Raw genomic sequence first — 72,089 nt, 5'->3', positions numbered from 1 at the left:
CAAGATAAAGAATACAGCTTTTACCATAAAAATAAATAAACTAAAGTGGAAGTGGAAGTGGGCGGGGCACATGGCAAGAGGAACAAAAAAGTGGAGCAAAAAGAAAAAAAACTAAACTGGTGCCCATGGTACAATAAACTGGAGGAAGACAACTTAAAAGGTAGATATACCAAAAAAAGAAACAGCAGGTGGTACATGGCAGAGAGTGGCACAGTGCAGAGAGGAATTGGAGGAGATACCTTAAAGAAGATTGAAATATAATTGTGTTTAAATATAACAGTAGCCGAATTAAAAGGCTATTATTATTATTATTAAAGAAAACTCCATAAGAAACTAGATAAAATAAAATCCAACATAATAGTAGTATAATTAAGTAGATTTTTTTTAAAGACAATTCACACCAATTGACCTAGGTCGATGTTCGTCTCAGCCGGGGATCGAACCCGGGACCCATGGATTCGCAGTCAGGGGGACAAACATCGATGTGATGAGCATTTGGTGTTGTGCTTAGGTCTTGGGTGTTTTAATATGTATTTATATATCTATCTATCTATAATATGTTTGTATATCCGTTGCTTAGTACCCATAACACAAGTTTCACCAGCTTAGCATGGGACTAGGTCAATTGGTGTGAATTGTCCAATAAAAATAAAAATAAATATATATCGTAATTATGGTAAAATCTAGGTTAGAAACTTTGCATAGATTAAAATTGTAGAGCAAATATCACGACCGCCACAAACAGCGCGTGTATTCCATTTCAACGCTTAATTACATATTATGCAACAGGGATTGTCTATTTATCGTGACTAAAGCATTTCCATATTCACCTACACAACATGTAACACAAGAAATTATACAATTATTTTTGTGTCTGTGCGTGAAGTGAGGGTCTTATTACGTTAGCTGTAAAGCGAAAGGTCGTTTAAATTTGAAATTTAACATTTAACTTTGTAATAATTATTTTTAAAGTAAATCATACTAAATTTACTAGTTCAAGTCGAGAGCGCAGAACGAACAAGGAAAATCGCAACGACCGTCACTTTTAATCGCAATTTTTTTCCATTTCCATAATGCTTGCGATCTTTATATACTCCAAATTACATATTAAACGCAATACCTTATATATAACAGACAAATATACATAACATTTATTACTAACGAAACACACAAAATTATTATAATAATAATAAAAATAAGGTACATTTTAAGTATGTAATGTGTGTGTGTTGTGGTTGTAACTGGCCCTGGCTTAGCATTATGCTTAGGAGCAGACGTATTGGATTGCGCTGGTCATTCTGCCATAGACAGCGCCTCAGACGCAAAAAAGAGAAAAATAATGTAATGATAATAATTGTAAAAAAAGAAGAGTGTAAGTAAAGAAGTCTTGGAAGATTTGTGTGTAAAAGTATATAGTATATAAAACGCAACGCCCTCGCGAGCCTTTTGGGAGAGTATCTATAGACTGAGTAAATTTAAATATTCTTTATAAAATAAAAATATAGATATATAGCCATTATTTAATCTAGATAATGGATGTGCAACTCTCAGCTGTGGTTAAATGCAAATTGGAGACATGCCTCGACGGTACATTGTGAACGGTTCTGACGCATCTCGCAAATATTGTCCTGACTTGTGATAATTGCAGCTATGCAGGTCATCAAGGGAATTTACGATCTTCTTGGTCATTGTTTGAGTATATTATTAGGTATTCTCATCTGGTAAATGGGAAACCACCTTCATAATTCAGATGCGATGGTATAGTCATTGTGTTAAGCAGTCTAACTATAAATTATAGAATAATTTGATTAAGTTTTGAAATATCAGATTGCCTAGACGTACTTATACTAATATTTAATATTATAAAGAGGAAAGATATGTATTTTTGTATTCAATTCAACTTTGTTGAAGTTATACTTCTTTAGGCGCGTTATGAAAAATTTATGAGAGTGAAATTTTACGATGCGCGCGCACCTGTGACACAAAATTGGGAGTGTGATTATAGCGTGCGCGAGCGAGATAGGAATAAGACAATCTACAAGTAAAAAGAAATAGAATATGCGTGAAGTTCGTATGCCAAGAATTTTGAATGACCATAATGACATTTGTCATTTACCTTTTAAACAAATATAGGAGTTTTAATTATTTTTTTAAAGAAATTTATTAATTTTATATTGTGCAATACTGCCAAAGCTACAACATACATCTTAGTGTTTGGTAGAGATGTTCTAAATATATAATAATATATACTTTTAACTAAATAGAATTTATGTTACACTTAATGTAAGAGATAATAAATAATTATTTATTTAATTTTTCAAATGTAAACTGAACTTAATTGACTATAATGACTCCTTTTTAGTCTTTGATTATTTAATTGTAATTAATTATTTGTATGCAATCAAAAACTATTTTTAATAATGCCAAAGAAGTATAACTTCTTAAGCGCGTACATAAGTACACGCACCCTTTTTTTTATAAATCAGGGGGTAAACAACAAACGAGGGGGTGGGTCAGAAGTTTCATCTGATGTTAAGTGATACCACCGCCCATTGACACACTCCATGCCAAGAAGACTCGCGAGACTTGCTGGCTTTTTAAGAAGTGGTACGCTCTTTTCTCGAAGGACCCTAAGTCGAATTGGTTCAGATATACTTCACTGGGCCGCTGGTTGCACATAGTGATGGTGTCTTAAAAAACGCTCAGTTGTAGAACGTCGGGCGTCGAGGTGAATCGGGTGAAATTTCGTATTCTGTCTCGACGTCCGATGATAAAACTCAACTGCTCCGATTTTAAAAGTTTATTTCACCATTACAATACAACATTATTCCTGAGTAACTATATATATTCACGAAATGTGAAAAATAAACCTCCAGCCAAGACTGGTAGTATTTTGTAAAAACCATTCTCGCCTCTGAATATCGATTAAATCACGAAGAATATGCTCACAAAACAACTCTTCCAAACTTAACGGCGAAAGTCTCGTGTAAGTACAGTAGACTTTATTCGAGATATAAAAAGTTCGAAATTCGAAATGTATTAACCGCACGTATCGAAGTTAGAAACTTGTAACAATGTTTTGTAAATTGCGCTCTCGACGGAACTCGTGATTTCGGAATCACAATCAGATATTAACATAATCCAGAATTTTGTTGGAATTATTCATACTGTTCTGTTGTTCCGAGCTGAGCTTTGGATTCGAGTGACGCCCTCATCTGGCCCTCAAGACTTCGACATTATCTTTTATATTATGTTAATCCACTTTGATCTGGCACAAACAGGAATACGGTGCGAATAAAGGTATTATCCTTATACATTGTATAAATAGCCAAATCATTATACATACTGTAGAACATATGACATTTGACTAGGCCTTTGCATAGTATCGAAATGTTAGTGGATTCAATTATAGTAATACCAATTCATTCATTGCGTATATTTCTCTTGCACTAATATAAACAAAACTAAACAAGCCGGGTACTGTACAATGGTAATTGTCAAACCTCATTTTTACACTTTCATTTCATTAATATAGAAGACGAGTAATTTCTATAATCTATGGTTGATTATTACTCTTATCTGTGGATGATTGGAGCTTTTATTTATTATGTTCAATTGACGATCTTAATTATAGAGCATTGTAAATCATGTTTATGCATTAGATTTTATGTAGCAAGTTAAAATATTTCTAAAAGAATATATCAAATTAAAAAGCAAGGCAGATAAATATTATGGACATTTATTTAATGTCACATACTTAACGTATACGACCGTAAGACTTGACTAGACTTAAATCACGGCTTTGACATGTGACAGCAAAAATGGCGGGATTAAGTGAATGAGTGCTGTAACGTGATGTCACTGCACGATTTTTACTAAGAATATTTATGTAATATAAGAATTTCAGTTTACGTACATGTTGCTATTAATAAAATATTTATGTCCGAGCAATGGCGCTGACACATTTCTTAATATGAGTATTAGTTGTGTTATTATAAGTTCAAAAAAATAAGATTAGTTTTTTTTAGCGTTCTAGTATTTGTTAAAGCCTCCTTCATACTTTTGTATTTCTCTCTGTCTTGAAAAACATTCATCCAGCTTTTTCCCGCTATATGTATCATTCCATCTTTTCGTCCAATACTATAATTGACAATAACAATAACAACAATAATTGATAGGACTCTAATCGATTTATTCATGTTAAGTTAAATATTATATGCAATGCATTTTCATAAAAAATCTTGTTTATTTAAGTGCCAAGCGACACTATTTACTTATATAAAACTTTTTAAATTAGTTTTCCAAGTTATGCAGATGTTATCTTTGAGTCCAGTGATCAACTCTGTGTGTATTTTTAAAGCGGTTTTCTCATTAAACAAATGTTTAATTAATTTTGCAACAAATTACGTACTTTAAAGAAAAACGCTTTTTACCGGATTAAAGTTATGTATTATTATAAATTTACAACTATTTGACAAAATTTTAAATTTATCCGACGTTTCGCGTGCTTTACAGCGTGCGTGGTCACGGTGACTGAAGACAAAAGATGTTGAATGTCAAAAATGGCTCACGGTGTCCTCTATTTTCGGGGATTGCTTTTCTTTTTGAGATTTTAATTTGGATATTATTGGATCCCAGGTATTTGACAATTTTAGGCCGTCTAGGCGAAAATAGAGGACACCGTGAGCCATTTTTGCCAAAACCCTCCATCTTTTAGTCGATACCAACTCCGGGGAAATAAATACAGATAATGCAACTTTCTTTGCAGCTGTGATACTTTTTGACATTCAACATCTATTGTCTTCAGTCACCGTGACCACGCACGCTGTAAAGCACGCGAAACGTCGGATAAATTTAAAATTATGTCAAATAGTTGTAAATTTATAATAATACATAACTTTAATCCTGTAAAAAGCGTTTTTCTTTAAATGTGTAAGGGTTATGTTAATCAAAGACTATACTAAATTACGTACTAATCTAAAAAGAAACCTAGAATTATTTGTTACATAGTTTTAGTTGAGATTTTCTTATATACGTAATAATGTATTATTAGACTGGTAGACTCGGTCAAGCGTTGCTGTGGCTAAGATTTTTGTTATATTACATAGTAGTAAACTATTCAAGAGAAACGGCAGGAGAACACCAATCCACCATGCTTTTTTGGTGGTTATGCCATTAAATTGTAGCTTATGTGAAACGTTGGTAATTATTTTGATAAGGATCAATACCTTGGTACGAATAAAGAGCGTTTTATAGCGGTGGTATTTTAATAAAAAAAAATTAATAAAAGGACGCTTATTGTGACGTAACTATAAAAGATAGAGACATGCTGTCGTGACATTTTTTATAGATAGTGATGTGTCCTGAAAAATTGTAATAAATCATTTTGTTCTATCATTAATAGTTTTCGCAGCGCATACGATTGAAGGAAGTTTTTGGTTTATTTTTTACACCTTGGGTTAGATTATTCAAGTTTTAGTAAGCACCCCTAATTTTTTTGAAAATGAAACATAGCCTATGTCACTCGGGACAGAATTTTTAAAATCGGTCCAGTAGTTTCGGAGCCTATTCATTTCAAATAAACAAAAAATCAAACCTTTCCTCTTTATAATATTAGTATAGATTATTGCCTCCGTTATTGAAAATACCTCATACATTACATGAGAAATAGGATATATTAACGAAATATCGAAATTTCTTCACATTTATGAAGTAGGAACGTTTAACCCGATCGTTATTGGATTCTTTGAAGAAATTCCAGCGTGCAATAAAGACATTCTTTGGCGCACATCATTCCAAAGTATCTGCGATGGTATTGAGCACTTTTATTTTCCGGGAAACTTGAGAGAATTCCTACAAAGTTCGGAATTAAAAAGTTAATTTCTCCCGCCGTTTGGAATAGAAATGAGTATGTTACGCTAAACAGGGTCAGATATCAAATGTTTAATTATTTCAATGATGTCTTTAAGATGTGATAAGGAGCATGGTGAAATTCAGCTCCTTACAAACATTTTGCAAAAAAAATTGTGATTCGAAAAAAAAAGAGGGAAAGTTTGTTGCTTATGATAATTGTATTTAAAAAGTTTTGAGGGAAGTTCAGACTACAATCTATGTCTCAATGATATATAGATTAAACATGTTTGCTTAATATACTCAACACTATTAAAGAATTTTTGAAGTTATACTTCTTTCTACTTAAAATGCCTTGTGAAACGGACTGTGGAAGACCTCCAACCAAAGACTTTCAGAAATTTAGAACTCATACGGCTCGTACGGTGTTGAAAAGTGGCAGGAGGGATTAACCCAAACAATTCATCAGAACACGTACGTTGTACGTACGTTGCACGTACGTAGCAATAGTACATATTTTTGGTTTTAAAACGGCGTAGCGCGCTAAGTAGATATGTGTAGCAAGATTGTAAAATTGTAGTGTCAGGCTTATGTGTCTTACAACTCTGAACCCGGTCGTGCGTTGGATGGATTTAATCTGCTACGTGAAGGCCAATATCGTGAGGATCTTTAAATCCCTAAAATTTACCACATGTGGCAGGCACAGGAGGCTGATCACCTACTTGCCTATTAGATTGTCAAATGATCATGAAACAGATACAGAAATCTGAGGGTCAGACCTAAAAAGGTTGTAGCCACTGATTTTTTATATGAGACGTTACTGTAGCTGTTAAGTGCGAGCGTTGTATTAATTAACGTGATTAAGTAAGTCCTTATTATTTTCTTGATAAAGTTTTAAATTGAGAAAGTTGAACACGGATCGCCTTTATAATGACAGAATACCGGAGCGAAGTTTCATAGCAATTATGCGAACTATTGGTTAAGTAAATAAGAACACTTTGATAAAAGCAAAAGTTTATCAGGTACACTCTTAGGGAAGTTCTTAATTATAAAAACAAAGCGTTTTATATTCAATTGTCGACTCGTTCTGAACTAACTATGTCGTTATACAAATAATTATAAAGTGTTTATTTTTAATGAAAACGGTACGAAGGATGGATAATAAAATATTAAAGCACAAAGTTAAAGTCAAATGATTTATTTGAATTAGGCTTAATAAAAAGGCACTTTCGAAAGTCAAAATTACAAGTTAAAAATATTTAAAAAACTTACTTTAGTTGCCCCATAAACGTATGGTAAAGTATGTAAAGTAGTTAACATATGAAAGGACCTCTAGAAATAATGGTTACCTACTACATATTTCAAAAATATAAGTAAGTTTCCCGTTGCAATGTATTAGTTTTATTACTTTTTCAAAATATTATAGTTTTCAAAAACTATTACCATCGATGTCTTACTAATTGATCGAAGCGACCTCTCCGGTTCAGATAACTAACTAATAACTTTAACTATGTAAATTGAGCCGTCACGGACAAAGGGATCTAACGGATAATAATTACACGTAATTGCAACATCAATAACTAAACCAGACATACTTGTAAACGATAGTAAACTTTGAATTAGTTTAAATACTCAACAGAAGAGCGAAGAGTATTTGGAGCTAATTGTAGTTGATCGGGTGGACTTTCTGCAGCAAGATCGACCAAAAACCAGCCTTGCGATTCTGTAACTCACTTTTCGAACTCTCACAGCGGTTTTCGCACCGGCGGTTGCGCTCAAATCAGTCGTGAAGCAGTCATTTTGCGATTTGGCATTCTGATACACAATAAACTACAAGTTCCTTCTTATCAGAATGCCAAATCATAGAATGACTGCTTCACGACTGATTTGAGCGCAACCGCCGGTGCGAAAACCGCTGTGAGAGTTCGAAAAGTGAGTTACAGAATCGCAAGGCTGGTCAAACTACAAACATAAAACAAAAGTAAAGTTAAAGTTAAACGCTCCATGCGCTTATGACCACGATCCTTAGAGATGAATAAACAACGAGAGAGGGAATTATTTATAACCACCAAAATACCAATCAAACTTAATGAAACTAAAAACTGTAGAATAAGTCATACCCACACGAATTGTTGACAAGTCGGGCCCATAAGACAAAACATTGCATCGCCCGTACATCCTAGCGTTTACTCGACATGACTCAGCTGATGAAAATTCTTTCGATGGATTCGTTGTACTTAGAACAATCATGCAATTAGAGGTGAAAGTTTGTCATCTATGTTTAGGTCTGGGCGTCAGCTTTATGTTTCATGAGCATTTCATTCTAATAAGTGAATAGCCGTCTGTGTTTTTAAGAGTCTAAGGCTTGCTGTTTTCCTCACGATATTTTCCTTCACAGTACGAGCGAGTGTTAAGTACGCACATAGACAGAAAGTCTTTTGCAGACAGCGGGATTGAACCGACAACATCAAGGAAGAGAGTTGCAAACAGAAGTCACTGGGCTAACAGACAGAATCGCATAGTCAGAGAAACTCTCCCTATTCATAATTTAGTTCCTTTTTTAAAATAAGAGTCCCATACGCTCAGTACGAAACACCGACCACGCTACATACTTATGTTATTGGCCATTATTCTCCCTAATTAGGTTTCAGTACACATATATATAGCTAACACATATATAGACATAACTTCGGATAATCCTATGTATTTAAAATATAGCACTATTGTCGGCTTTATATTTGTAGATAATTATGTAAACTCATCAATTCACAATCGCTACCATTTGAACCCGATACAGTATCTTGTTTCGCAAATAATAATTTATGCTGGACGGTCCCAACATTTAGCACCCCATAAATATCTCCGATGTCAAATAAAGCCAATGAGAATAGATTTATTGCCGCACTGAGAGCATTACAGAATACGTTGAATACTTGAAAATTTCTTCAATTTTAATCTATGTATCTATTGGGTGTATTTTGAATTTAAATAGAAAATTATAATGCCTTAATATAATCGAAATTGTTTCTTTACTTTTAATAACACAATATTAGAAAAGCCGAATTTTTCTACAATAATATTATAGACGGGAAATAATTCATTGTTTGGCTCTAAACTACATGACTGATTTAAAAACTCATTTACCATTGGAAGCCTACGTTATCCCCAATGAACATAGACTATAGAATATTATGAAAAAAGTTAGGTTTCTGTGTGAAACTACGATACGACACAAGGTTGAAAAAAAACTAAATATCAATAATAATATTCAGTGGCGCTACAACCTCTTTAGGTCTGGGCCTCAGATTTCTGAATCTGGTTCATAATCAGAAGAGGTGATCAGCCTCCTAAATCTGACACACGCCGTCGACTTTTTGGGTCTTAGACACGTTCACGATGTTTTCCGTCACCGTTCGAGCGAATGTTAAATGCGCACATAGAAAGAAAGTCCATCGGTGCACAGCCGGGGATTGAACCTACGACCTCAGAGATGAGAATCGCACGCTGAAGCCACTATACCAACACTTTTAATAAAAATACCTAAATCGCGTCCGCTGCGGAGTCTATTGACAATAGAGCAAATTTATGTACTACAGTTTTATAGAAGACACCATTACAAAATAAAATCTTTTTGCATTTAAAAGTCTATTTATCAAAAAAGCTTTATGATACAGAACATCGTAGAATCAATTCAGATGGAACCGATGAGCACAGCTAGTTGATATTATATGTAACAACGTGAATAAATGATCTATTTGACCCAGTATTTGCTGAATGTAATTACGCTGATAGTGTCAAATTCATTAGCGCTCCATCAAAAAATAAATATAAGTTGAGAAACGGGACGAGAGTTGAACTCTGAGTTTGTTTGTTCACAAGTTTGTTTGTCCCGTCTGGTTAACTCTGATATGGCAGAATTAATATCAAATGCCAACTTTTACATTAAACTAGTTTTATCTAAATTATCTTTGTTTTTCTTTTAACTTAAGTATTAACAAGATTTAACATCACAATGGTAAGAAACTAATTCAATTTATGGAATTAAAAACTTGTCCAAATATACTTGACTACTTTGTAACGATTGTTTTTGTACTTTGATTCCAATGATTGACTGGAATTGGTACTCTTAATAACGAAGCTGTCAGTAATTATGATGCTATTATTTATATTTAAGTTGAAAGACAAATTTGATGTTATGATTCAAATAAAATAATGCCTAGAGCGCGTACATATTAACTCAGGAAAGCGCCATTTACGCGTGTCTTGCGCACCCTAAATATGATTGCATGTGAGACGGATATATCAAGTTGCACACTGGCTGAATTCACAAGAATTGCATTATTTATAATTAGTATAATATATATAGGTTTAGATTTTTGGTTTTATTGTTTTCTTTATATTAGCTTTTTAGTTTCATTTTTATTATATAAATAAAAAAAATATTCCTCATGGCCTCAGATTTCTGAATCTGTTTCATGATCATTTTTCAATCTAATAGGCAAGTAGGTGATCAGCGACTTGTGCCTGACACACGCCGTCGAATTTTTAGGTCTGCTTACGATGTTTTCCTTCACCGTTCGAACGAGATGCGCACATAGAAAGAAAGTCCATTGTGGCACAGCCAGGATTCGAACCTACGACCTCAGGGATGAGAGTCGCACGCTGACGCCACTAGGCCAACACTGTTGAATCCTGGTGTATAAAAAAAACCTTTCAATCGAAACGATCTCAATTGCCATAAACTCTTTCAGTGGCTTTGCTAACAATAAAGACGAGAAAGTCGATAAATGATTGTAGTATTAACCAATGAAGAAGTTTCATAGCATTACAAATTGAATCGCTTTTATTATATTTCTACGTCTAATTCTGTCTATGTTAAGGCTGTACAAGAAACAGGTTAATATTTTTGCTTTAATAATGAAAATAGAGTGATCAAGGAAGATTCCTTGATCACTCTATTTTAGTATTTTAATTTATTAAGTATTTTAGTAGTTAGCTGTGTCAGATGACACAGCTAACTACTCTTTTTTTTAAATATGTATATTATGTATTTATCACCAAAATCATTGTTTGACTGGAAATCTACACTCTCTGCGTTATATACACTGTGAGTCAACCTAGAGGAGGATCCTCAACGAGTCTAAACCACTCGGCCGGGCTGCTGGCTCCAGTGGCTAAAGTGGAACAGGTGTATATAGAGAATAACTTCGTTTGCGCGTTTCAGGTTTACAAAGCTACAAGTTACTAAGGTCGAAATCCTCAAGCAAGTGGATTTAAATTTCTAAATAGAAAGCGTAATTGATACTAAGTTTTGAAAAAAGAACCATGCCGGTATGGTGTGGTGATGAAAGATGGTTTTGCGTGATTATCCAGACAGAATACTTAGAGTGACCCTTTAAAAAAGAGAACTGTAGTCGACTAAACTATACAGGGATAATCCGATATAGAATAATCAAATAAACAATTGACGACCACGAAATCTTTTGTCCGCGGAATTGAAAGCAACAAAATGGTGATTCACATTCACATAAATTGTGGGAACCATCTCGTTCCCTACATAAAAAGGAAATTATGTCCTTGTCATAATCCCATCCAATAATAATTTGTAGACGGCTGTTATTCGATGTTTATTGTTGATTTTATTAGGGCACCTCGAGTTCGCAGGGTATTGGATGATAATGCTCGTAAATATGTTATGTATATTGGAACGGAATTTGGTAGACTTTAATCTGGTATGTTTTAATCAGAATGATTTTGATTTAATGAAATTTTTAGACCTTTGTATAACGCGCAATAGATTTAATGTGTGGAAAGTGTTACACCAGCTTTACAGACAATGTGAACTATATGTTATTTAGACTTCTCCCAGAATTCTTCATTGTATCACCCTTACTTAAAGACACTCGCCTTAAAGCCTTAGACGGTATCGAAATTCTTGGAGTTGACATATCGAGCAACGTTCAGTCTCGCGGTCATGGAGGGTAAGATTAATTTAGCCTCAAAAAAGCTTGGTGTACTCACTAAAGCGAAACGGTACTTCACTCCAGGTCACCGCATAAACATAAAAAGCCTAAATTTGGCCCCACATGGAGTACAATTCGCACCTCAGGGCGGGTGCTCTTCAGTACCTTCCAATTGATGGCATCCAACACAAGGCGGCTCAAATCGTCGATGACCCTGCTCTTTCCGATCGGCTTGATCGTTTGGCTTTGCGTACAGATGTTGGTTCCCTCAGCATCTTCTACCGCATTTACCGCTCTGAAGAATTGTTCGGTGAATTGAATTTCCAAGGCCGAATGCCTTGACGTCTGATGATGAAACACGAAATTCCGCCCGTATCACTAATTTGACTTAGGATCCCTTCAAGAAAAGAGCATACCAATTCTTAAAAGGCAGGTAATGCACTTGCGACTTGCGAGCCTTCTGGCAAATGTGAGTGTCCATGGGCGGCGGAATCACTTAACATCAGGTTAGCCTGCCCGTTGGTTTCCTGTTGCATTAAAAAAAAACAAAAAATCAATTAAGATAAATTACTAATTTAACAAATGACACACAAATTAATAACTTATTGTCAGTCATAAAGCACGCAAGTAGCTACTCAGGTTCATGAAAAGAGAAGCCATAAACATAGAAAAAACAAAATAGCTTCTTACGTGTTCTTTGATGCTGTCAAAAACGGGCACAGATATTATTGACATATTAACAGGGCAACTTGTTTCATTTCATTCAGTATAAATATGAAATGTCAAGCTGAACTTTTATAACACCATTCCTTAACTTCCTTATTCATAAAACTCGATACAGATCATACTGCGATTTACTAAAGACTTGAAAATACCTCGTCAGCAGATATTGTGCTGGTCTGAAATCGTCTGCATTGAATGGTATAAAAATCACTGAATAGTTCATTACTAAACTGAATTCTTTTAGCTCCAGTTATTCAATTGCCATTTTCCGTTGAACAACTTTTTAAATTCCTTCTTTCATTGAATTCTTGCAGAAATAAATCGTTTGTAAGTGTTCCTGCATTTATATGATAAGTAGGTGCTTATATTTCTGTAAAAAAAGATTTTAATGCCTCATTTAAGATGTTAAAAGGTAAAATTAAATTGTTATTAAAGATTTTTGGCCTAGTTAAAATACTATAAACTATGGTAAGAACAAATTTATTGATGCCTTTAAAATAAATATTAATAATCAAAACTAGTATTATGGCTTTATATTTATAAGCAAGAAGTTAAGCGTCACGTGCCACAAATATTGCAGCCTTCCTTTTAACACTAGACATACAGGAGTACACACGTCTTAAATACAAAAAAAAAACATGAACGTACAAAAAAATGTCTAATCGAAAATAATCTGAACCATTTTCGAAACCACTTGTCAAAATTAGCTATCAAATCTACCAGATCGTCTAAGATCCCGATATACATATATATATATATATACGATATATGTCAATAAATATAATCCATATGGGTTGCCAAGCAAATTTCAGTCCAGAGTATTTTAATTAATATTAAAAAAAAATGACATATTAAATTCAATATAAAAGACGTTTCATTAAATAAGCATCTCGGTGAAGGTCGTTGTATATCGGGATCTTATATTAAGAGAACAGTTTTGAACTAATTTGACTTGATTATAATGACAATGGTAGATACCAGCGCCATTGCTCCGACATATATAATATATATAACTAATAAAAAACTAACTAACTACAAAATTGCATAACATTTGGCAATCAAAAGATTGGATTTTTAGATTTCGTATCTGATACACGTCAACATTTAGATAAGTAACTAAGATATGCTGGTTTCTCATATAAACGTCTTGCACAATGAAAAATACGTTGGTGCAAGGGGTTAAAAATGGGTTAGCCGTTAGGGGTTATAACGCACATCTCATGACTTATAATTTATAATTTTCTAACATTTTTCATGGATATTCAATTTCTCAGCGTGCATGCAAATCCTAATCATTTAAAGTTTTTGAAATGAATTGTTTAATAATAAAAGGCACAATTTGCACAACAATTGTTCGTAAATGCTTTTAATTTGATTAGCAGTTTTTGCGGATGAATGGACTTGGAATATTTTGTAGGGTTGTCGCAGCTTTTAACAAAACGCTTATTATAGTTTTAAAAATTTATTTAAAAAATATCCCAATTTTTTTTATATAAACTATATTTGAATTGCCATAACTAGAATAGTATCAAAGAAACATTTACGTATTGTTATTTTAATTAAATAGTTATATTTATGCTTATTGTATTCTAATATAATCTCTGTAGGCTTATTCTGTTATTTCTCAGGCGATTCTGTTCTCAACTACAATTCCGTGTTGATTAGATTAGTTAGTTTAGTTAGATTTTATCCATATATAATAATAACCATATAATCGGTACTTTTTGACTCCTGATGACAGCTATATAGCCATTGGTACGTTTTACAGACTACCCCAACCCTTTGGAAAATAAATATTTATCATATAGTAAGATCAATCAGATTATTATTATTATTTTATCAAGTATGTCATGATTAGGTATTTGCATATTTCTGTATTTCCCTAATATAAGTTGTTATCAGATCAACTGTGTGTACACAATCAGCCAAACTTCTACAGGGAAAAACATCGTTGCCATGACGTCGTATCTTCAGCCCACGTTATATTAAGGATGACTGCGCATTTTCTTCAGATAAAGTTCTATTTAAATAATAAATGTTTAATATAACAAATACCTGGATTTGCCAGAAAATTCCAGAGAACTCCAATGGTAGCAAAACGCGTACTGAAGAAGAAGTTCAAAATGGCACTGCCAGCAGTAAAAGTGACTCAACAGAACCAATCTCAAAGAATGATAGGCACAATTACGGACCATAGTTCCCTTAATGAACATCTATTTGTCCTAGGCGCGACAAACAGCGCGCAGAGGAATCAGCTACCCAGGTAGTACTGCCTTGCGATTCTGTAACTCACTTTTCGAACTCTCACAGCGGTTTTCACAGCGGCGGTCGCGCTCAAATCAGGCGTGAAGCAGTCATTTTACGATTTGGCATTCTGATAAATAATAAACTACAAGCTCCCTCTGCTTGTCAATACGTTATATGAAATTGCTTAACAGAATACTATGAGATTCCAAAAATTACGTGAGTGACGAAGCGAGCGTTGTTAGTGCGAGGTGAACTCACGGAGTAACAGAATCGGACGGCTGGATTGCGTGGCTGTGGTTTTCCAACGAAGCAGCGAGGTCGCTCCGTAATACCTACGAAGTGCCCAGAAACTTCTGAGCTTCTGGAAGGAGATAGGCTGGCTTAGTTAGAAAGGGCTTTACGTAAAAAGAACCAAATGAGCGCCTACGGGCGGAAATTGAGTCCACATTACATCATACATACAATATAACAAATGAAATGTATAATTTGCTAGCCCCGATGCGACCTGGTCAACCGTGTAGCGACACGGCATGATATAATCCACTGAACTCTTTATGCCTTGATTGGGTGAAATTGACCCTACGCTACGAACGAATGAATATTTTTCAACCGGAACCGCTAATATAATAAACTCTCACAAAGCCTTATATTAAATATTTAATTCAATTGTACGTTTTTAAGGAATTAATGTTCAACAAAATGTAGGATGTAGAAGGATTTTGTTTGCAAATGAATGTAACCCTTGTCTGGCCTACTAATAATAGAATTATTTGTTCGAGTATTGTTATAGTCTTGTTTTGGTTGATTTTCTACTATTGTCGCAATATAACTTCATTTGTTAATTTAAGTTTTGTATAAACCAATAGTAGAAGTAAGACGGGGAGATGCTATCTCCTCTTTTCCCCCAAACTTTTCACTGCAGCTTTTGAAAACGTCTTTAAGATACTACCGTGGATAATAAGGGAATCAACATAGACGCCCAAACACTGACAAAGTTGATTTCCTCTCATTTGCTGATAACACTGAGGATATAGCTACTATGGTCAACCACCTAACCGGCGAAGGTGGGCCTAAAGATGAACTTTTCCAAGAACAAATGACAAGAAGAATATCGAAAGAACCAGAAACAACTCCTACCGGTAGGTATCGTAGACTATATGTATTTTGGGCAAAAAATTGTACTGGGATGTTAAATTTAAGCTAGAGATGACAGACGTATTTCGCAGGCATGGGCAGCTTTTGGAACAAATAGAGAGATAATGCTAAACAATAAACTACAAGCTCCCTCCTTATCAGAATGCCAAATCGTAAAATGACTGCTTCTGACTGATTTGAGCGCGACCGCCGCTGCGAAAACCGCTGTGAGAGTTCGATCGCAAGGCAGGTATAAAAATTTGGAAAAATAAATTAAAGAAATAAATTATGTTATCTCTTTATATTTTAGACAGTATTTAAATACACTTAAGACCTTTGTTAGTTCTTGTAATTGCTTTCGGAGTAACTTTCCATGTTGAGACCTTTCAGTGAATATTAATCAAAGAATAATCAAGTTGAGTATAAAACATTTACAAATAATGACTCACCGAGACAATATTTATTCTCATAAAGGATATATTTTGTCTTGAACAAATATTCTTCTTTTCCTAAAATAACAGAGAATATTATTTCTAATATTTTGAAAGTAGAGACATGAATTAGGCAATAGAAACAACTTGGGACAACTTGCTCAATGAGCGTAACGTAGTGCTTCTGCCCCACAGTTCTAACTACATTTCCATAGTTATATTGCTATTTTTATATTCTTTAGTTATGTTAAAAACTATATTTATCTATACTAATATTATAAAGAGGAAAACTTTGTTTGTTTGTTTGTTTGTTTGTTTGATTGTAATGAATAGGCTCATAAACTACTGGACCGATTTTAAAAATTCTTTCACCATTCGAAAGCTACATTATCCACGAGTAATATAGGCTATATTTAATTTTGAACAAAAATAGGTTCCGTAAGATATTAGGGTTTTTCGGACACAAGGTGTAAAAAATCAACCAAAAAAGTTACTTATTTTGCGTACCCTGCCTAAACTATTAAAGATAGAACCATAAAATGTTCTAAGTAATTGTAGATCTTATAAATATCTACAAAAAAGTCCGCGACACACTATACCTATCTATGTCGAGTGAGGCACAATAACCATGTTACATAAAACGAAGCCATCTGGTGGTGAAACGGAGTTCGCCGAGTTTGCTAGTTTCTTAATAATACAACAATGCAATCGGACGTAATCTGTCGATCGGACCTAATCGAAAACTCTTTGTTATTTTTATCTGAATTAAAAATATATATCAACTAACTTTATTATACTAAATATCCTCTATATCGTGTACAATAAAGTTTTTTATTTATTTCTTTCTTTCAAACTCAAACTCAAAATATCTTTATTCATGTAGGTAAACAAGTACACTTATGAATTGTCAGAAAAAAGTTAAATTAATTGTAAATTTACATTTACTACCAATTCGCAAGTCAAGGGCGTAGAGCGGGTAAGAAGAACTGGCAAGAATCTTTCCGTCACTCTTTTTAATCGCCAAGTATTGTCATACAAATTGTTTGAACTGGAGCAAATCAATCCCAAGGATTAGGATCATTTAAGTATTCCTTAAATTTATCAAAAGCTTTATTGATTAATTTTCGTTTAACGAGGGCTTAGAATTTATTTAGTGATAATTCTCTAATTTCGCTTGGGAGTTTTTCTAACTGCGCCTTGCCTACTTAAATTCGGACGTTCAATGATATTATATATATATAGCTTTTCTCGATAAATAAACTATGGAGGAAGGATCTTGTGTGCTTTCTGGAGGAAGGAATATTGTGGGTTGGAAGCTAAAAGGAGGATCCTCTACCGGTCTCACCACAGACGTTCTTTAGATCCTCTGTAGCCGGAATAACATTAAAGTTATGACGTCATCGCAGTGATAATACGAGAATATAGGTGTCGCTACAACACAAAGATATTGAGTGACATTAGCGAGATCTGTCAAACAAAAAACTCCCCTACTTTATAATAATACCTAGATTTTATTGATTTACGATTCATGATTATCAAAATTGTGTAAGCCCTGCTTTGACATACTTCGTAAATAAGGAATGTAAATTAATAATTTAGGATTTCCTAAGTTTAAAAGTAATACTTTCTTTCTCTTATACAGGGTGGCCAAAAAGTCGTGGATCAAACGCAAATAGGATAGGTCATCAGCGGCAAAAAATTGTTCTACGGGAGGTCTCTAAGGTCAACCTCTGCAGAGTTATGATTTATTTTGGTTTTTATATGAAAATTGACTTTTTTTTACTATCTTTCTCATAATATCCACTAGATTGGTACTGCTGAGTTCTTGCGTTAGACATACTATTTATAGTTGTTTATTGAGTGTATTCAAGATAATATTAAGTGATACGATATAACATTTTTTCACGACTTTCATCCACGACTTTTTGGCCTTCCTGTATATAAATACACTATATATCTAATCAATGCATTGCCTTTATCACACTCATACCTTAAGTGCAGTGTTAGAAACCATTCTGTGTTAATTTATTCGCTATTATTCTTATTTTCTTAATTCCTACATAATTATGTATTTGTATATTCGCGGAAGCTTGGCTGCCCCATGCGACTTCTTCAATACAAAGAGTCCCCCCTAGAGTTGCATGGATCTGGTTAGCACTATGCCTATTTAAGTTCTCATGTTATTTTCACACGTGTATATCCTTTTTATAACACATATATTTATAAGTATCTGATTGTCCTCCTTGTTACATGTGTGATGTTTGTTATTTAAAGGTGTTTAAAGCTTGTTCCCTTACTGTGAGTTAGTAGGCTGTGGTATGATGCATCGAAGTTGGCGGCACGTAGGTACTTCCTGTCACAGGTGCGGATTTAAACTTAGAACTTGGCGACTCGCCTGGTGCGTTCTGTCCACCTGCGCACTAACTTGCCCTAACGTATGCCGTTATAACTTATTACTGTTATTATTCAGCTAAGGATAAGCTCAGTTTATTATCTTGCGGTAATATTAGGTAGCTTTTAATAAATACTACATACTTTACAGTGTAAATGTAATCACCGGCATCATTAGTACACGCTCAAATACGTACCCACAATTTTGCACCTTTTCACATCACAGCCGAGTTAGGAATTACTTAGTTAAATGTATTGAATATTTTTTTCCTTTTGTAAGTGTTTTTTTTTTATGGCTCCGGCACGATTTGTGCATTAGCCAGCGTCAAGTATAGGTTTTTTTTTTTAATTCGTGCATGTCTTTAGAAATTCGACCGTGTCCTTCATGTACGGTTTAGGCACTCGCCCGGTACCGCACAACCCTCCCAAAGGCCGAGAACAACTTTAAATTAAATTAAAACTTGCCCTCGAACCGGGAATCGAACCCGGTACCCCTCACCTAGCTGCCACTTAATAAGACGGCTAGGCTATGAGGCCCCTTTGTAAGTGTTTAAACCTTCTTGAAAATATTACGTATTCCATCTTTGGCTATATCTTTAGTATAATTGTTTTTTATTATATATAATTTATGTTAGCTGTAGGATTACGAAATAAATAATATGATATTTATAAGGTGAAGGATATTGGCATAATTGGATCACTGTTATGAAAATATACCACGATGAGTAGAACTTAGGAATGAAAAGTAAAAGGTTTTTATGAATAACTTAGACTAACTAAGTATATAAATTTAGTTTTATGTACTATTCAATTAATGTCAATTCGACTTAGGGTCCTTGATGTTAATTAGTCCTAGAAAAGAGCGTACCAATTCTTAAAAGGCCGGTAACGTACTCGCGAATACACTGGCAATGAGAGTGTCCACGGGCGACTTAACATCAGATGAGCCTCCTGTCTGTTTGTCCCTTTTCTATAAAAAATAATAATTGATCTCATTTTCGGATCTATTTCACAAGTATTATTTCCCCTTTAGACAAGTACTATACTTTCTGTACCTAAGTTTTTAGGTTATAAGACATGGCAGTGTTTCAAAATACTTTCATTATAATAAATAAATAAATAAATAAAAAGGCTAATTATGATAGATAATCAAATTAAGCATTGCGCGTACAAATATACATTTAAAAACGGTCATACAATCTTGCGTATACTCTAGAAAGATGTCGTGGAAGTGGTTTTCCGCTTTTCACTTTCCATCCTCATTTAAAGTCCGAAAGAGATCAAAATGACAATTCCATGAAACAAAATGGGCCCGGCTTGATTCCTAAGGCTGTTATTCAAAGCGCGTACAACTCCTCTCCTTCGTTATAACGTGTCACGTAAAACAATTTCCAGGCCCCTTATCCGAGACTGCGCGCGGAATACAATACGCCGGTACATTGTAAAGATAGTATGTTGATAGAGGCATCTCTAACGCTTTTTTATTCCTAAATTTCTATAAAGTATCTGGTATACTGGTAAAAAAGATTAAAAAAGGATTCTATTTCTAAAACACATAATTATACATACAAAAAAACAAAAAGTAAGTAGGTTACATAAGTTATTAGGCAACGGGCGGCCTTATCGCTAACAAGCGATTTATTTCAGGCAACCCTAATAAAGAACAATAAAAAAAGAAACACCTACAGACGGTAAAGTACAAGAAATGCATAATTAATTAACAAAAATAACATGCAACTATAACTAAAATTAAATCTAAAGAAAAAATATAAATAATAGTATGTATAAACAGACATGTAACAGCTCTGCCAAAGGTTAATTGACTCGCAATTAATATATAAAAGTAGTAGCTAATCACGAGGCAGAAATGTTAAAATGAGGACAATCAGATACTTAAGAAAATATGTTATATAATAGATATACACATGTGGAAATGACACGATAACTTGAGAAGGTGCATCGCTAAACATATCCATGCAACTTCCTCACAATCCAGTAGCCTCGCAAAGAACTCACTTTGAATTAAAGAAGTCACAAGAGAAAGAGTTGGCTAAAATAAATATTATGATATAATAAATATATATAATCTATTCATTTGTTGCATAAACTAAATCATATTACTATTACCAACTAGTCTTCAGACTTGAGATTCGGCGAGTATTTGGGAGAATCAGATGTTCAGAGGAGTTGACTTGAGGAGAATCTGCAGCTGAGTTTCATCATCAGCCGTCAAGCCAGAATACAAAATACCATCCGTACCACCTTGCTGTCCGTCGTTCCACAACTGTGCGTTTCTTAAGGAAATATCTGCCGCAACCACCACTATGTGGCTGCTGCCCACTGAAGTATTTCCGAACCAATTCGACTTAGGGTCCTTCAAGAAAAGAGCGTACCGATTCATAAAAGGCAGGCAATGCGCTTGCGAGCCAAGTTCTGGCTCTGGCAGTGCGAGTTTCCAAGTGCGACGGTATCACTTAACATCAGGTGAGCCTCCTGCCCGTTTGCCTCCTGTAACATAAAAAAGATGTCATAAGCTATTATATTATCATCATATTTTCTTTAATATTAACTCCCTAAATTATTTTTATTGACGTGACGTCTTATAATTCGATGGAGCCGGCTGCTCGCACGAAAAAACATGACTCATGCGGCGTTACCTCTGAGGCGTTCCATTTAAGGCTTGAAGTGCAAGCGAGAGCACTCGTTCCGCGCTCTCGCTTGCACACAAAAATTGACATAATTGTATTTATGCGTACAAATAAATGTAACTAGATCAATTCAATTGTGATTTCCATTTACTTCCTTCTCTATATCCATACAAAATATCTATCTAACAAATAAAATTAAAATTTTCTTTTGAACAATGCAACCATTCCATCAGTATTTTCTTATGACGTTGTCACGTTCAACTATCGTCAGTAAACCGACTTTACAGACAACCGGAATTTTTTGTATAGAGCCTGTAATTGTTTTTAGAATGACAGACAAATTGTATCTGTATTGCGGTAGTCTGTGTGACGTAAAACAAACCTCTCCTCATTGTCTCGCGCCACGTCTGCTGAGTGAAAGGTGCGGAGAAATGGTTTTTGGTCGATGAACTGACAGTCTTTATCTTACCCAAGTTATCTGAAAATGTTTGATTTCACTTACTGTCATCGAAAAAGAATTGCGATAAGTGAAAAGGTGAATGTATAAAAAAGTCACCAGCCGCGTTTGATATATCTGTATGAACGCTATAAACTGAAAAACTTAACATCAATAGATATTAATTACTGAGAAAGATCGCAAAGTTTCTTTACTTGCCAAAATACAAGGAATCCACGGGGAAGAAAAATTGTTTACATATCATTCATATTTAAAATCATATATGTAACTGGTACAGGTTCATTTTTAATATTCGTTAAAAATCTAAAATTCATTGGTCTTGTCCTACGAGCAGTGTTGGCCCAGTGGCTTCAGCGTGCGACTCTCATTCTTGAGGTCGTAGGTTCGATCCCCGGCTTGCACCAATAGATTTTCTTTCTATGTGCGTATTTAACATTTGCTCGAACGGTGAAGGAAAACATCGTGAGGCAACCGAAATGGCTTAGACCCAAAAATTCGACGGCGTGTGTCAGGCACTGGAGGCTGATCACCTACTTGCGTATTAAATTTTTATTTTTTTCTGCCCCAACTGGGACTTCAATCCGAGACCTCAAGATCCGCTGACTAGTAACCACCAGTGTAATGAGACATTTGAGTAGTATGAGGAATATTACGAATATATTTCGTATTATTCGAGATGCTATAATAGTAACGGTATCGTTACGTAACGTTATAGAAATTTGAGTTTTACGTTTATTTGAGAAAATTTGAGCGTTTCACATTAGAAAAGAAGTTGTAAAAAATTTAAAAAGGAAAAAAGGCGTAAATACACGACAACGTGTAGCTAATGGCAGGAAGTTAGGCAATTTATTGTAAAATTGGAACAAACAATTTTGGCAAATATTGCGCGTACCAACACCGCGATAAACTCACATAAATAACAAATATCGGGGAATGTATATAGTATATACATTATACATGTATATTGTATAATGAAATGTTCATTTATACTTGATTTTATTATGATCCTGAAAGACATATTTATTATAGATTAAATGCAATAATCATTTATTAACGTCACTATATAATAAATAATATGGAAGTGATTGCCAAGAGATTCACGGACGACTGTTCGTTCGTTTAGTTCAAAATACGTCTACCGCTTCTCAAGTTTTCCACACATAAATTACAGTTTAAGTATGGTTCGTGTTAAGGGGGGTGATGTCAAGTGGCACCGCCGCCCATGCGAAATTTCCACAGGTACACATAGGTTTCTGAATCGAACTAAGCGAATATTCTAAAAAAATCACTGATTTATGGTAAGATATTTATTTCTCATTTAGAACATTTACTTACATGAGAAAATAAACTAATACAATTATACATTACGCTTAATAATTAATTGTATATAACAATAGTAAAAAAGTACAATAGCGGGCAAGTAACAGAAGATTTCTTAGATAAAAATACCGCAATTACAATTTTTTATCGCAAAGTAAGTGCAAAACTTGATGTGTCATACAGAATAAATATAGTTGTCATGTAAAAACTAATGTGGTACACGCGCTATGTAAATATGCAGATGTTACACATAATATAATGGAAATCATTCCTTCTGTTATAAGTAAAAAAAAATCACATAAACATTAATATACCTAATAAATCTAATTGCACCGACTATTAACAGTTACACAAAAGAAATAAGAAAACAAGAATTCAAAGAAACAACAATAATGAATAAAGGGCCGTAATTTTATGCGGAAGTTTGAGTCCTAGTAGAACAGTTAGGTCTGTCCAAAAGCCCAGTCTTAGTCTAAGAGAAACAATGCCAACAACAATTTTTTAATTAAATTTCCAGTTTCCATGTTATTTTTAATAAATTGTCTCTGCACAAAGACATAATTTAAGTATACTAACTTAATAAGTAATTTAAAACTAACTTACTTTACCAAAAAGGATTTTTAACATAAGAAAGTGTCCAATAACACTAACAGCCTCAATTAAGGGGAGGACACTCCGTTATTGTGTACTATTTTTCCACTTACCACTGTTTAGCACTTACGACTAACGTGCACTCACACTAATTCACTAATTCGTCTCACTAGACTCGTGGTGTCAAGTTGAATAGCCTTAATATTCACGTGTTGGTGAAACCTTTGTTCCAGCAATCTTTTTGGTTATTGTTGTGACGTCCTCTACTGATCGAAATTAATGTAATGGAGGCGCAAATCATTTACAGTGAATGTATATGAAGATTAACGATGAGCTAAACCGAAATATAAGCAAACTGGCGAAACAATAACGACTTGCTAAGTATCTCTGCAAGTTTGCATACAAGTTTTTGAAAACATACGTATTAAGATAAGCAAATTAATTTACTTTAACAAAATATACAGACTTATAATTATCAAAGCCATTTAAGTTATCTCTTACCTAATAATAAAAAGAACGTACAACTCAACTGCGAGTTTATTCTTTTGTTTTTAATTTAATGTATGTTGAACTTATTTACTTCATTTGCTTAAGTTAAATTACTTGTAATTTATTTTGTTGATTTTTTTATGCACCGTTTGCACTTTACCTAAGTATTTCTTTTTTTTATATTTTTTCTTACAAGGATTGTCTGGAAGAGATCGCTTAGCGATAAGGCCGCCTCTTGCACCCCTAATACTTTATGTTATTTGTTTATATTTTCATGTAACGAAGTTTTAATAAAAAAATCTGGTGGTTATAGTTGAGCAGTGTTGGCCTAGTGGTTTCTATCCCCGGCTGTGCACCTACTTTCTGTCTGTACAGATCCTGCGTCATGATGCTTTTTAAAAATAGAGGATTTTAGTTTTACTCTATATTAACCACTCGCGTACAACAATAGAATATAAGCGATATAATGAAATGTTAATTGCTATGTAAAGAACAAATGCAATGTAACATCTGGCTGGCTATACTCTCGGGCCGTAACTCCGACGATTTAGGAAATCGCCACGCTTATAAAACTAAGAAAGCCTGTGTGAGCAAAATGTACACTGTACAGTCTTGGCTCGTTCGTATACTGTCTATGTGCGCAACAAACACTCGCCTGTACGGTGAAGGCTGGCATCGGTATCCTAAGCATTCAACGTGTATCAGGGACAGAAGGCTAATCACAAACTTGCCTATTAGTTAAACAACAAATAATACTGAAACAGCCTTGCGATTCTGTAACTCACTTTTCGAACACTCACTGCGTTTATCGCAGCGGCCGTCGCGCTAAAATCTGTCGTGAAGCAGTCATTTTACGATTTGGCATTCTGATAAGGAGGGAGTTTGTAGTTTATTGTTTATCAGAATGCCAAACGAAATGAAACAAAACAAATTGCTTCACGACTGATTTTAGCGCGACCGCCACTGCGAAAACCGTAGTGAGAGTTCGAAAAGTGAGTTACAGAATCGCAAGGCTGTTACAGAAATCTGAGCTCGAGGCCTTGCAGCGTCACTGTGTTTTCTGTTCGATTGTTATACCCATAGATAGACCAACCTAGTTTTAATACCATTATTGCAGAGATGTATTGTATGGTGTGTTCGTCTTCGACTTTTAAATTAAAAAAATATTGTGTAATAATAAATATAACTCCAAACATATAGTCGTATGTTTCTCGTTAAACACACGATACATTAAGTTGGACTTCTGAATACTCAAGTTTCAAGACAAGAACGGAAGATACGACATTTTGATAGATTGCTAACGATTCGCTTTTAATCACGCTAAGTGCTAGTTTTTACTGAATTCAAATTTTGATTACGAGTGATTGAACTGTGAATGGTTGAATGAAGTGAATGATTTTGAACGCTTTCATGCTAGTTGATTTCACGAACAAAAGCCAAACTAGTTTTTAGTCTTTGAAGGCTAATTTTAAATATGGAATATCTTAGAAAAGGTTATAAACCGTTACCGACAAATAGTCTACAGCTGAATGCTAATGCAGGTACCTAATAATACCGCAACATTTTCGTATGAAAGCGACTTAAGTTACAGTAATGACTCTTGCACGACCGACGTTGAAAAGGTTGCAATTAAATTTTAATACGATACTCGTACTGCATTTATACTTGCTGAGTATTTGAGTACTTTGTTCATTCTAGAACTTAATCAGATTAGAAAGTTTGTATTTGGAATACACTGAAAATTGTTCTCTATTCGAATTATATTAACAAGTACTTTTGTTCTCATTTTAAGTGCTTATTGTTATTAAGTTATATATTCTGATTATCATGACCTTGTACTTCCTGCGTATATGGCCAGTCTCAACAGAGATTAGCATTATTAATGTTTTATACAACATGTGATTTAGCTGGATATTTGTTTTGGAAAGACGAATGTAAGATGTTTTTGTTTTAAAGTAGAAAAAAAACTACGGGTTGCACTCCGGAAGTGCCGGCAGAAGTGAAAACTTGAATATTAACGTTGTGCATTTTTGATATTTTGGAATGGTTAGGGAATAATTTTGCAGGAATTGCTTTAATTATCAGTATAAAAGTACTATCATTTATGTGGTAGAATACAATATTTATTTATTGCGCTATCGTACACAAAAATCAATTTATATTACATTAAATACGCCGCGCCAGCTGTCTACTCTCCATCCGTCTTACGAATTTTCCATCAGGTCACGTGTCCTGACGCGAGTTTAACATTTTTTACCCATTCCAAAAAAAGTGTACAACGCCGCTAAAGAAGTTTTCACTTCAAAAACCTACACAAAATAAATAAAATTAGTATTAAGAAAATTCACTACTTTTTAAGTTTAAGGTAGTATGTACTTACATACTACCTTAACTTACCTTATAACTTTACAATGTATATTATAATTATAGTTTGGCATCGAACAATAAAAATCAGTGGCACTACAACGTTTTTATGTATCTGTTTCATGATCATTTGCCAATCTAATAGGCAAGTAGGTGATCAGCCTCCTGTGCTTGACACACGCCGTCGACTTTTTGGGTATAAGACATGTCGGTTTCCTCACGATGTTTTCCTTCACTTCTCGACCTCAGAGAGTCGCATGCCCGAGGCTAACACAACGTAGGACTGACTTACTGGCTACTATCGTATAATTCTAAAATCAATGTCTAAAGAAGAATGATAAGGTTAAATAAATTCAAGTCGAAATACTTCAATAAAACTTTCATTCTGATCCGCTTCGAGTCAAGTTCTTACCGAGATCTGATCGGGATTTTATTCTGCAAAGTAAATGCTGACAAGACGTTAAAAATAGGTTTTAGACAAAGAGTCTCCTTCCAAAACAAAATTTAAACATTGTTTCAGAAACATATCAAAGTGAACAGAATACTGCCCTGCGATTCTGTAACTCACTTTTCGAACTCACACAGCGTTTTCGCATCGGCGGTCGCTCTCAAATCAGTCGCTAAGCAGTCATTTTATGATTTGGCATTCTGAAAAGGTGGGAGCTTGTAGTTTATTATCATAATGCCGAAAAAAGAGTTACAGAATCGCAAGGCTGCTCTTTTTCATCACAGTGTAAGCACCGTTTAATTTAATTGTTATGAATGGGTTGTTTTTTTAATACTTTGAAATTATCCAAGCCTTTTAAATTTATTTATATATTTTTAATTATTATGTACAGTTTAGGTTTAGATTATATCGATTATTAATTTAAGTTAGTAGCCTCTGATATTAAGTATAATTGTAATAACTTTGTTCTTCGGATAATTACATTCATGAATATATCGTACTCAGACATTATGTATTCTTATGATGTAATATTTATTTAATCTGTCCAGCAGTTTTTGAGTTTATTCGTTGCAACCATATAAAATACTCAAATTTAATACTCTTTTTTTAATATTAAATAATATATTAATAACAATTCCATTTGGTTTCATCCGCACCATCTCGATGGATAGAAGTCTTGGAAGAGATTTAGTTCTCTATATACTAAATTGTGTACCTAAAAGTACTTTAAAAAAATGTGGCTTATTGCAAAAGCCACCTTAGCGTTCTACTCAAATATATTAATATAAAACTATTTACACTTTTTACGTATAGCTCTCGGCCTATATCTTCGCCTATACGTATTCAATATTTTATTCATGAATTTCAAATTTTCTGAATTTTAAACAAAACTCAAGTATAAATAAAAGTTATCACTCAAAATCAGGTTTATTCCATAAATTATTACAACCAAATTCAGAATACTCATTTAAATTTAATAACGCAGTGAAGTAAATACTGATTTCGAATAATTAATGGCAATACAAAGGTTTCAGTTACGCTGGGCGGTTCCAACTGATATTATCGGTTTTTGTGATTCGTTCAGTTACGATGCATTTTTTGAAGTTATACTTCTTTAGGCGCGTTATGAAAAATTGATGAGAGTGAAATTTTACGATGCGCGCGCACCGTGACACAAATTTATCAGTATGAAGTTGCCCACTAATGAATTCTATTTAAGCCAGCCGGGCGCCGAGCAACAGTAAAGTACAAGTAAAAAGAAATAGAATATGCGTGAAATTAGCAGCTATGCCAAGAATTTTGAATAACCATAATGACCTTTGTAGTACCTTTTAAACAAATAAAAGAGTTTTAATCATTTTTTATAAGAAATTTAGCAATGCTTTTTCACAAATACCTATTGTTACTTAGTTAAAAGGTTATGAAACATACCTAGTTATTAAATTGAATGAATAATATAATAAAATTATAAATAATAATAATAATTATTATTAATTATTTAATATTTAAAAAAAATAGAGAAAGTCAAAGAAGTATAACTTCTTACGCGCGTACATAAGTACACGCACCCTTTTTTTAAATAAGAATCAATCTGCTCGAAACGTTGGGCTATGAACCACTCGAACTACAGACAGAGCAACCGGCTCTGCTCTCTTAATGTTTTGAGCGGTAGAGCAGACTGAATGGGGCCTGCTTCCGGCATTGCTTAGGATGTATTTCAGATCCCAAAGGCCTGCCCTGCTATCTAAGTGGAGCTCACAAAATGTCCTCTGCCAGCAGTTACCAATTCCGCAAATGATTTGCTACTTAAACCTTTCTACAATTCAGCACCAGAACTGGCAGTTGCGGCAGGTTTGGGGATACTAAGAGACTAATGTAAGTTGTTTTTATTATTTAAATATTATTAAATTTGTATTAAGTTTAAAGTAGTACAAGTAGTATGTATATTGTAATTATTGTGTGACAACGTCTTATAATTCGATGGAGCCGGATGCACGCACGAAAATACATGCACGCCTGCGGCGTTACCTTGCTCTGAGGCGTTCCATTTAAGGCTTGAAGTGCAAGCGAGAGCGCGGAACGAGCGACAAAGAGGCACAATCGGCCTCCGCGTTCGGCAGCGTTCGACATCTTTATTGTATTTAAAGTATATATCGTATTATATCGATAATATTGTAATCGATCAATTCAATTGTGATTTCCATTTACCTCCTTCTCTATATCCATACAAAATATCTATCAAACAAATAAAATTAAAATTTTCTTTTGAAAAATATTAGTATTTTCTTATGACGTTGTCACGTTCAACTATCGTCAGTAAACCGACTTTACAAACAACCATTTTTTTATGATACAGTATAGATACAACCCTTAATTTTCACCCCTCTACGATCAACCCCTATTTTTTATTATTGTAGATAGTTATTTTTATTGAACTAAAACAAAATTTCCTAGAAATAATATACATGGCAAAACAACGTTTGCCGGGTCAGCTAGTAAGTTTATATGATTCCGTTTTAAAATATTTAATAGCAACTTTGCAATATTTAATGATTAACACAAATTATTAATACACATACACAACGTATTTCCGATCCAGTTAATGCTTGAGATTGCAATATGTATATTAAAACCGGTAGAATATTCGCCAACCATTGAATACTAAATTTCTAGTCAACTGCGTGGTATTAAAATTTAATATTCTGTTTGGTTTTGGAATATATAATACAGGTCTATAATTGGAATTATTCTTAGTCGATATAATTTAGCCTTTTACGTTTGAGTTTTTTACACGCTTTATATTAGCTTCACCTGTATGTATGTATGTATGTATGTATGTAACCGACTCCTTTGGACTCGATTTTGACCCACTTTAAACGGACAGATTTTATTCAAATTTTGCGCACCTGTCAAAGATCGATGACAATGCAATAATCCTAATAAAAAAAATAAAAAAAATTTAACTAAAAAATAAAAAAATAATAATAGTTTAAAAAAATTAAAAAACACGCTTGTACCATATTTTTCGTCTATAGAGCAACCCACGCTTTTTCACAATAATACCAGTATTTTATGTTCATTACCATTTTCAGCCTAAATAAGGAATTATTTTTCAATTTTTTGTTTGATGTGCCTTAAAAGCGTGTTTTTTAGTTTTTTTTAACTATTATTTATTTTAAATCATACATGATTACAGTTAGCGTAGCGAGTGGTGTACTCTGGACGTGCGCCAATATATCATTTCTGTGGGTGCGATTAATATTCGTTCGTATGTTGAAGGAAAACGTCCTGAGGATTGGCATATCGTAGGGAAGATTCAGAATTGGGCGAATATCAACTATCTGTGTATTAATTTGGTTAACGAACATAGGTCAATGGTCCTTTTTCATTGTCCGTTGAGTGCCTATGGAAGTTAGTTAATTTTATTATGTTATTTTGTTTTTTCTAATCAATTGAAGTTTGTGTTTTGTTTCGTCTGTAAATTTTATTCACTTGTTGTGCACTCTTCTCAATTTAGGGTCACCTGTACAGGAGTGTTTTTTTATAAATAAATAAATAACTAATTTTTTTGACATTATCGTATTGCCTTAGAAAGGATAATGTATGTATTACAAAATAAATAAATAACTCTGTATTTTGCTGTTAGACCCAAAAGCAGATACAGATGGCTAATCACCTAGTTGCGTATAAGTATTACCGAACCTCTTTGATAAAAATCTACAAATATTTTATCCCTCTGAAAAATAATTCATACATGTACACAGTTATGAGTGCTTATGGCACATTAATTAATGAGGAAATACGAAGGAAAATAGCGATTGCAGTAATATATATATAGTAATAATCATAATAATTAATCATTTTGTATATACTGTATATTTGTGTGTTGGAAATAAAATTAGCATATTGCTATAACTAAAATAGTTATTAAAACTATCATAGTTTTAATAAAATATGGTGTTGTAAAAACACATTCACATCGAAAAGCTAATTTGTGATTTGTTGTTTGATAAATTATGCCATAGGATTATCGGCCTTCAGATAACTGTACGACATGCATGGCAGAACAACATACATAATTCTTCACCTGAAATGCACGATGCATTAATCTCGCTAATTGCCCTCCTGCGGTTTTACTTGCTACTTTATGGGTTCACTCTGAGAATTATCTGCGTAATTGATGTTAGGAGATTTGCATTTTCACCCTTTGCCTTTTATCAAAGAACCACTGACTACATTGCTTTGATTAGAAGAAAAATGTTATATCGAATATTAAGATTAATATACTAGTAGTATAAGAAACCGCAAATAACATAAATTATATACTAAATATGGTTTCATTCAGTACTGTTTTTCTATTAATGTACAATTTAGCTTTGTAAATTAAAATGTTTGAAATTTAATATATTATACAATTGCTTTGAGATTTGTGGTTAAGGCACATTGCGCTTGGCCTGGATTCGATTCCTGGCAAATCATTACTTGGGACTAAAGTCCTATATTATTACTAGAAGAGTTTCAGAAATGTGCCTGTCTTGTGCGCCATTTAAGTAACGGGACTTAATTGATCGTAGTGAAGCTGCGACGTAGCCGTATCTACAGCACCTCGAACTGCGTTACGTAGACAAAATTTATATATTTATTTAATATATTTAATAAATCAAATAAAATCAAAATCATATATTCATATAGGTAACACAATGTACAAAAAATAGGTATAAATTAAATGCTTCTAATTTTACATTTATTTACTGCCAGTTCTGAAATCAAGGGCCTAGAACGAAAGAACAGGCAATAAACTCTCCGTCACTCTTTTTAACCGCCAAGTTTTTTGTTTTTCACAATGTTTGTAAGGAGCTGCAACCATTACACCATGTTCCACATGCCATCTTTAGTAATTAATAGTTAATTAATAATAAAACATTATAAAAAACAAAGATTTGTCCTCTATGAGCAGGAGGCATGGTGAAATAGGAGCACGCACTTACATTCTCGTGGGAACAACACGCAAATACATAGTCGAAATAACCAACATCACCGCATACTCGAATTCAAGTCCGTCCAGTCACAACAAGTAGCACCCGTTCACGAGTATGACGCATGGCCAGCCATCGGCCCCCTCGCCACATTTTAGGGAGAGAGACAACCCGACGCATGGACGCCGCCACAAGCAACAATACATGAGTTATGTTATCTTATAATAGTTAAGTTACATTTATACATTTTAGTAAATAATTAGAAACGTAATAGTCCGGTCAATTTAGACATCCAAGGTTACAATAATTCGCACTTGGCTGAATATTGGTAGGATTGCTCAATACACTATTATAAAGGAAATGTGAAAAGTCCTCATCAATCCGGCACGTGCAAAAAAATTTACTCTGGGTCAAAGATCACAAAAATGGGTTTTTCGCGATTTTCAGCAAAATGGTAAGTTTTATCATAAAATTAGTTCAGACAAAAATTGTAGATCAGATAATTATCTATAAAAAATGTCCAAATACTTTTTTCCTAAGAGCTACCGTTTTTGAGATATAACGATTTAAAAAATTGAAAGGGTTGTAATCGTCATAATATGCACACGTTTCCACGCCACCTTTGAGGTAGTGTACTTAGCGCTTTTTTTTTATGTGGTTTCCCCGGTAGGCCTATTCCACTGATCTTTTATGATTCTGTTTAATTTGAAACTATTGAATAACTGTAGATATTGACAAGGGTTGAAAATGACGAAAGGGGTGTAAATTACAAAAAATAAGAAAATTTATCCGTCTAAATCTAAATCATCATTAACTTCTGCTTTCTCTTGTTCTTGTTCTTCTTCTCTTCCTTCTCCTTCTTCTTCTTTATCTTCTTCATTCTGGGTGTTAATAAATTGTCCCAATAATGACACATCGCATGTCTCTTCGTCAACAACAAATGAATCTTCAATTGTTGGCAATTCAACATTGGAGCATGACCGGCCTTGACAGTTAGTACATGCTACAGAACAAAACAGTCCAACTTTTTTGCAACCACATTTAGCACTACATCCCTTTTTACAGTTGCAAAAAATGGTGTTTAGTAGTTTTTCTGGTGCAGGTGGAAGTAAAGTCTGAACTGGCTCTAATGAATTGTCTAAAATAAAGGACTGGGTTTTTTTTTACCCGAAATTTTCATATTTTATGTGTGTAAGTCACACTGACCGATAGAACGATATTTTTGCTTGTATTACGGCTTCAGTGATGTATATACGTGGTGTACTTATACATATTATGACGATTACAACTCTTTCAACTTTTTGAATCGTGATATCTCAAAAACGGTGGCTCTTAGGAAAAAAGTATTTAGACATTTTTTATAGATAATTATCTGATCTACAATTTTTGTCTAAACTAATTTTATGATAAAACTTACCATTTTGCTGAAAATCGCGAAAACCCCATTTTTGTGATCTTTGACCCGGAGTAAATTTTTTTGCACGTGCCGGATCGATGAGGACATTTCACATTTCCTTTATAATAGTGTATTGAGCAATCCTACCAATATTCAGCCAAGTGCGAATTATTGTAACCTTACCCATATTTTTTAGTCTAATTTGACCGGATTAAAACTAAATGTTAGCAATCATCGCACACTTGAAGCCAAAATCAGCCCTTTCGTTTTTCCCACACTCATAAATTGTAATATCACATTCTCGTTTCCGATAATGTCCAATAGGTCCAATATGTCAATACTTATATTGAAGTGTCACTTAGAATGAAGAACCCTTGAATAAGTCAAGTTAGTTGTATGTTAATCCAGCGTCGCAACCCCACTACCCCTAATTTTGGATTAAAAAAATAAATAAATAAAAATAAATAAAAGAAGACAAAAGGTGTTGAATGTCAAAAAGTATGACAGCTGTAGAAAAAGTTTTATTACCTGTATTTATTTCCCCGGAATCGACTAAAAGGTGGAGGGTTTTGGCAGAAATAGCTCACGGTGTCCTCTATTTATGTATTATTATAATTGTAAATTTATAATAATACATAACTTCAATCCGGTAAAAAAGTGTTTTCTTTAAGTAGGTGATCAGCCTCCAGTGCCTGACACTCGCCGGCGACTTTTTGGATATAAGACATGTCAGTTTCCTAACGATGTTTTCCTTCACACTTTGAGCGGATGCTAAATGTGCACATAGAAAGAAAGTCTTTTGCACAGCCGGGTATCGAACCTCAGTATTGAGAGTCGCACGCTGAAGCCACTCGGCCAACACTGCTCCTGCTAATTTTGGGTAAGATTAAACGATTAAAGCCAGTTGACATCCAGCTTCAAACAAAACCAATACCACTAACTCATGTAAGAAATAATTTATTGTCAGCGACTACGAAAAGACAACCACATCAATTAGTTCTTTAATGTATAGTACTCGCCTAAACTAAAGATATTATATTGTAATATTTACATATCCAAGTGAAATAGAATTTTACCTCCTGAAGGATCTTAAGGGGTCGGTAGTTAATCTTGACACAAGAGTCAAGTGTGTTAGGCCTTGCCCCGAATATCCTGGCATTATTCCAAGGGCAACTTCTTGAAAGTTTTTATTAACGCCTCGTGCCGGTGTAATTCGGCCTGCGCTAATGAATTTCTGAAGCTGAAATCAAAACTTTTCTCGTTTGCAACGTATTCCGTCACAAGTTTTGACTGATAGGCTTTGTTTAAGCTGGTGTAATTTTATTTGCATAAGCGGTTAGGATTACGCGTATATTGCATTGCGTCTTAAGTGAAATATGGTATTAAATTTAGGGGCTATTCATGAGACCTTTAAAAGAATTTAATATTAGTAAAAGTCAAAGTCAAAAATCATTTAATCATATAGGTTTAACACAATGTACACTTATGAAAGTAAAAAAAAAGAAATGTATATTAAATGCTTCTTCTACTTCTTAGTTCTCAAATCAAGGGCGTAGTAGGGAAGAGAAGAACTGGCAATAAACTCTCCGCCACTCTTTTTAATCGCCATGATTTTTTTACATAACAAGTAAGTTTGTAAGGAGCTGCAACCGTTACACCATGTTCCACATGACATCTCAAGTAATTGATAATAATAACATATACATATTAAAAACAAAGACTTGTCCTCTATCAGCAGGAGGCATGGTGAAATAGGTGCACGCACTTACATTCTTGTCGGAATAACACGCAACAGTAAAAAAGCTTTCCAAATAAAGTTGCAAAAAAAGTATAATTGTTACATTACTTAGTTTGAGGGTAGACTCATTTTTACTAGACAAGTAGTTTTCGTTTCCGAACTAAACTATGTATTTAATTTTTTCCAAGTGTGAGTTAGTGGGTTATGTACAACCCAATCCAAATCCCGATTTGATCGTGCAGGACTGTAAAAAAAATATAAATGAAACACACAAATAAATAATGTTTCATTTGTTTCAGGTATTGAAACCCACTTTAATTCAAAGCAAAGAACGTAGTTTCAATATCATTTGATTTAAAATATCCTCCTCTATAATTATTCACATTAATTTCGTAACATTTTCCATTTGTAATTAACGCAAAGCAAACATGATTATTATTACACATGCTCATTAACACTCTTTTCGCTTGAAATTTACTCGATAGAAATTGCTGAGTATTTATTTGCGAATCTCTACTGTATAAAGGTATTTTCATTATCATAAAACGTAGGTCCTATTTCGTAGGGACTGTATTATGAAGGAATAAAGGTTTTTACGAGGATTCATCACCCGTGCTAAAATATCTCATTATTTATATATTGTGGAAATTAATCGCATCATAGAATAGTTGAAAATAAATAGATTAATAACGTTCTACTTTTTTTAAGTCGGCTAAAATAGAACTCGTACATTTATAATGCTCTTTAATCTTTTTCGAATTATATTCTTGAGTGCCATACAATTGTAGCACTATTTATTTCACTTTTACATTTTATATATAAGCCTTTTTGGAACATTACTTGTACACGCGCTTAGAGCCCAGTGTTTCCCAACCTTTTTGTGCTATACCCCACCTTAGATTACCTAAAATTCTTATGCCCGTCTTATGTAACATGCATATATACTAGAAAATTGAATTGTTCACTTAAGAAATTTAAATGACAGGTTTTACGAAATCACTAGGAAATTGTTAACGAAACAATAAGTAAATTTTCAAAACATAATAAAAAACTTAAATTCAAATTTCAAATAATAAAGATTTTTCTATAGTAATTTAGTGAGATCCTTGCGCTTGAAGCTTGCTGCACCGAGATTTCATATTAGGTTCCAATTTGGTTAGCTTCAGTCTCAAGTCTTCACGTTGTGTTATATTGAGCTGATTTTGATTGCCCCCCTTAACAATAAAATTGCCCCCCGTGGGCCCCACATTGGGAACCACTGCCCTAGGGGATATACAATATATTATTCTGACCTCATAAACCCTTCAAAAGTATCATATATCAGAGTCCGAATTCAATAAAACGCAACTTAGTGACTATTAGCCTTAATATCACTCTGATTTTTGCACAAAGAGATCTAAGTGCCATTTGACGTTTCCCACAAAATATTTTGAGGGTTACAAAGAAACCACTTAAAGAGGGCTCCCGATAAATTCTGCTTAGGTTAATGGTCCGATTATACGCTTAGTAATATTGGAAATTGAAATTTTAAAAAGGCTTGTGATGTGTCTTTAGTTTGTTTTATATAAACTGTTCGAAGAATTACATCTTAATATATATAAATTACACGTCACGTTGTTTGTCCGCTATGGACTCCTAAAGTACTAAACCGATTTCAATCAAATTTGCCCACCGTGTTCAGTTTGATCTAACTTAAAAGATAGGATAGCTTATATTTATATATAATTCTATGTACGTGTGTCACTGAACTCCTCTTAAACGGCTGGACCGATTTAAATGATTTTGTATGATTTTTTGTATGCGTTTTGGTGGAGCCCTGGATGGTTTAGATTCACAAATCAGCCCGGCAGATGGCACTACAGTCGGCACTTTCATACTTTGTTTAATATCCTAATCGCTTGAAATATGATGCAGGACAACGTCTGTGGGGTTCGCTAGTCTGATGTATAATATACAATATTATATCTAATGTTATGTTACAAATCTCACGAAAATTGAGGGCACAAATTGTTTGGGTTTTAAATTCAATACGTTGAAAAAAAAATGGATACGTAGGATGACAGTGACGCAAGCTTAACACGTTTATTGTGTTAACGTGTTTCTCAAAGTAATTGAACTTGTAAATATAAAATAATTTAAAAATTATAAACATCATCCGAATAACCATGACGTCCGTCGTTCCACAACTGAGCGTTTCTTAAGGTAGTTTTGGCCGCGCACCACCACTATGTGGCACCAGCTGCCCACTGAAGTATTTCCGAACCAATGCGACTTAGGGTCATTCAAGAAAAGAGCGTACCAATTCTTAAAAGGCCGGTAACGCACTTGCAAGCCTTCTGGCAATGGCAAATTCATGGGCGGTGGTATCGCTTAACATCAGGTGAGCCTCCTGCCCGTTTGCCTCCTATAACATGAACCGTCTTGAACCGTCAGAGACAAGTTGTCTGAAAAATAGTATATAAGGTTATACAGCAATTGATCTTGTGAGTTGTACGAGCAGTATAGCTGGATACACTCGAGCGTTTGTCGTATGAAACTTACTTAGCTCTAACCAGCAGTTAACAGTGGCTCTTAGCGCTAAGGTGTGCCTTCATATACACCAATGTTCTACATCCCTGGTAATTATATTCTTCTTATTCAGTTTATTACTAAAAGTTGGCGTTAACAACTTGAATTGCCGGATCTAAGCAGCTCCTCGGCGAATGTGATAACAGTCCACACGACTTCTTCCTTCTACCAGCCCGTCTCTTGCCTTGAATTCCGCTCATATGCTGCAACAATTCGTATCGATAACGTCGCTTATGACGATAATCATGTAGAAGAAACCAGCGAATGAAAATCGGCATGATTATAATCTTTGACGTGTGTCAGGCACAGCAGCCTAATTATCTATACGAAAAGCTTGAAGTAATATTATCTATACACCTATCGGTTGATAACCACCAAATACATAAACAAGGATATTTGTAGTTTATTTTTTTTAGTTTTGTTTATAAGTCCGGTGTCAACGATTTGATTCTCAGCATTTAATTTCATATATTTAAATTAATACTTGAAATACGATTCTGGTACAGTGTAATGGTTAATGCTTAATGGTTGGTGGTCTCAGATTCCGCGTTTAGACTCTCATTAGGTCCGCTGTGCGAAAATATTATTCTGGCTAGCTAAGCCAGCCTAGCTCCTTTCAGAAGGACAGAAGTTTCCTGGGCTTCACGGAGCGACCTCACTGCTCCGAGGATTTATGTAAGTTCATATAATGTGTATTTATTATCTTTTTATTTTTACTTATAAATATATAGTCTAAAGGCACGGTGTATAAAAACCCTTAGTACTAGATGTACGACACAATATGAATCACAAGTCGAAGTCTTTTCTCTGCTTCCAGTCTGTTCTCACACAACTGAATAGTTAATACTCTTGTGTAAATATAGAGTGTTCAACGATATTTATATTTTATAAAATGATTGATAAGTAATACTTAATCTCTACACAAGAAAATACTTTTTATTTAAACTTTTAATTTAGATATTTAATTGAGAGCACAGTGCGTTTAAGAATAAGCAAAATATTTTCTGCGACAATTTGACAACACATCGTCCAAGGCAGGATATCGTGTTAGACAGAACAACCAAATTGCCTGACACATAATACGGACAGGCTCCATAAAGTATACGAAATGTAATTATAGCATGACATTTATATGCAAAAAAACATTTTTTCAAAGGAAACATATACCCTATATTCTCACAAACAACAATAATAAAGTTATACTTAGTTAAATATTTTTTTCTTGATATAATAAAAAATTCTTCACGTATTCCTAAGTGAACATAAGACGTATACCCAATAAAATCGTGAAACTCAAACAAAAGTTATATTGTATGTCTTTACCCTCGTCAATTCTGTCTGACGCTGCTCATTACTTTAACATTGACGATATCAAGAACTTTCAGAAAATCTACACATTTTTAACAATAAAGTAATAGCTTCATAAATATATGAAACTATAACTATACGAATTTAGTATTATTGGTGTGAGATGGTCAGTACACTGTTCTTAAATTTTTCCTTTATTTGACATTAATGGCATCTGTGGCTAGCATTAGATTAGTTCCAGCTGCTAAGATACAGATGCATGGGCGGGCTATATATGAAGGTAGGATTTACAGATAACACAAAGTTTTGCTCTTTTGAGACTGGCATTTAATATTATACTAGCTGACCCTGCAAACGTTGTTTTGCCATGTATATTTATTTCTATTTATATATTTCTAGGAAACATTTTTTAGTTCAATACAAATAACTATTTACTATAATAAAAAATAGGATCTGATTGTAGCGGGTAGAAAATTATGGGTTGTATGTATTTTCGTATGTGTTTCATAAAAAAATAAAAACAAAAAAAAATTGTCTAAAAAATAAAACAATTTTTTTTTGGGATGAACACCCCTTATCACTTAGGGGTTTTAACATAGTAGCCGATTCTCAGACTTACTGAATATGCATAAAAACAATCATAATAAAAGGTCGAGCCGTTTCGGAGGAGTATGGGAACGAACGTTGTGACACAAACATTTTATATACATATTTAGATTATCGACACAACAAATACAGTACAGTCTTACTATGAGAAGAGTACCTACTTCCAATTTGACGTTCTCTTTCTCACTCATAGCTGATCGATCATCTGTATCGTGAGACCACAGATAGTTGAGTCTGGTAAGGCACAAAGCGTCGATCACCTACTTGTCTTAACCAAAGCATTCATACTCCCAGCATGTGCCGCAAGCACCGTTACAAGATTTCAAACAATAAAAAACCGTTTAAAATAGCAGATGTCATGTCATATAAAAATTACAATATCAATAGACCGAGACGTATTGCATAACTGTGTCGTAATAAATATCGACCAAACAATTGAATCAACAATCTACATATTCTAACAATAGAAACTCTTTATAAATTACAGGAGCCAGAAAAAAAGTTTCAATCCATTACAGTACAGGAAATTCCAAGTTATTTCTAGAGTCATCCCTCAAAAGATAATTTGTCTCCGCTTGTTATCCTAATTGCAAAAGTTTGCGGTCGAAGATGTATCTTATAAAAGTATTATCCTAAATTATGTATACTTCGCGAGCTACTTCAAGTAAAGGATTTTTAATGGATGTTCCGAGATATTACGGAGGAAAGAACGATTTTTATACTACAGAGGCAACCGGGCAAGAGACTCACACGGCTTGCGAATGCTGTGCCAGCCTTTAAAGAATCGGTATGCTTCTTTTTGAAGAAAATACAATTTTAATAAAATGCGTCTCATTTAAATCAACACTTGACGTTGACGTTTCATTCTTGACGATCCTTATGTCAAGTATTCGAATACGTCAACTTGGTATACTTTTGACAATTCCAGTAGCATTCGTGTATCTGTTTAGTTCCAAATAAGGTTTCGGAGCACTTTTTGTCACCAAAATTATATATTATTTCGGGGCAATAGCGCTGGTATCACTGGCGGAGCAATAGCGATATAATTTAAAAACATGCAAGTCAAATTATTAGTTCAAAACCGTTAATATTAGTGATTTGACAGTTTGACAGTTATTAGTGGTTATGTTTTACGAAATTAAAAATAATGCCTATGACATTACTATTACTACAGACTATCGAATAGTCTGTAATTTATAGATCCAGCAACATTGACAAAACAAATGAACCACGAGTAGTAACGGTATTAAACTGATAATATTTTTAATTTACCAGCTTTTTGACATAATGACAAAGCCAGCCGATACCAGCGCCATTGCTACGGAATATTTTTTTCTATTTCATTACGTCACGAATTAAAGTTTACGCATTGTTAGTGCGTAATGTTTTTGTTTTAAATAAAAGTGTATGTGAAGACTTTATCAAATAAATCATTAGTAATAAAAATAAATCATTAACCTAAATTATGTTCCTAATCTAAAAACGAAATTGCACAAAAAATACTTAACAAAAACAACCTAAGACAATTGGCGGCCATAACGAAGTTGGGCCAATTATTTCCGCTGCGATAAATTAATTTCCCGTTTTTTTGTCTACAAGACGCAAATTGTATCATTAATGGTAAAAGGTTTAAACGCTAATCAACAAGTGACTTGGTCTTGAATAATAATATTCGATACTTAAGTAAAAGACTGAGTTCTTACTCTTGGAGACATATAGTATTGCATATTTCATGCTAAATTAATAAATGCAGTGATTTGTTCGCTTCCCATGAGTCGAGTAAAACAATTCCCCTTCAATATGTTTTGTTTCAACCCACCGTACGGATGAGTTTAAATGCACATAGCAATTCTTCAAGAAAAGAGCGTACTAATTCTTAAAAGGCCGGCAAAACACACGCTAGTCCTCTGGCATTAAGAGCCCATGGGCGGCTGAATCATTAATTTATTTATTTATTAAAGTTTACCACATCATACATACTATACTATAATAATTCTGCGGTATATGTTACAAACACTTTTATTTAAAATGTATGTCAATTTAGGTAAACATTACAAAAAAAAATTAAAAACACCATTACCAGAAATTTTTGTTAAGCAGAAAATTACCAGCAAAACAGCGGATAAGGTTCGAGATAGCCACTTAACAATGCTTTCTTTAAACCGATCAGCCCACTACCGAATATAATATCCAGATAGGTGGGGCACAGCAGGGAACGCGTATGATTGATTACGTAGGTATACGATATTCAACTCGGAGGTTCTAGCGTTGTGATTGCTATGCTAACTGCTTTTATATAATCTTATTCGGTAATATACTAATTATGAAATGAAATACATACTTTTATTGGCATATTTTATTTACATACATCTTTAAGAAAATTAAAAAATTAAATTAAAGCATTATTCTCCTAACAAATTAATGCTTTAAAATATTTTTTAATTATTAAAGTACAATGTGTCCCGACCAAGGAGGTTTCAATTCAATTTAAGTACACATAATCTGTGGTGAGCGCGCTGCGCACGCAACGCCAATAGACCAAAAACAGACTTTTTCCATTTTGGCGCTATTTCGTACATACGAATTTGAGTAATATTTTGGTGGATAAAACTTTAGTAGCAAAAATGTCAAGAAACACCGACGATACTGTTGACAATTTAACTCCATCTGACATTCTAGAAACAGCTACGAAACTGACGAATAGTCTTTTGCCAGAAAAATCAAGAAAAGCGTACGACAAATGTTACCAAGACTTTATGACTTGGAAACCTATAGCCATGAGATATACAGTAGTGTATGCAACTGCATATAATTAGGTATTAAATGACAGTTGCATAAACTACTATTTTAACAGTATATTTTGCGTTACAAAAAAAGGTCGCGTTATCAGATGGCAGCCTTATCATAACGGAATCCATCTTAGACGTCTCTGATTCGATTGATGTAATCAGATATCAATTTAATATACCAGAGACTAGTATTGTTTTAAAATAACTCATTGTTAAGTTTTTCACTATTTAATTTTGTTTTATGCGAACAATAATTATTACTTATAAATAATTTCGAAACAAAGAAACATAATTACAAATTACAATTATTAATGAGCGGCAATTTACAATAATTGTTATATGTATTTTTTATATAAAGATTTTTTTAAATCAGCATCAAATTACGTCTTTTCTTAAATATGTTTTCTTTATATGTGCCAATGTATAATAATATTCTTTATATGAGCAGTTTTGGCCTAGTGGCTTCAGCGTGCGACTCTCATCCCTGAGGTCGTAGGTTCGATCCCCGGATCAATGGACTTTCTATGTAACATTTGCTCATACGGTTAAGGAAAACATCGTGAGGAAACCGACATGTCTTAGACCCAGAAAGTCGACAGCGTGTGTCACGCACAGGAGGCTAATCACCTACTTGCCTATTAGATTGAAAAAAATAATTATGAAACAGATTCAGAAATCTGAGGCCCAGACCTAAAGAGGTTGTAGCGCCACTGTTTCTTTATATGTGCCAAACGAGCAAGCCTTAATTAGGTACATAGAGACTGAAATGCTTTAGCGCATAGCCAATTAGATTAACAAATAAAATTATATATAAACATAAATTAAACCTTAATCATGTACTTAATTTCTTTGAATGAATGATTTATGTATGAAACCAACAACAAAACCACACGACGTAAGTTTCTTTTTCGACAATTCCAAAGTCCATTTACTCTATTAATGTAACAGCTAACAGCACAAGTAGGATATATAACATGCAGTAGGACATATTCATTTACTTTAAGTCTAGTGAGAGTCTAATGATAAACACACCTGGTCAGCAAATGATCAGTCAGTACCACTATAGCAACTGTTTTGTTTCGATCCCACCCATTCATGGGTACTCCAACACCACCAGTCCACCTTAAGAGGTAGTAAACGTCATGAGTTGTCGATTAAGAGTCTCAAATAGTAGTTTTCGGTTTACGTCACAAAATATTTTAATATAACACATGTTTGTAATGTGTTGGAACGTGTAAATAATAAATTAGCGACATCTAGTGGTCCTGGGATGAAATCATTAGACAAAATAAACAAATACAACTTAACAATCAACAAAAAAAATTGTGACCTGGGTTGGCTGTGTCTGATTCGTGACCATTTGCTCTTTCTAATAGGCAAGTACATAGACTTTTTTGTCTAGTAATGCAGGTTTCCTCAAGATGTTTTCGTTCACAGTACGAGCGTATTAATGCACAGCCGGGATTCGAACCTACAACCTCAGAGATGATAGTCGAACGCTAAATGTTAGTGTTGAATATCTAACACAGTTTTCTGTAAACATTAGTTCTAGTAAATGCATTCTACGTAGAATGAGAAGAGTGAGAAGCTTGTATATATGTATTTAGTATATATTTTTTATTGCCCAATGAAAAATAAGCTAGATAAGAGTGTCTTGGAAGCCACTAGACCATTGTTTTCTAACGTGGGAACCACGCCCCACAGGGGGTAATTTGAAAAGAAAATTTATAAAAATTATTTGGAATTTAAATTGCAGTTTTTTATTATTTTCTAGCACCTAATATCTTCATAAAACCTATCATTTTAGTGCCTTACGTGAACATTTAATTTTTTTTTATATTTAAAATTTCGTGTGTTAAATGGGGTGGGGGGCATAAGAATTTTAAAAAGGCTAAGGTGGCACAAAAAACGTTAGAAAACACTGCTTTAGATACTAAATAAAAAGACAATAAATTCATTCCGTCTACTTTTAGTTAACAAACATTTCCAGTTCCCTATGTTTTCAACTGTTTAATATATTCTGTAGCGATAGGCACTTAGAAACTTAGCGGTTTAGAGTTTGTGAAGATTGTTACTTGGTTAAGGCCTTTTACGTGATGTTACTCGGAATACGAGAGACAAGAGAAAAGTTTTTATATAAAGTACTGACAAATACCGACATTCGACAAACTTAACTAATCTATCAAAATGGCTTAGGTTAGTCACAAACGTAGGAATAAAATAATTAAATTAACAACTTACCTTCTAATTTGCAAATATAATATAAATAATATTTTGGTTATTGGGTACAATACCACAGGGCATGTTAAATCTTATAAATATATAAACGTGTATAATATATATATATATATATATATATTAGTTATAAACAAAATTACACACACACACACACAAAAACAAATTAAAACGAGTTTCTTTAGGCAAGGTTACGAAGATACCGCACCATTTGAATAGCTAGACTAATTCTTTGTTCGAGTTCTGCCCGCTCTTCGGTCACCTGTGATGTCGACTAACCTTTTTTTAAATATTATTTTATTTTGTCCAAATTTCTTGTATAATTATTTTATGCATACACATTGTTTTAGATTTACAAATAAATAAAATTCCAGATTCCGCTTGTTCGTGTATTTTGGTACATATTTTGCGTTCTTACTGACGCATAAGCGGCCGGGAGATCGTTTTGTATTATGTATTAATCGTTGTCCATCGGTCTCTGACCTAGACAGCTAAAATTAGATAAGTATAATGCGAGATAACAATAACTCACACATTTTATTTGTAATATCACTAAATAAACATGACGCATTAGGATTTCGTTGATAACGTTTGATAATACATTCGCTTTGTTTATGAATAAACATAGTTTCTATTAGCATAGTTTCCCTAGTTACATGAAGATTACTATCGCTTCTTAGCATGTTTTTATGTAACAGGAGGCAAATGTATGAGTATGTGAATGTGTGTGTGTGTGTGTGCGTATATAATTTAGAGTTGTTATAAGCGTTCGCTGTATACGTATTACTTCATAATGTTCGTACATATGGTGTAATTCGTTTTGGTTATGTTTTATTTTAAAAATAGTTAGTATTTTATTTTAAATGAGCTGCAACTGTTTAATGAAGAAATAGCAATTTATATTATGATATGGTTACTATTTTTCCTTACGTCATAAAACTCGCTCTGCAAATTATAATCAATGGGCTCACATTCATATTATCATTCTGATTTACGCAAGCGCAGTACACCCGTGAACTAGGTTAGGAGCGCACGTGTCGACTTCATATAACCTTAAACTTATAAAAATGTTACCAATTAATCTAAACCAAGTTAATAGTGATGAATTTAAACAGTTTATTAATTCCTTTGACCATGTTTTTTCGGATTGTGATGGTATGTTGTGTCTTTAATTTTTGGTTCCTTTATTGGTGTTCAAATGTACAAGGAAGTTGTATTTTTATTTATAATTGTAAAAACGTTAAAGGTTTCATAGACAATTGTTTAATGTCGATTGTTTAATTATTATAAACGACTATAATTGCAACTTTGCGTGGAAATTCTGCACAGGTATCAATAAAATTTATTACTGTACAAACGAACCATATTAAAGGCTGATTAACTTTTAAATACAGTTAAGTATTTCCTACAAACTTAAAATTTTTACCACATATATAGAAACTGTCATATTGCACCTAGTATGTTGACAACCTAGGTAAATTATTTCACAATTAATATAAACATACTGTTTGAATTAATAAAAACGTTTACGCCATACGTCCTCCAAACACATTACGTTAAATACTATAAATACTCACGTTTAATTGTAATAACAGGTTGGTTGCTTAGCAACAATGTTGTTAGTCGCACCGCCGCTGTCATTCCCGTACGTCAAAAATCTATAGCATTTTGACATATGTAATAAGTCGCGTTTCTGACTATTACCCTTAGACCTTATAATCTTTGCCTATTTCCACGCGAGTTTTATCAAATTAAACATACAATTAATCTATATAAACTCTTAGTACTGACTGTCTCACGACTCATCCCCGTGATTATATTCAAAGGTACAGGCGTAAAAAAATTGACTGTTTTGAACTTGCGTGCGAAGGTGACTCAGGATTATTGTGACGTTATTGCGTAAATTCACTTCTATGACTCGCTGTTTCCAATGACTATGAGGAAAAACGGGAGGAAATAAATATCCTCAACGGTTTTTAGAACCAAAATTCTAATTGGGCTAATTAATGCGAAGTTTTTTACCATTACGATGTTATTTGCATATAGCAAAATGGTAATTAATGGTAACCAGAGTAACAATTAACGTACTAATTTTAGTCCATGATAAATAGGCCGTGTATTTTGTGTTAACTAAACATTATTGAAATCTTCTGCATAGATGCATATATATATATTTATATTGATAAAACTTCTAAATCCTGGATTTCTTACATTATTTACATTGAGCACGTCTATTTGACAGATAACAATTTGATATTATTGATTAAGCTTTTTGATATAATCTGTTATTATTTTTGCTTAGTATCTATTCTAAACCACGCTAAAAATAATTAAAAAACCATAAAAACTTATGAATTTCATCTATACTTTAACACCTAATAGCTAACCATGAACTTACTCAATTATGAGATATCGTCCCAATGATCTATATGAATACTATTATAATAGTACATATAATATAATATATAATACTATTATGTAATATATATATAATAGTATAAAGAGGGAAAATTACAGCCTTTAATTATTTCCAGAAATATTTTCAAAAATAAACGTCTGTATGAAGTCGGGACAGGCTAGTAATAATAAAACCACTTGTTTCAGGAGTAATATGGAACAAGGACCCTTTGCCAGGATCCGGAGATTTCTTTAATTTAATGAAAAAGTTCGGAAAAACTGTAAATTTTGTCTCAAATAACAGTTTACGAAGTAAAGAAAACTATGAGAAACAGTTTCAAGACGCTGGTATTGAAAATGGATATGTAAGTGCAAATTATTTTATCCAATAAGCAAATCACATGACTTGTACATATTTTTATTTTCATACATTTTGATGAGAGTGATCTATAATTTTTGTACTCGGACGAACATCACATAGGACTATATATTCTACCCTCTGAAGGTGTTTCTTTTTCGTGTGGAACGGAAAAGGAAAGTGGAACAATAGTTTAGGGTTGCCTGGAAGAAATCGCTTGTTAGCAATAAGGCCGCCCGTTGCCTTATAACTTTTGTAACCTGTTTTTTTTTATTTTTGTTATGTGTATGTTTTTGATTAAGGTAATAAAGTATAAATAAATAAAAAGGATAGTGACCCGAGCGTTTGTTTCCGTTATACTAGAAGCATTTTAATTTTAATAACCTTTTTGCCAATTATATTTATTATCAGTCATGTCCTCAATTTTATAATTTGTTGTTTGGGAGCGTGCGACTCTCGTACCTGACGTTCTAGATTCTTTCAATGTGCTCATTTAATATTCGCTCCTTCGGCGGAGAATTACAACGCGAGGAAACCGGCATGACTCATTGTAAAAGTCGACGGCTGGTAAAGAACATTGGCTGCCGTGCACGACACATCATCTTGCCTATTAAAAAAACAAATGATCACCAAATAGATTCTAGTAGTTTTCTTGGTTGACTATGAGACTTGGCGCACTAGAGGAAAACAATGTGCGGCGAGATTTTGCGATACATTTGTGTGGAAGTAGTGCGTCACAAGTGTAACGACGTTCTTATTAGATTTAAATAGCCATTGTCATGTATAGAAAAGGTCTGAGCCTCAGTTGTCTGCATCTATATCTGTATTTTTATAATAGGCAAGTATGTTTCATCGCTAGACACACGCCGTCTATTTTAGGTCAAAGGCGGCGTCCTAATTGGGAGCGATCGTACGATGGCGCGATGCGTTTTTCATCTCACGATCAAAGTGGTCGTGCGATGACCTAACAGGTGTCCTAATAGATCGCGCAATTTCCATCGTGTGATGCCGTCGTTCGATGGCTAGCGCTCGCCACTTTAACGCGCGTCGACGCATCGCGTAGTAACCGATTAGGACACTCAAAAGAGTTCTGTTGCTTTGATTACATGATCGCACGATCAAACGCATCGTACGATCGTTATTAAAGCATTTCATGTGCTCGCACGATTACTTGCGAGGTTCAAATAGGACACTAGGAAATCTGTATGTTTGAACTCATCGCACGACGAGACCGCATCGTGTCATCGTGCGATCTTCGCCAATTAGGACAACGCCTAAGGCCGGTTTATATCTAAAAGAAATATTGGTGCACAGTCGGGGTTTGAACCTACAAATTCAGGTATAGAGGATATATTATCGTAGGTTTGGAGATTAAAAGTAAATAAATAATCTATATTAGACCGCTGTTTGGCCAATTCTTTAGAGTGTTGTGCTTCATTCTTTCTAAAAAATATGTGATTTAAAATATTCCTTTAAATGTTATGGATGTCCAGAACTATTATAACGAGATTTTAAGTATATCACCATAAATGTTTTAATTAATTTGTAGTATAAAAAAGTACGGACATGATTATTTCTCACTTTGGAAAAATTTTGAAATTCAAAAACATTAAAGATATTAACAGATATCAGAATTTTCGCCTTTTGGTGTTTTGGCTAATTGCTGAATTTGAAATAAATCTCTTTATTGTCAAGCTATGTAATTTTATAAATATAAAATAGATAAAATTTAAATAAAAAATAGTTAACATGATTTAGTTTTTTTCTCTTATGTTCTAATAGGACCAAAGAATATATTTATTTACTTTTCACTCTTCGCAAACTAGGATACCTACAAAATTTTGTCTCGGAAATACTTAAGTGGGCAGCTGGTTCCACATAGCGGTGGTGATTTTTACACGCTTTATATTAGCTTCACCTGTATGTATGTATGTATGTAACCGACTCCTTCGGACTCGATTTTGACCCACTTTTAACGGAAAGATTTAATTCAAACTTCGCGCACCTGTCAAAGATCGATGAAAATGCAATAATCCGAAAAAAAATAACTAAAAAATAAATATAGTTTAAAAAACACACTTTTAAAGCACATCAAACTAAACAGTGAAAAAAGCAACCCACGCCTTTTCACAATAATACCAGTATTTTTTGTTCATTACCATTTTCAGCCTAAATTAGGAATTATTTTTCACTGTTTAGTTTGATGTGCTTTAAAAGTGTGTTTTTTTAGTTTTTTTAAACTATATTTATTACTTATTTTAGTCATCAATTAAAATGAATTACTCTCAAAACCTCACCATATTTTTATTCAAATTCAACTAATATATAACTGTCTGCAGTTTGTATCGTACGATATGAAAATATACATATAAATGATATTTGTATTTGATAAAATAAATTAATATAATAAGCAAGATAGTACATTATTAAGATTCATTCGAAAACATTATTGTAAGCAATATTAATATTTCGAATACGATAGCTGATTGGCAATTTCTTACGAATTCTTTGTATGAAATGTACAAAGGAATCCTTTCAATCATTGATTATATCTTATTTATAACAATAGAGGGTATTAATATGCCTTATATTCTGGGAAATATAGGCTTTGTTAACGTAAAATCTTAAGTAACCGTTGTAGTATTAATTAAGCTATTGTTGCATTATTCGTATTGATTTTCTCTTTGTGAATCTAATTTCAAGTTATGAAAGAGTAATTTGCTAATAATATAATATGGAGCCTATTCACATTGATGTATTATAATGTATTATGTTAACTCTAGTTTGAATGGGCCATGAAGACAGGTTTATACGTTTTATTAATGATGTTTTTAATTAAACGCAAGACTTTAGAATAGTACACGACATCTTATGAGCATGTGGTATAGAAATAAAATAATTATTTTAACATAAATAATAAACTATTGCAAAATCATGAAAGTAACACTGTTGTTGTACGTGATAACTTTGTCGCTCGTTCCGCGCTCTCGCTTGCACTTCAAGCCTGAAATGGAACGCCTCAGAGCGAGGTAACGCCGCATGCATCATGTTGTCGTGCGTGCAGCCGGCTCCATCGAATTATAAGACATTGTCACGTCAAAATAAAAAAAATATTCATACATCATTGATATTTAAACTTGCATTTGGTTTCAGGAAAACCTCACAGTTCCTTCAACAGCGATAGCGGAATATTTAAAATCTGTTAATTTCAACAAAGTCGCGTATTGTGTGTCATGCCCGGAAACAATCTCAGTTTTGACATCACATGGCTTCAAATGTAAAGCGGGGGTAAGATATTCAATAACTTTTATTATGTACTACGTACCGGCTTCGCTGGATTGCAATGATGAAATCCTTCCTTAATTTATCATCTTTTCTTTGTAACATTAGAATATATAATTCGTATTAGGTTTGGTAACGACTTTAAAATCAGTCGCCCGAATTTGATAATGCTGATTATGCAGGAGTCTCGGGGGACCTTGATTGGAACACCTCCAAGTGATTTTTGCTGCCGGAAATGCATCTAAGTATTTTTTTTTAAATTTAAAGTTTTGTGTACCTAATGTATTGAAATTTGTAAACAATCCGAAATTTTCTACTTTTCCATTGGTTATAAGAAATGTGATATTCTCGGTAAATTAATCGATTGTTTTTTAGCATGTATTCCTCAAATTCGGGCGACCGATTTGATTTTAAAGTCCAACCCTTAGGTTTTCCTTCCTATTAAACCATTACAACTGACAATATATCCTCGTAATTAATACTAATAGTAAAACTATATTATATAGGGAAGAAATTATTTATATCTCCTGGGCATTTAATTCAACCTTAAGAGAAATATTATCTCAAGTTATTACTTCAAAGGCTTTATAGGTCCTAAGGGATTACTTATTAAAGCATGTCCTATACAAGATAACTTAAAATTACTGTTCGTCTTTATTACACACGAATAATAAAATAAGCTTGCTAAGTTCGTGGAAACTGTCTTCCACTACCGACATATGTATGTTGGAGAAATGGCACTGGTAGCAACTGCCATTGTCATTATAATTTAATTACATCAAAGTCAAATTAAATCACAACTGTTATATAGTTTATATTTACTACATATATATAGTCGTAAATTTTTAGATCTATTAACAATAGAATTAGAATTTTAAATTAAATTAATTTAAAATTAGAAAGGCAATGGCAGCTGATATCAGCGCCATTGCTCCGACATATATATGTATATACAATCATTATATGTCTCTTCTAGCCAGAACAGATCTCGGATTACTATGGCGATTTCATTCAGTACATCGACGATGACGAAGATGTCGGTGCAGTTGTGTTTGACAGCGACTTCAAAGTGAACCTACCAAAACTGTACAAAGCTATCACTTACCTGCAGAGATCGGACGTTATCTTCTTGAGCGGCGCCACGGACAAATACGTACCTTTGAAGCCTGATCGATTAACATTAGGTATGTATATATATATAATGTATTCAATATACTCGTACATACATATACATAAAGTTTTCACAAAGCACTATGGAATTGCGAACTGGAAAATAGTGGCCAGAAGCTCTTCCTTTATTCCTTTAAAATAAAAAACTAATTAAATAAAATGAGAACTTACAAGATTCTATAAGTGAACACACTTAACTTCTTGAGTAACAACTCAAGATGAATAAATCTATTAAAATAAATATAAAATATCGAACAACAAGCAAGCCTTAAATTTAATACTAAATTGCCACTTCATTTTCTATAAAATCTACTCTTAGGACTTATAGCGGCTAAAATAACGATTGTCTGGAGTATTGAGAGATTTAAGCAATTATATAAACCAATTTATTCTAAACCAATAAATATTATAGTGGAAATTCCAACATTAGATGAATAAAATAAAACTTTGCTTAAAAATAATAAAATATCAGTGAAACTCTGTTTTAGTAATTTATAATAGCATAATTAATTTTACAGATATTTACTGTGTTACTTAAATTTGTCATTTTGATCGAACTTATCTAAGCTTATATAGATGATAGATAAGTCTTTGTTTTTAATTTATGTTATTATTATTAATTACTTAAGATGTCATGTGGAAAATGGTGTAATGGTTACAGCCTTACAAACGTTGTGTAAAAAAAACATGGCGATTAAAAAGAGTGGCGGAGAGTTTATTGATAATTCTTCTTTTCTACACCCGTGATTTGAGAACTGGCACTAAATGTAAAGTTAGAAGCATTCCATATACATTTCTTTTTTTGACGTTCATAAGTGTACATTGTGTTACCTATATGAATAAATGATTTTTCTTTCTTTTTTATGTAAGTGACATAGTATCCATGTTTTGTATTGGAAATATTTCTATGATAAAAATACTTGTTCTGTCTTCAAAATATTTTTGTTACAGGTACAGGCATTTTTACCCAAATAGTATGTGAAGAGTCAAAACGTTCGCCAATACAGTTGGGCAAGCCGGGTCGGGACTTCGGCGAATTCGCAATGAAACGAGCGAATGTCACCGAGCCCAGTCGAGTACTTTTTATTGGAGATATGTGAGTGATATACGATGTGAATATTTGGCCGTTGGAAGCCGAATGTGTGATAAATTGATGGTTTAAGAACAACATTTGTTAGAGTTTAATATCTATGAAATGGTTGAAACATATATCCAAATATTTTGTCAAAATATGAGGGAAATTTTAAAGATTCCAAGAATCCAAGAGGGTATACATTTTTATTTTGAAAAAAGATGCGGTGGGAACCAAGCCTGATTTTATTGTGTTTAATTCACCTTTTATAGCATTATATAATTACATTATAAGTGTACGTTGTACATTCGAACAAAATTAATTAAAGCAACTCAATATTCGTACAAAAATGTATGTCCCAAATAATAATAAATATAATTAAACTTTTCACAATAGTATCTATATCATGATGTACATTGTACAATATAAAAATAACTTATAAATAGTTGTGATACGCTCTACTCTGACGCTACTAAAAAAATGTTTCACGACCGAGGACGGCTTCCAGCCATCAAGGTGGTGCGATCAAATCTAGATTATTACGGCTTTTTGCGATGATGGAAAGAGTCATAGAACCTTTATTCCATTGAAAACGGATTAACTAATCAATTCTTAGTATATGATATTCTTTTAAATACTGATTAATTTTGATGTCCATTATTTTACACGCTTTATATTAGCTTCACCTTTATGTATGTATGTATGTAACCGACTCCTTCGGACTCGATTTTGACCCACTTTTAACGGACAGATTTAATTCAAACTTTGCGCACCTGTCAAAGATCGATGACTGCAATAATCAATAGTAAAAAAAAATAGTTAAAAAAACTAAAAAACACGCTTTTAAAGCACATCAAACTAAAAAGTGAAAAATAATTCCTAATTTAGGCTGAAAATGGTGATGAACAAAAAATACTGGTATTATTGTGAAAAAGCGTGGGTTGCTCGATAGACGAAAAATATGGCACAGAGCGCCCCACGCTTTTTCACAATAATACCAGTATTTTTTGTTCATTACCATTTTCAGCCTAAATTAGGAATTATTAAACTATCGCCTTAAGTTTTCTGATGACTTGGTAGAATTACAATCTAAACTAAAACTCAATTTCTATTTCAGAAAAGTAAAATTAAGTAAACGATTATTACTAATATTGCGCGGAGAATAAATACATCCTTGTGTATTTTATAATAAAATGTTTTGCAAGAATTCGGGGAAAATTATATCAGTTATATCTCCCAAGGAAGTAAAAATGAGAAAACATTAAAACAGTCGTAATAGTGCTTTACGACTCTGTTCCCGGGTCAAGCGATATACAAACGTTATATTTAACATCTTATTAGCATAGCAATATTACATTTTTTTCAGGATTGAACAAGATATTGGCCTTGGCAAGAATGTAGGTTTCAAAACACTACTGGTTTTAACACATAGAACAAAAGAAGAAATGCAGTCACATACTATCAAGCCAGACTTCTTTGCGGATTCCTTGGGAAGCTTGATACCACAACTTAAAAAGGCTTTAAATTAAATGGCCAAGATTCGTCTATTAAAGAAATTTTTAAATTTACACGATTTTTTTTTACTGTTTTTCAATCGCTGAATAAATGTGATTCTTAGAACATTTCAAAATCCTTACACCCAATATTTAAAAAAAAACATTTGGTCCAATGACAACTTTTGCGTATAACATTTGGAATTGTTGTATAATATACACCCTTATCTAGAAACCAGTAGTACGAATGTTTCAATCCAAATGACGATAAAATTGTCTCTCTGGTGTAAAATATGTCGCTATAAAAGGCTAATTTTACTAGTAGTTAGCTTAGTCTACCACAGTGTTTTCCGTGGGGGGGGGGGGAATCAGGGGGGAATTTGATTGTTAAGGGGGCCTATTCGAAAGTTTATTAAAATTACTTGGAATTAGAATTTCAATTTTTCATTATGTTTTGACTTATTGTGTATCTATAACAATTTCCTAGTATTTTTTGTTAAGTTTAAGTTTTTTAAGAGAACAATTAAATGTTTTAATATTAAAAATTGTGTATGTTAGATTGCTATAGAATTTTAGGAAGGTTAAGACGGGGCATGGCACAAAACATGTTGGAAAATACTGGTCTAACGCAACATATAGTATGACATGGTAAGTCGAATTCAGAGTCGAGACTTATTATTATCATTTTCTTTATTAGCTCAATTTTTTATACCAGGGTAGATGAATAGTTTGTCGTCGATAAACAATGTATAGAATAATAATATTAAATAGATAAATATAAAAAACGTATTGCGGAATTAGATTCTAAATTAACGCTTAGCTAATTAAACAAACTTGAAGGTTTTAACTGAACCTACCGTATTTTAATATAAAGCATGTATAGTGGAATCATTTTAGAAAATGTTCATAATCAAACAGACACAGAGGTGCCTTAACCGGGATTAAATATCAATGAGATCCGATTTCTACACGCCTCAACCAAAGATTGTGCACAGGTGGCTTTTGCGGCAGTTTCATATTGCCTTTATTAGTTAATCAGGCGCCTAAATTTGAGACTCGAATTAGGAAATCTCATTTGTTTCAACGCAATCAAATCTACGTTTACTTCTTGCTCCCTTAGGTGGTTAGCATGTTAGACTTATGTTTCAAGCTCAATTCCTTTTCAGCCCTGCGATTCTGTAACTCACTTCACGAACTCACACAGCGGTTTTCGTATCGGCGTATCGTATTGTTTATCAGAATGCCAAATCATAAAATGAATGCTTCACGACTGATTTGAGAGCAACCGCCGATGCAAAAACGGCTGTGTGAGTTCGTGAAGTGAGTTACAGAATCGCAGGGCAGAACAAAAATATTTCGCTGATAGCCCTAAGATTGGATGGTATTTAAACATTACCATACATACTAACAACGGAGAAATTATGTCAAATTCTTTCAATATAAATTTTGTATTTTATTAGAACTACCAGAGTGGTCAGCAAATTTATAGTAAGCTAGCTGATCCGGCAAACGTCGTTTTGCCATGTATATAATTTATAATAAAAAATAGGGGTTGATCGTAGAGGGGTGAAAATTAGGGGTTGTATGTATTTTTTGATGCTGTATCATACAAAAATAAAGCAATTTTTTATATCTAAAATTAAAAAAAATTGGGGTGGACTACCCTTAACATTTAGGGGGATGAAAAATAGATGTGCGATTCTCGGACATACCCAATATGCACACAAAATTTCATGAGAATCCGTCGAGCCGTTGCGGAGGAGTTTAACCACAAACACCGCGACACGAGAATTTTATATATTAGATTTAATGTACGAATTGGAAACGAATTAGATTGGTATCATAAAAACATTTTATTTTTTCCTCTTAAATCTTACAACAGTTATATTTCTTTTAAATAAAGAGGTTTACTATAAAATTTTATATCTAGGGTACTTCAGTTACTTTTACAGTGCCATTAAAAAATCAACTCTGTATAAACAATCATTAATTTGAACAAAGGGCCGTTCATTTGTTTTCGACTAAGCTTATTACAATTCTGTTTATTAATACTTGTAGCGTATTAAACTTTATTGTTCCTATCATAAAAGATAATGCTCTGAACATTTATAAATTTTATTACCTTTGAAATAATACAATGATGCTTTAGCTATCTTATCTGTGTTGTAGTAGCTTATTGAAAGGCCATCTTGAAAATCATTAAAATTTGTTAAACTGTTTTAATTCTTATATATGTTACTAGCTGCCCCCGCGAACTTCGTTTCTCCATAATGCCTAGCCTATCTTTTTAGTACATACCAACATGGAACATTTTGCTATGCTACCCCAGATACTATTCGGTATTCCGGAATGAAAACTTTTTAGTATTTTCTATGATTTTTCTCTGTATAAACCTGAGAGTTCAAGTTATAGTTCTTAACTAACAAATAAAAAATAAGGGTTTATCGTAGAGGGTAGATGAAAATTAAGGGTTGTATGTATTTTTGTATGCCGTATCATAAAAAAATAAAAACAAAAAAAAAATTGTCTAAAAAATATATTTTTTTTAGGGGTGGACACCCCTTATCACTTATGAAAAAGAGTTAAAAGAGTAGCTAGATAGTAGTTGATGCTCTGACTTACTGAATATGCATTAAAAAAATCATAAAAATTTTGTTTCGGAGGAGTATGCGAACGAACATTGTGACACGAATTTTATTTATATGTTATTTAAAAATATACTTGGAAAAGATTGATGTACTATAGCAAAAATTTTATAGTAAGAAAATAATTTTTAATTATAAAATTTATCATACCTATAGTTAAAATTTGGCCTATGTAGTATGTATGCTGTAAATAAATTAAATAAAAAAAACCTTCTATGCATTATCACGTATAAATGTTTCTTTTATTTTTAATTTCAAAATTTCTTATCATAAAATTAAAATACTAAACAATTCTGATTCCAATACAATTAGGCCAAGGGTAAAGAAAAACTGAATCAGTCTACTTAAGAGCCTTGCTCTCTTTAAAACTTTTTAACTTCCTTTCGTCTCTTTCTATAAAATTTAGTTCACGTTGTGATGAAAAGAGACAGAAAATCACTTCACAGCATTACGAAGTATTAATTAATGTTAATAATTGTAACACTTTTCATTGCTTTAAACTCGTTCTCTTTTTGTGTTTTCTTTACTTTTGTATCCTGTGTTTTCACACCACTCTTGGTTTAAATACAGCATGTTTTTTCTGCTACTCGGTACTTTAACGCATCTTGTTTTTTAGCAGTTAATTTTTGTATCAATATTTATTAGATAAATTCTATAATTTTCTGTACCAATCCAGGTACCATACATGTACAAAGGAACCTAACAATAGTACATGGTAGCAGATACAAATTGCCTCTTTCAATATTCTAGTGCCAATGATTTGGTACATCCGCTCGCGTGGAAATTGAAAAACGGCTGAAAAGTGGAAAACCCACAAGTATTTCCGTTTTTTTTATTCATTCGAATGTCGGCGCGAAACGTTTGTGGAACAGTTTTATTGGAATACCTTTTTACGACTACCATTTGACAATTTTTGCCGAAATGCGTTTTCAGTGTTTTCGTTTTGACTGTACGCTGGATACTATAGATTTTATGTTTTAGACAATAAACGTTTATCCATACAGTACAAATGGATAGCAGTGTTGGCCTAGTGGCTGCAGCGTGAGAATCTCATCCCTGAGGTCGTAGGTTCGATACCCGGATGTACCTTTGACTTTCTTTGAAACCTTAAACCCAAAAAGTACAAAAAAACAGATACAGAAATCTGAGGCCCAGACCTAAAACTGAGCCACCAATTTATTTATATTCTGATACATAGATTTTTTATAAAATTACTTAAGCAGGGTAATCTGTATATTGTAATTATTACTAAAGATAATGGAATGCCGACATTTTCATATGCAGCTAAAACGAGATGGGTTTTATAGTACCTAATAAGTCTTCCATTATTAAGTAATGGATAAAATACTTCAAACTACACTCGTAATTGGTTAATAAATAATATTTTTTATCCTTTGTTATAACAAGGTTTATACGGATAAGGAAGTGAAACGTTCCTAAAAGGTTGATAAGGCGGTAACTTCGTTTCTCCAAAAGGATAACTGGTGTAATGTGCTCAAAGTCAACGATAAATAAAGCTATTTATATTGTTTTATTTTTTTAAATAGAACAAGGGGCAAACAGGCTCAAGGCTCACCTGCCTTGTGATTCTGTAACTCACTTTTCGAACTTCACTTTCACTTTTCAACTCGAAACAAACTACAAGCTTCCTCCTTATCAAAATGCCAAATCGTAAAATGACTGCTTCAGGACTAATTTGAGCACGACCGCCGCTGCGAGAGTGAGAGTTCGAAAAGTGAGTTACAGAATCGCAAGGCTGATGTTAAATGATATCGCAGCCCATAGACACAATGCCAGAGTGCTCGCAAGTTCACCGCCGGCGTTTTAAGAATTGGTACGCTATTTCTTAAAGCAGCCTGTCGTTACATGATTGTAGTTGGTTTAAAACCTATTACAACCTGGCTTGTGAGAAATGATACATGACAGGGATTGATAGAAGTCTGGAAATAGGTCAACATTAAGTTCCCAACATTTTGAATTTGTTCAATTAGGATCTAATATAATATAATTGTAATAGTTTTTTTAGACAAGACTCGCAGATGGTAGATTTTTTCCTACTTACTTGATATTCTGGACAACTCACACAATATCTTTATAAATTGTAGCCTATGTGCTATTCTGATATATAAGCTATATAATTGTTAAGTTTCATTAAAATCCAATCAGTAGTTTTTACGTGAAAGAGTAACAAACATCCATCCATACTTACAAACGACCGCGTTTATGATATAGGCAGAATTCATCTCGCAATTTGTACTTGTTCATCTTTGAAAAGCTAAGTACAATTTGTTTTGGAATCAATGACTCATGCCTAATTTTTTGTTTTTTTTTAGTCTAGTTTGTGTCAACAACAATACAAATTGCGTGGTAAGTCTGCAGAACTGTACAAATTAATATAAGTAATATTACATTTGCCACTGCGGTCGCAAATAAATCCTTTACAATTATACGGGGTGCCGGGTATCCAATGCCCACTACTTAATTATGCTTTAATTAATTCCTCGTGTGAGGCCCATTTCATAATTAATTAATTATGCATAAAGTCCATTTAATGTTATTTTAAGCTTTTTCGTATATTGTTTGGTGCTCGCCCGTAATCGCGCCTGTTACATGCATGTTGCGGTTTCTATTCCAGAACGAAAAACAAGAAGATGCAAAAGCCTTTAGTACTATATCAATTAAAATATTATTTATTCCTATAAGTAACAGAATGTATCTAAGCAAAACTAGAATGTGTCTGATAACTTAGTTCACGGTTCACTTAGCTCCCGGGGCCTCCGCATCTTAGCCTTCTGGATAACTCCCGGGGCCTCCGCAACTTAGCCTTCTGGATAGCTCCCGGGGCCTCCGACTCATAGCCTTCTGGATAGCTCCCGGGGCCTCCGCATCTTAGCCTTCTGGATAGCTCCCGGGGCCTCCGCCTCATAGCCTTCTGGATAGCTCCCGGGGCCTCCGCCTCATAGCCTTCTGGATAGCTCCCGGGGCCTCCGCATCTTAGCCTTCTGGATAGCTCCCGGGGCCTCCGCAACTGAGCCTTCTGGATAGCTCCACAAGAGGTTGCTGGGCGTCTATTCTATATTGTTCGTGTTTATCTAGGACTTAAACCAGTACCACGATCTGCAGTCGAACATTAAAATGACTAATGTAATAATAATATTACATTTTATTTGCCTCTGCCTCTGGGCAAGGTCGAGGGGAAAAGACGTGCTGGCAGAAGGAGGAAGTCGTGGCTCCGCAATATTAGAGAATGGACGGGAGTGGCCAGCGTAGAACAGCTGATGCGCTTGGCGAAAAATAAGAATGAGTATGACGAGCTGACCGCCAACCTCCAGTAGTGGAGAGGCACTTCAAGAAGAAGAAGATTTGCCTCTACACAATATTGCATTTCACGGGTTTGAATGCTGCAGGTATTGGCCATCTTTGGAGGCTTGTCCCTATATTAAGAAAAGAATATGATGGTAACTGACTACTAAATTCTATTACTAAAGTAATAAATAAAATAATTCCTAATTTAGGCTGAAAATGGTAATGAACAAAAAATACTGGTATTATTGTGAAAAAGCGTGGGTTGCTCGATAGACGAAAAATATGGCACAGAGTTACTTTTTAGTTTGATGTGCTTTAAAAGCGTGTTTTTTAGTTTCTTTAACTATTATTTTTTTTTAGTTATTCTATTTTATTTTTTTCATTTTTTTTTTCGGATTATTGCATTGTCATCGATCTTTGACAGGTGCGCAAAGTTTGAATTAAATATGTCCGTTAAAAGTGGGTCAAAATCGAGTCCGAAGGAGTCGGTTACATACATACATACAGGTGAAGCTAATATAAAGCGTGTAATAAATAGCATGAGTGGCTGTGTGTGTGAATGAAACGTAAAAGAATTTAATTTAAAGTTTTAAATAAAATGTGCCAGTTTGTTGCATTATCTTATATTGATAAATCATCGATTATATTATTAACTTTAATTTGAAGACGTAATAATAATTTCATTACCTGGGATGGTATAATTGCATATTCATAACGCTAATATACAGTTTAACATGTAATCACGAAAGGGTTAAATAGTATTTAGATTAGGTTAAAATGGACCCTTAGATAATATTATTATCATATCAAACGAGCATGCTAATTAATATCTTTATCGCTTAAAGACTGTTTTATATTATTGGTTGTAAATGTAAAAGATGGTTATATCATCTGACTATATGAGGAAAAGAGTAGAAAAATCAGTTACAGGCGTAAACTAATAGTAGTTTTTTTGTAGTAGCTTTTTAAATTTGCGTAAATAGCCTAGTGGCTCTCAGTAACTCTCAATCCTGAGAGAGTATTGAATATAGGTTATAAAAAAAAGGGTGCGTGTACTGATGTACGCGCGTAAGAAGTTATACTTCTTTGGCATTATTAAAAATAGTTTTTGATTGCATGCAAATAATTAATTACAATTAAATAATCAAAGACTGGAAAAGAAGTCATTATAGTCAATAAAGTTCAGTTTACATTTGAAAAATTAAATAAATAAATATTTATTATTATTCTCTTACATTAAGTGTAACATAAATTCTATTATTATTCGAATGTTGTTTTTAAATTATGTCCAATGCCGTAGCATCTTCCGTGGGCAACTTCATTCTGTTAATTTTGTGTCGCGCGCATCGTAATATTTCACTCTCATCAATCATTCATAACGCGCCTAAAGAAGTAAACTTCAAAAACATATTATCACGAAACAAATCCAGAAATCTGAAGGTACAGTGGCCTTATCTGAAATTCACAGAAGACCAATGTTTTTTTTCTTTAGTAGAAGAAAACCATTTATTGACCACACATAATAACAAAGTAATACATTTGGAATATAGAAATCGGACATAAACTTACTAAAGCAACAATGCATGGTACATATGTAATATTATTAAAACAAGACGTGAAAAGAAAACCTATATTTTAATTTATGACTGGTTTCAACAAATTGATGAACGTACTTTTACATTTGCGATTACATTACCTATTCACTAGTTTAGGATTTAAATTCGTATTAAAATGGTAACTTGTACTATTAATATTCACTCACTGAAAGGGTGAATAAAACGTCTAAAATGTTGACAAGGAAACGACGGAAAACTAATTTTCTCGGAATCCCGGTGGTCTCGAAAAAATGTTTTGTGCGGAAGTAGATGGCTCAAACATAATTCCACTATTGTTCCTCACGATGTTTTTAAGAAACAAATTTGTTTATTACTCACCAGAGTGATGTTATGAGTACGATATGTTCTGTGAAATGTTTTTAATTTTGTATCACATTTAGATTCAAGTAAATTGTCATATATTCATCTTAATATATATAAATTACGCGTGACGTTGTTTGTCTGCTATAGACTCCTAAACTACTTAACCGATTTCTATCAAATTTGCACAACGTGTGCAGTTTGATCTAACTTAAAAGATAGGATAGCTAACATCTTAATTTATACCCGCAATATTATTTTATTACAAACTAGCGGACCCGACAGACGTTGTCCTGTCTTAACTATGAATATTGATTTCAAATTGGTATAATTAATTAAAAAATATTTCAGAAACAAAGTGTTTATTATTCTAATGCTTTATGTTATACAACATTCTGTGTTTGTTTTTCTGGCTCGCATATTATTATATTATCAATATAATTACTCCGATCGAAGCATTTATTTTAAACGATATTAATTTTTCTTACATCCTCTTTGAGGATATTTGCAGCACGCATTCTGTCAATGTTATGTCAAACGCAATAAGGTTACATCAAAAAGTTCGAATTGTATGGTGGTTAAGAATTCTTAAATTTTCTAATTTTCCGCGCATTTTTCTTTTATAAGAACCTTCTCCTGACAATTACAAACACAACAAAAAAAGAATCAGACAAATCGGTCAAGCCGTTTTCATGTTATGTCGTGACAACGGAAAACGGGTTTCATTTTTATATATATAGATTATTTGTTTATTATTTGACAATCACAATTCTAACAGATGGCGCTGTGTTAAAAGTACCAACGCTTCAAATAAGCTACAATTTATTGGTATAACCACCAAAAAAGCATGGTGGTCCCCATGACTGGTGATCTCCTACCGTTTCCCTTGAATAGTTTACTACTTAGTAATATGTATAACAAAAACCTTATCCACAGCCACGCTTGGCCGAGTCTGCTAGTATAGAATAAAACTTCTTTTGCACATATAAATAATTACACCATAGTCTAAATTTTGACTGCTTTTCACGAATGGCAGATTAAGTTAACTATATAACTATTTGATGCTAGCTGCCCCCGTGAACTTCGTTTCGATTTGTTTTTGTTACATATGCCTATCTTTTAAGTAGCTATATACCAACATATGGAACATACTATGTCACCCCATTGAGACTGTTCGCTTTTGCGGAATAAAAAATTAAGTACTAAATAAGACTAAATTTTCCAATTTTTCTCTCTATTAAAACCTCAGTTCAAGAAATAAAAATCTTGAATTGGTCCAGCGAATTCTGCGCTTAGGAACATATTTTGCGATTCATTTTTATTTATATAGATTAGATTCGATTGAAATGTTGCCTTAATATTATTCATATAGCCATCTATTACCGCAAAGTTGTTACTTGCAATATAATTATCCTTTATAAAAAACTACTAATTGTGTCTTCTTAGTTTTCAGTTACCTATTTAGAACCTCCTCTTGGGTAGGTAGAGCTGGGTGGGTAGAGCTATAGATTTGTATTCCAATAATATAATTTAAAGTAATCAACCATCGCGAACTAATAATGAAGTTAATATTATATAAATCACCCAATATATTATTTATATACAATCAAGTTTATAAAATGAAATAAATGGTTAAATTGGGTAATATCCAAAGCTATTCAAACCACATTCCAGAAGCTTAAATATTGATGTTCAGATAAGTATTTCCGGAAAGGGAAAACTACTTAATCCCGGCTGAGCAAGTAATCCCATATGCGGGTATCAGCGGGCCTATTTTAATATTATTCCTACCTTTTTATTGGCTGAAACTATTTAAGTGAAAAGTAAAATGTATATGGGTTTAACGCATTTTTGCGCGTTTCAATGAAGATGAATTAGCTGCGTTCCAGTATGAAATATTGTTTTTTAAGAAATCGAAAACTTGTGCTGATTTTTTTTGTAAAAAAAGTTCTCCTACAGGTAGCCTATCAGACACGCGATCAGGCAGATCTGTGGCCGAGAAACTCACTCTCTCCCTGCCCTGCGTACTATGGAACTACCTCCAGCTCCTCACTTGGGCGGTTTTCGCCTCCTTCTCTCTCTCTAGCTTATATGTTCTTCTCCACGATCTTCTATTGTCTCTTGGTCTGACACATTAGAATCTTCTCTTCGTCGCTGCATCCTTTCTGAGTCTCCCGAGATCGTCGGACATCTTCTATATTTTAACTCTTTTCTTTATCTTTTATTTTCGAAATACTTCTGGAGTCTACGCTATCTTAGGAATCTGGGCTGGTGACCTGTGACCATCAAACAACTATTTGTGCTGTCCCGATGCTTCCTAGACTTTGCAAGACGTATATTATTGTATAAAAACATAAGGTTAGATTCCCTATCCTTGACATATAAACCCTTATTCAAATATGTATGAAAGAGGCTGCAAAAAGGTGGGTAATGTGGAGACATCTGATAGTAAGGAAGGTTTCAATTGGATCGCTTAGCACGCAAATTGCGACCCATCTCATGCTGATTTATCATTCCGACTCCGTTCGCATTATTTATTTTGTTTCAAGTACGAATTTAACTGTCCACAACACAAATTCAATAGAAAAGGGTTTTATAATTACGAAACAAGTATAAAACGATTTTATTTAATGAAAGATTTGAATTTGAACCGACACAGTGATAATATTCGAATTGTAAATGATAATTTACTCTTAACAGTTAAAGAAATTAATATGTCGTAGATAGAATCACAGCGTGTTAATATATCATTGATTTTTTTTTCAATGTTTTGTATACAATAGCGCTAATGCCTAATATTATTCACCAGTGATACTATCTATCTTTGGATGGTGAGCACGGGGAACCGGTCGTACAGGAACTTTAGAGGAGAGGCCTTTGTCCAGCAGTGGACGTAAATGGATGAAAGGAACGCCTAATTGCTGGCCAACGGCTGTCTCCGTAGCCTATTCCAGGCAATAAACCCCTTTTCCAAAATAAGGTAATTGAATGCGTTAGTTATCAAAAATAGAGAAAGAAGAGAAGATAACTAGTATAGATATGATCATTTTTCTTCCGAATTATTTGGGTTTAGAAAGGAATCGTATTCACAAATACGTACTTGAATATTAAGAAAAAATAGTAATTAGCATAGGTGTCTTTTACACACAGGTTAAGCTTCGCCGCTCTTCTGATTCGCTGGATAGGAAACCCACCATCTAACCATTGATTTCCTTTAAAAGTAAAAAGGGATCAGCTTCAGAGTCGCCGAGTCACTAAACCCACAATTACTTTAATAAAATACAATTGGGCCTAAGGCTAGACACTAATAGATACTGTATTCTTCGTTATTTCTACAATAACTATATTGTCATTGGTCTCATTACACAGAGAGGACAAATGGCCCATGTTTAACCAATTAACTAGACATATGTGTATCATTTATTTTCCAGACAAATCAAACAGCGATTGATGGCGCTATTTGGATTGGGAAAAGAAAAATGACGACACATATTGAATTTTGGCATAGAATTGTTTTGATAGAAATTCGTGGAATAGTCGAGAAATCGTGTTGTATTATTCACGGACCATTATGATTATAATACTTATTTATTTCTTTACAAGAATACAGTACTAAGCCAATACGATAATGTTGAAAAAGATTATATTAAAATATATAACATTAAATAGATACACATAGAAAGTCTGTTACTGCACACCCGGGGATCGAACCTACGACCTTATGGATGGAAGTCGCACGCTAAAGGTACTAGACCATTAGCGTAGTACCTGTACTAAGTTTAAATACTAAGATAAACCTAATACTTAAAAGTACATACATTTTACGTATGGTTTCTAAGTATAATATAGTTTAAACAGATAACTGATTGTAATAATGAAACTACACCGCTTGAATAATATAAATTCGTATCAAAACGAACACAATGGACAAAATAATGAAATTTTAACCCATTTCTGAAACAGGAAAGGTACGCCCGAAGAATTTTAATATCACCGAATCTGTTTTAATTTTAACTTACTGTCCCGGTCTGATTGAAACCTGGGACCTCACCTTGTTAAATCTTTAAGTAAACCAATTAAAATTTCAACAAGCTTTGTACAAAAGAAATGCTATTGAGTTGGTAAAAGTTTCTTCCGTCAAATTGCTGAGGTAATCTTTCCTTATTTCAAAGGCTGGTTTAAAAGTTAAATTCAATTGTTTTAAGGCAGGTTAATTGTATAACGATTTTTTAAGAAGCTGTGAATGAATCCAATTATGTTTTGTTGGGGTTTATTAATTTGATGTTAAGTGTCTGTTCGTGGGTCGTCTATTCAACAAAATTTGAATAAGAAAAATATATTTATAAAAAAACAGATAATTTTTATAAAATATATTTTAAGCATGTACGCTAAGATTTTTTAAACCGAGCAAGAGATTCGAAATTGGTCAGTCTTGACATCAGATATGTTATTGAATAAACATTTCTATAATATTGGTCTAGTGGTTAGTACCCCTGACTGCGAATCCATGGGTCCCGGGTTCGATCCCCGGCTGAGACAAACATCGATGTGATGAGCATTTGGTGTTGTGCTTAGGTCTTGGGTGTTTAAATATGTATTTATATGTCTATCTATCTATAATGTGTATGTATATCTTTTGCTTAGTACCCATAACACAAGCTTCACCAGCTTAGCATGGGACTAGGTCAATTGGTGTGAATTTTCTAATCCAAAAAAGTAATAAAACGAATGAGTTGCAGGTTGAGAATAAAGAAGCTTTTATTAGTTGTACAGACTACATACTAGCACAGACTACTAATAGCACAGACTAATATCAAGTAGACTATTTTGATACAAGTAAACATATCTTAACAGCACCACTTATCAAAATAATCAAATACTAAGCAGTAATAAAACTAACAACTTTGACAATTTTAAACATTTTGAATTCCTAATAATTTTATAAAATAGTTATGTTTGGCACCACTCAAACTTTTCGTTAATATATCAGCAGGCATCTCAGATGTTGAAAGATATTCAATTTTAACAAGGCTATTAGAGACTGCTTCGCGTATGAAGTGGTAGCGAACATCTATATGTTTAGTTCGTTTGTGAAACAAAGGATTCTCTGTCAACTTCTTGGCTCCCTGGTTGTCATTGTAAATTACTACAGTATAGTTACAACCAATAATATCTGATATAAGACTTTTTAAATATATTGCCTCTTTACATGCTTCAGCAATAGCCATGTATTCGGCCTCGGTACTTGACAAAGCTACCGTTTGTTGCTTCCTACATTCATAGGATATCACACAGCCTGACAATTTAAAACAAAATCCTGTGTAGGATTTCCTATCTACAATATTCGACGCCCAATCAGCATCTACAAAACCTTCTAAATTACAGGTATCTTTAGTAAACTTCAAACCATAAGATTTAGTTTTTTGCAAATATTTTAAAATTCTTTTTACATGATGCCAATGAACTGAACTAAAACAATTATTAAACTGGCTAAGATAGCTCACACTATATGATATATCTGGACGTGTTAATACTGACAAATACATAAGATTTCCTATAAGCTGTGGATAGGGAAACTGTTTGTCAACACATTCTGCCTTTTCTAATTTCAAATTACATTCCATTGGAGTATCTTTAGTATTACAATCAGTCATATAAAACTTTTTAAGAATTTGTTTTACAAATTGTTCCTGATCAATAGATATACAGTTATTTTCACATTTCACTCTCATGCCTAAACACCTTTTAATTTGACCTAAGTCTTTAATTTTAAATTTAGACATAAGTTTTTTCTTAAGATCATTAGTCATAGTCTTACTATTAGAAAAAATAAAGAAATCATCAACAAATATTGCAATGATAATCTGCTCATTCTTACATTTTTTACTGTATAAACATGGTTCTGATACTGACTTTTTATAATCTAAATTTATCAAAAAATCGTTTATTCTAGCATTCCATGCCCTAGCAGACTGCTTCAAACCATAAACTGCCTTTTTAAGTTTAAGAACACAATTACTCGGACAATTTAAATTAGCAGGTGCTTGCATGTATACATTTTCTGTTAAAAAACCATTTAAAAATGCTGTAACTACATCAAGATGAGTGATTTCAAAATTATATTTTACACTTATTGCAAACAATAATCTAAGTGTAGAGTACCTGAGAACAGGTGAGTAGGTCTCATTAAAATCTACTCCGTGCTGTTGAGTGTAACCTTTCGCCACAAGTCTTGCTCTATACCTGACACTGTTATTGTTTTCTGGCTTTTTCTTGAACACCCATTTGCATTGTACTACTCTATCTGCCTCATCTTGACTGACAATCTCCCAGGCTTGATTATCCTCAAATGCTTGAAGTTCATCAGACATAGCCTGCTGCCACTTGTCTTTCTCTGGACCGTTGGTAGCTTCATTATAACTTATGTCTTCAGCCCAAGATTCTGATTCATCTGAAACACAAAGATTAGTAAAACCATATCTTTCAGGAGGTTTCCTGATACGCTTTCCCACCAATGGAGGCTCTTCATTTTCAGATAGATCTTCTTTTTCAGTTAATGTATGATAAAATTCTCCTTCAGTTGAAGTTTTGCTTTTTTCTGAATCATATACATAGGTAGGATCATCCTGATTTGTTAATGTATTGTCACTTTCTATCATAGAACTTTCCTCTTCTACTGATTGCTGTTCTTTTATCTGTCCTTCATTTATTTCTATCTCAGTAGTATCTTGCTCCATTATAATGACATCTCTACTGGTACATATCTTTCTAGTTTCTGGGTTGTATAATCGGTAACCTTTCACATTTTCCGAGTATCCCACTAATATGTATTTAACTGCTTTCTTGTCCCACTTAAATCTTTTATTTTTAGGAACATGCATCATTACAGGGCTCCCAAATATTCTGACATGACTGAGGTCAGGTTTATGTCCTGTCCATACTTCAATCGGTGTCTTTTGGTCCAAACCTGAAGCTGGCGATCTATTTTTCAAGTATACTGCCGTGTTAACTGCTTCTGCCCAAAAGCTTTTACCCAGCTTTGCCTCGAACAATAAACATCTTGCACGTTCAACAATTGTCCTGTTGAATCTCTCGCTGACACCATTCTGCTCTGGAGTATATGGGTTTGTCTTCTGATGGATGATTCCACTATCTTTCAGATAATTTTCCATCATATCTGAGCAAAACTCCCCTCCATTGTCAGTTCTCAATGTTTTTATTCCTGTTCCTTTTTGCTTCTCAACCATTCTTTGAAATTCCTTGAAATACTGTAGAGTCTGATTCTTCTCCTTTAGAAAATATACAAATGCCATCTTGCTAGCATCATCAACAAACAATAGAAAATATCTTGCCTGTCCAATCGATCGAACCTCCATAGGCCCACACAGATCTGAATGAACTAAATCTAGCAATTCTGTACTTCTATGGTTTCTTAATTGGAAAGGTAAACGACTCTGTTTCCCTTCACAACATACCTGGCAGTTTATTTTCTGAATATCAGCCTTCATATCAAATGATATGCCATCTACAGCACCATTTTTCATCTTCTGCAAATCATTACTGTTAATATGACCTAATCTCCTATGCCACTGTTTTGCATCTGTAGTTTGAACTGCTGCGGCCAACACTTTCTCTGACTTAACTGTATTCAACTTATACACACCATTCTTTAAATTTGCTATTCCAATAAGCTCATTCCGTTGATTATGTATATAACACACATCACTTTTGAAAATAACTTTGTTTCCTTTTGCTATTAGCTGGCTTACTGATAATAGGTTTGTGGTCAGGTTAGGTATGTACAAAATGTTGTTAACTTTAATGTCAAACTGAGAATTATTCACAAGCGTAGTTATCTGTGTATTCCCGGCACACACAACTGGCACAGTCATATTATTTGCAACAATAATTTCCTTCATATCATGTACTTTTCTCACTTCCAATAAATTTTCTCTGCATGATGTCATATGAGTACTAGCCCCTGAGTCAATATACCAATCATCCTTATTAAATTCACTATTAAAAAATGCAGCACTAAATGCGTTTACTTGCTTTTCTTTAACTTCAGGACATTGGTTTTTGAAGTGGCCAATTTTCTTGCACTTATAGCATTTTATAACCTTCTTGGTATTTGACATATGATTAGACGTTTGTTTCGCGCCTATTCTATTCAAATTTTGACCAAACTTACTTTTATGCTTAGACAATAATGCAACTTCCGAGTCATGGTCACCAACCTCAGAGCTCATATCAAGCAATTTTGTTTTGATGACATCAGAGTTTATAGCTATACCGGAATGTTCTATTGCCATGATCATAGGCGCAAACTTTTCTGGTAGCCCCGCCAACAATAATGATCCAATCCATTCCTCATTAATCTCGAATCCTGTACCTTTCAGTCTTTGTGCAGTTTCCACAATTTGACTCACATAACTTGTCATGGACTCACAATTATCAAGTCGAATGGATATTAATGTTCTTAGTAGACTGATTCTTCTGGTGAATCCGCTGTCATCAAATAATTTCCGTAGTTTCTGCCACAAATCCTTGACTTTAGTTTCATTTTTTATATGAACATACAACTTTGGATCAATCGTCATGATGAGTTTTGCTTTCGCTTTTCTGTCTTCTGCATCACTTAAATCCACAGGAATGGCATCGATGTCTATACCTTCCAAGATGAGAAAATTTCTTGCCGCGAACGCCCAGTCATCAAAGTTCTCGCGTCCCTTCAACTTCGGCACATTTATTAAATAACTGCCTGACGACGACATTATAATTTATTCTCTTACACACGATATGAATTTACTGTAATATTATTTAATTAGTTTTTCTCTGGGCCCATAACCTAATAAAACGAATGAGTTGCAGGTTGAGAATAAAGAAGCTTTTATTAGTTGTACAGACTACATACTAGCACAGACTACTAATAGCACAGACTAATATCAAGTAGACTATTTTGATACAAGTAAACATATCTTAACAAAAAGGATATATATATTTCCTAAAATATATATAAATATATATATATATAAACGTCCTTCTGCCAACGAACCAATCATCGTAGTCGCGTAGCGCGCGATAACGAACACCAAAAACTCTTAAAACTTTTTGTATGAAAAGGATAGCTCCTATCAGCCGACCCTCCGCCAGTGCAGACTGTATTTCGCAGTTTCATTGTATAAACATATGGAGAGCGGCCAGTTACATTGTATATTTTTTTGGAATAAGCGAGGACGTAGGGCTAAGTGTAATTTTAATATCTACCCACTCACCATCTACAAACCAATAATACGATTGACGAAAGGACTGGCTTGTGAACACACCTCACGCAGTGCTGGAGATGCTTCTGAGACCTAATTTGTCATTACACATTTCACTCACACACTCACATGCACCCACACAATGCACCCAACGTGCACGCACAGTCACTCATGAACATAGGCATGTTGAAAGCAGTTGGTTCCCAAATCTTACACTTTATAATGAATTCAAATGAATAAACACATTTTTATTATTATTAAAGTTTAAATGTAGTAAACAATTTTCCGATTATCGAATGTTTGAAACTATAGTTTCTCATTTTGATCCGTAGACATAACGCCGCGTAGCATTATAACGCGTTGTAGCTATGAGCTACTAATCCACGTACACACTTGTAAAGATTTTTATTTATTCACAGTCTATTACGTTCTATTTGATAAAGAAGGTAACCCCACAATAGGACATCGTTTGTGTAACAAACATCTTAAGATCTATTTACGTTTCCTAAATAAAT

At 33.5% G+C, this 72,089-nt stretch overlaps 1 protein-coding gene across 1 annotated transcript; it reads left to right on the top strand.

Moving 5' to 3' along the window:
• Positions 1-45,664: 45,664 nt before the first annotated feature.
• LOC125052678 (phosphoglycolate phosphatase 1A, chloroplastic-like) lies at positions 45,665-54,519 on the top strand. Its single transcript, XM_047653653.1, has 6 exons — positions 45,665-45,827; positions 47,277-47,434; positions 50,581-50,715; positions 51,686-51,893; positions 52,831-52,975; positions 54,318-54,519. The coding sequence occupies exons 1-6, from the start codon at positions 45,740-45,742 to the stop codon at positions 54,478-54,480; spliced, it is 897 nt and encodes a 298-aa protein (XP_047509609.1). The 5' UTR covers positions 45,665-45,739; the 3' UTR covers positions 54,481-54,519.
• Positions 54,520-72,089: the final 17,570 nt, after the last annotated feature.

The sequence above is a fragment of the Pieris napi genome, chromosome 9 (genome assembly GCF_905475465.1).
Source record: "Pieris napi chromosome 9, ilPieNapi1.2, whole genome shotgun sequence".
In the NCBI taxonomy this organism is placed as follows: Eukaryota; Metazoa; Arthropoda; class Insecta; order Lepidoptera; family Pieridae; genus Pieris; species Pieris napi.
This window is presented reverse-complemented; position numbering and strand designations above follow the sequence as displayed.

What these genes read in the sequence shown, in the direction of transcription:
- LOC125052678 (XM_047653653.1), top strand. Translation starts at nt 45,740, where the DNA reads ATGTTACCAATTAATCTAAACCAAGTTAATAGTGATGAATTTAAACAG. An exon ending in CTGGTATTGAAAATGGATAT is followed by an intron (nt 47,435 to 50,580) that starts GTAAGTGCAAAT and finishes ATTTGGTTTCAG; the next exon opens with GAAAACCTCACAGTTCCTTC. An exon ending in GCTTCAAATGTAAAGCGGGG is followed by an intron (nt 50,716 to 51,685) that starts GTAAGATATTCA and finishes TGTCTCTTCTAG; the next exon opens with CCAGAACAGATCTCGGATTA.